At 41.7% G+C, this 71,889-nt stretch overlaps 2 protein-coding genes and 1 long non-coding RNA gene across 4 annotated transcripts in view; 2 read left to right on the top strand and 1 right to left on the bottom strand.

Annotated features, from left to right (window-relative positions):
• The window catches only part of GRIN3A (glutamate ionotropic receptor NMDA type subunit 3A), a 145,453-nt gene extending 134,499 nt beyond the window's left edge, over positions 1 to 10,954 (top strand). The window contains exons 7-9 of the mRNA XM_029203028.1: positions 4,170 to 4,334; positions 5,677 to 5,753; positions 10,245 to 10,954. Coding sequence (XP_029058861.1) covers positions 4,170 to 4,334; positions 5,677 to 5,753; positions 10,245 to 10,584 — 582 coding nt within the window. The 3' untranslated portion in view covers positions 10,585 to 10,954. The remainder of the gene's footprint in view (positions 1 to 4,169; positions 4,335 to 5,676; positions 5,754 to 10,244) is intronic.
• A 7,825-nt stretch (positions 10,955 to 18,779) lies between these two features.
• RNF20 (ring finger protein 20) lies at positions 18,780 to 43,968 on the bottom strand. 2 transcript variants are annotated; one of them, XM_029203308.1, is made up of 20 exons: positions 43,842 to 43,968; positions 42,643 to 42,797; positions 37,287 to 37,454; positions 37,033 to 37,180; positions 36,699 to 36,881; positions 32,763 to 32,881; positions 30,173 to 30,319; positions 29,921 to 29,998; positions 29,614 to 29,733; positions 28,094 to 28,273; positions 26,999 to 27,134; positions 26,554 to 26,675; positions 26,046 to 26,416; positions 24,698 to 24,815; positions 23,736 to 23,885; positions 21,968 to 22,180; positions 21,293 to 21,418; positions 20,985 to 21,125; positions 20,136 to 20,237; positions 18,780 to 19,882 (listed from the first exon to the last, which is right to left on the bottom strand). In XM_029203308.1, the coding sequence occupies exons 2-20, from the start codon at positions 42,769 to 42,771 to the stop codon at positions 19,706 to 19,708; spliced, it is 2,928 nt and encodes a 975-aa protein (XP_029059141.1). In that variant the 5' UTR covers positions 42,772 to 42,797; positions 43,842 to 43,968; the 3' UTR covers positions 18,780 to 19,705. The 2 variants fall into 2 exon arrangements, with proteins under 2 accessions (XP_029059141.1, XP_029059142.1); XM_029203309.1 differs by lacking the exon at positions 43,842 to 43,968 and adding an exon at positions 39,947 to 40,021 and having other exon boundaries at positions 42,643 to 42,704.
• Positions 43,969 to 44,132: 164 nt separating this feature from the next.
• On the top strand, positions 44,133 to 48,265 carry LOC114883604. Its single transcript, XR_003790628.1, has 3 exons — positions 44,133 to 44,437; positions 44,957 to 45,164; positions 48,038 to 48,265. It is a non-coding gene; the product is annotated as an uncharacterized LOC114883604 (long non-coding RNA).
• The last annotated feature ends 23,624 nt before the right edge of the window (positions 48,266 to 71,889 follow it).

The following is a 71,889-nucleotide window of genomic DNA, read 5'->3' as shown; positions in this document are numbered from 1 at the left end:
TAGGGAGGCTTAGATCATAAGATTTAACCAGTAACATCTGAGGCAAATGATGACTGAAATACTTTAACTGCATTCCTTGCTGGAGTTTTCAGAACCTAGTCAGTTATCTAACCAGCTGTCAGATGTTTCAAGGGTCCACATCTGAGCAAGATGCAAAGGAGGGTTTAGCAGCAACAAAATTGGTGGTCTTGGCCTCTACATGTCACTGATGATCTAGGCAGAGACCAATCAGAACCTTTGATAGTACAGGCATCACCCTTTATCTGAATCTAGTCTGTTCCTGGAAATATGTTGGCTGGTAAATTTCCAGATGGTAGGAGTCCTTTCTGTTATCTTGTATGAGATGAACAATAAAGCCTTCCCACCTCATCCAAAAAGCCCAGACAGTTTCCCTAAATATCACTAAAACATTCTTAGACATTTATTAGTGTTTAATATCTATTGCACAATGCATGGATTGTTACATATGACAATCCACCAATGATTTCTGCATAATATGAAGCATTTAAAACACCAGTTCTTCAATGCTTAATCAGTGGTTATTCATGTGTGCATAATACAGAGTATGCTTTCCCACCACAGTACAGTGGATATATATTAATGTAAATGAACAATAAAATAAAATGTTAAAGAAATATAACAAGTATAAATAACATTTAGCAAAATAAAATAAGCAAGCAAGACAATTTTTTGAGTGGTTACGTATTGATTAAAGAGTTAATGGAGTGAGATTGGATGGGCTAGAGTGAGCCTGTGAAGGACTAAGTGAAGCCATAAATGCCTGAGATTTGCCTGCAGCTAAATCCTGGGATAGTCTTCTCTCCTTGGCTTTTGAGACTCCAGAAGTGTGTGGCTGTGAGCTACCAAATGGGATAAAGTAATGGGATGAAGAAAATTAAAAACTTATGTCTGTTTACATTTCTTTGCTTCCATTAATACAGCTCTTGACAACGTGAGACTGGGCTGTGATTGCATTTCTGAATGAGATGTTTCTGCTCCTGTCACTTGCACCTGCAGTCGTCATTTTGTCTGCATCACTTAAATTTATTTTAAAGATTGACATTGAATATTCATTGCTCCTCTTCTTCCTCTGACAAGTGATAAATGTCAAGTTGAGCAAGTTCCACTCTATCAGACAAAAAGTTTTCACTTGATAACGTGGGGCTGATGCACATACGTAATGCATAACACATTGAAGTAGTGTGGTCCTAGGGGAGGGACAGCTGAATTACAACTGCAACGGTACATCTTATCACTGAGACCCAGACACAGTATAAACATTTTCATTGGTGCCCAAAGGCAGATTATAGTGTTTTCTATTCAGATGGTGAGTTCTGAATAAAATTTTTTGCAAGTTGTAACAGGGAATAGTAAGAGTTCAGATAGCAAGGGGTACCTGTGAATGGTGTTCGCTTGAAGGCAGTGCGGGCTTTGGCATCAGACAATCCTGGATCCATAGCCTGGCTTCCCCATTTATTAGCTTGTATGATCTTGGGTATGGTCGTTAATGAGCCTCAGTTTCCTCAAATGTAAAATAGGGATAATAATACTTAACTTACAATGTTATTATAAGATCATAATATGCATATATGGCATCTGGCACACAGATGTCCAATTAAAAAAAAACACAGCAACTACTTCTATTAGTCTGTTAGCATGTGGATGTAAACAACAGAAATTTAAAGAAAGAAATGTATAAAATAAACTGAATACAGCCTCTTTGTTACTGGGATAATAAGAGGAAAATGAGATTAATTACTGTAAATGCACAAAAAAACAGGGAACATCATGCTTTTAAAAGCAGGACGATTCACCGTAAGTTACATTTTTCTTCTTCATCTTGGCAGCACCTTATAAGAAAGCCACACCACTCTGTTTAGTGTTTTGCTGAGTGTTTGATGCTGTTAGTGTTAAAGTCCAAAATTAATTTCCCCAGTGCATTCTTCATTCACAGCAGTAGTAATTGAATCCTTCTGTAATAGCCGTATCCTGTACACATTACAACAGGCCCAGGCCAAGGGAGGTTTTCAAACACATTTGTGTATACTTTCTGGAGGTCAGGTTGGTCACCACTTGTACAGAGATGTCCCAGGAAAAGCCCTCGTACCCGAGTAGCCTTCAGGGTCTGATACACCTCTCACATTTCCTAGACCAGCATTTCTTGTTCCCTAAGGCTGGGCTTCCTCTTTCATTCTCAGGTGTCTGCTAGTTTTCCTGCCTGTGTCCCAGTCTCTTAAACCTGATGCATACTCTATGCCCCTGCTCACCTCTAGTCTTTTCTTCTTCAGGGATCCTAGCACCCAACTTTGGTCCAGAGCCACTGCCAGATGTAGTGTCATGGAGGAAAAGAGATTCCATGACCCAGGCTCCCCAAAGACTGAAATCTCCAAACTCTGCCTCTGAGTCTGGGCCCCCAGATAGACTTCCTGGCATACCATGGAGGTCTAGCCATGTCTGAGCCATCCCAAATGGCTGCTTCTCCAGGACTGGGGGCAGAGGTGGGGAGAATGAAAGAAAGGAAGACCCATCAAGAGGATGGGAGGATCACTCATGTCAGTCAAATGAGGTGGTTAAGAGTGTAGGCTGTGGAGCCAGACTACCTGGGTGTGAACTCCAGCTCTGATCTTTACTAGTTATGTGACCTTGGACAAGTCACTTCATTCTTTTGTTCCTAAGTTTCCTCACCTGTAAAATGGAGGTAGTAACAGTACCTCTCTCATAGGTCCTTAGGAAGATTAAGCAAGTTGCTACGTTGATAAAGAGCTCAGAACTGTGCTTCCCACATGTTAAGTGCTAAACAATTGTCGATGATGATGGTGACCAAAAGCCTCCAGCAAAGGAATGACACCTAGGCTCCTTAGCATTGGTTTGTGTGATCTTGGGTGAGGTGCTTAATCTAGGCTTGCCTAGTGCAGGCCTGTTTCTCCCTCAGGACACAGGCCTCCTGCACCCTACCCCTGAACACAGCTCTCTATTTCACAAGCCCCCAGATCACTGTGCTGGAAGTTCATGTCTTTGTTACATTCTTTGTTTCTGCTTCCCTCAGCTTAGAGTGCTACTTTCCCACCCGAGCCTCCACATTCTACCTCCCTTACTTTAAGTCTTACCTCATGAGCCAGTTTCTCTGCAAAACCCAGGAGGCGTGGATCAATTTATCACGGGGTATAAATGTTTGCTTCCTCCCCAGATTCAAGCTGATTGAAAGCAGGGACATAACCCTCCTATCTTCACCCTCCGGTACTTGGGAGAGTGCCTGGAACATAGTAGGCACTCAAGGTATCAAATGTCTTTCTTTCTGCAGGACTGATGGTCATCGATGTCGTAGACTGGATGATACGTATTTCATAAGGACTTCGTGTAAATCATTTAGCAAAGTGCCTGTCACAGATGTTAAAGTTATTATATTTATGGTTGTTGTTGCTCTTTTGTTGTAGAGTAGAAAGAGCCCAGGCTTTGGAGCTAAACAAACATTGACTAATAGATCAGCTTTGTCACTTAAATGCTGCAGGAACTTCAGTTTCCTCAACTATAAATTGCAGTTATCATACCTATCTTGGCGCAAAAAAAAAAAGTAAGCAATCAACAAATCGGTCCCTTCTCTTTCTCCTCTGTGGCTGTCTAATTTTGTGACCTGGCTCAATTCCCCTCACTTCTCTGGCCCAGGTTACTCATCTTTAAAATGAGGACATTCAACTAGATGATCTCCATGTTCCCTGGCAGATCTAAATGTCAAAATTATTGAACTCATCATCTTTTCCCCTTAAATCTACTCATTCTCTGTCCCTGAGAGAGGTTCTTTCCTTGACAACTATTTAATGTTTTGATATATTAAATTGTTTCAATTTTCAGTCTCTCTCAATGTCTATCTCTCTGTGTCTCTCTTGAGACCATAGGGTAGTCCAGATGCAGGGCCTCTGCACAACTCCAGAAACCATTCATACAATAGGACTGTACGTGAGTAGCACCCCAGGAATTGTGCCCTGCAGCAGCCCTCAGTCCTGGATGGATTCCCTTCACAGTGTAGTTTAGTGATGTCTGCGGAGCACGCAGAGGAACAGTCTCCAGCTTTCCTTGGGTCCAGCAAAAAAGAATCTGCATCTAAGAGTGAACAATCGTGGGACCAGATGGAGCATCACATTCATGGCCTTTCCTTTCCTGTTCTGCCACAGACTTTGCAAATGGGCATCAAACACTTCTCTGGACTCTTCATGCTGCTGTGCATTGGATTTGGTCTCTCCATCTTGACCACCATTGGTGAGCACATAGTGTACAGGCTGCTGCTCCCACGCATCAAGAACAAATCTAGGCTGCAATACTGGCTCCACACCAGTCAGGTGAGTGCCACAGGCATCTTCCTCCAATATTCCTAAACGTCAGAATTCCCAGTAATGGGAGAATCCAGGGCCCCAAGTCAGACTGACAAATGACAGGTTACCAAGAGAACCAGGGTTGTGTAGACACTCTCAATGTACAAGATGGAGTTCCCTCTATCCCACTTGCCCCTTATATTAAGCTATCCCATAATGCTCATGCCTTTCATATAACTCTCCACTGTTGCTCACAGTGGAAGAAATAGCATCGCTTTTAACCTGGCTTCTCTTAGTGACAGTCTGAAGAGATGGTGTGAAAGATTTGTTTCCTATAGACTCTTTTCTTGCCAAAATTGAAACCCATTAAATGAACTCGAAGTCCATTTCCCTTTAGATGAACCTACCAGCCCCTGTTCTCACTGCAGTTCAATGGTCCAGAGCTTTGAAGTCCACTGGTGCCAAGGCCAAGCTCATAGGATCAAAGTTCCTTCATGTAATCCAGAAACCTACGCACTCACTTACAGAGAGAACTGAAAATGTCAGGCAGACCACCATTCAAGCGTATTCCTTTGCACATCTCACCCTGATGGAAACTGGCACTGAGAGCCAAAATGTACTCCGAAGGCTTCTTACCGATGAAGGAGCTCTAGCAAAGGCAGCAGTTCCCCCCCCAGCACGTTGTCCAGCGAGGCCGGAGGAGCCATCCTGACCTCCCGACGACTCCCTCCTACTTCCCAGTGCACTATCTCAGCCTCTCAGTAGTGAGGCTGCCAGTTCTGCCACCTTTGCCCCCTGCATTGTTATGCGGGCTCGCTGCTTTGTTAACACAGTACTTTTTTTCTAGATAGGTCACTATCATTGGTTTGGTTACATGTGAACCCTGTTGTTCCTACTTTCATCCTAGGACCTATTTGGTCTCCTAAGGAGAACTCTGCAGACAACTGATCCTCTCCATTGTATGTTAGCATGATTAATTTAATTAATCAGGAGTTCTTACCTTCTTTGTTTTGGCTGTTAAGAAGTCAGACTTAAGTTTTTGACTCACCTTTAGCAATTGTGCCAGGCCCTTTGCCACGTGTTGGTTATGATAACTCTTCTTTATATCACATACTTTTTTACAACTCAGAGTATTTCTAAGCTTCCCACCAAATTACTTTTCTTTCCTCCAGGTAGAATAATAACTTATAATTAGAATTTTTGCTCTCTTGAGATTTGGGACTGAATATTGATCTTTTTTCCGGCATCATTGTTAAGTTGTTTAAAGAGGCCTAGGTTTGTAGTGAAGAGATTAAATCTCAGGGGGTACTTTGTCCCCTGGTTGCGTGTTTCTAACAGTCTCTGTGTGTGCATCTGTTCTTTCTGCCAGAGATTACATAGAGCATTAAACACATCATTCGTGGAGGAAAAGCGGCAGCGTTTCAAGACTAAGCGTGTGGAAAAGAGGTAAGAAGAGGCCGGTTCCAGGTGTCAATTATGTTTGTTAAAAGTTTAGAGATGTAACTGAGACTTCATGCTCCAAAGGGAAATTATGTATAATGAATCAAATCGGGACCAAGTTGTTGATAAACACCATCAGTAAAAATACGTGGTCTCAAATAGAAGTAGCACAGACAAAATAAAAAACATATCTGTACATAGATGGACACTGAAATGCAGTAGAGGCAATATATGTTGTGGTTTAAGTGCTGGTGTGATCTCTAAGGTCAAGCATCTGGATCCAAATACTGACTGTGACATTTACAATATGTGTGGTCTTGGGCGAGTCCTTTATTTAACTTCACTATGCCCCAATTTCCTCACTCATGAAAGTTAGATAAATAGAGTACCTACTTTCTGGAGATGCTATAAGAATTCAATGAGATAACACATCTAAAGCCCTGAAAACAAAGCTATTTTAGCTATTATTGTGTACAAAATACAAGTTAGACTTAATTCATAAGTACCACAGGCAGTTTCATGCAATATTGCCCCTTTGGCATGTTTCCACTCCCCACTCCTTTCCAGCACTTCTAGGAATATCTGAAATATGCAACAGACGTGTTCTGTTTAACCCATTTCCCGGCACTGTTACTACAAACTCCCCAGAAAAGAGCATCTCATTAATAGGAAGCAACAAGCATTAAATGCATAGTTGACGTTTGAAAATTGAAACTCTGCATCTTCCCCACATCCAGCCTGTGGAAGACTGTTGCCTCATTCATGGTGGCTAAAGATGTTAGGAGTATTTGGGTCTAGTACCTGGCTGGCCTCTGTTTCATGCTGCCTAAGACAGCCTCCTGGTTCTTTCTTATGTCCAGAGGCCTCGGTTTACAGCATTTCCTCCAAGCAACTCTGTCATCTATGGCAGATCCTCAGCTCCAAGCTTGGCTTTCTGGGTAATTCTAAAACCTGACACTCACACTTCTTATTCACAATAGAGGACAAGGAAAAGGGGGTGGAAAACATGATTCTTTTTCATTGTTTTTACCTCCTTGGGGACTGCTGCAGTCCCCTTCTCTGCAATTTGCATCAAGCTTGTCAGAATCATTTCTGTTATCTCTTAAAGCCTCTCTTTCCAGGCAGCGAGCACACCCCCCTCTCCCTCAGGGTCTGTGGTGTCCCTGTATCACACTGCGGCCCCATCAGCAACAAGCTGCAGACCAATCAGGTCACAGCTGTTCTATGTCGTGTTACATATATTTTTTTTCTATAATTATTTTTAACATAAATTTTTAATGAGAGAGGAACACAAGAAGACATAGCAGCAAAGACACCATCTCATAATAACAAAGCATTTGTTTTCCAGCCATAATAGAAACAGGGAGCTGCCAGTGATCACATTTCCAACTGTGAGATGACTCCTATTAGCATTTCTCTCACCTAAATTCAGAACCAAATGCATCTTTCACTCAGCTTATCCATTTTTGTTGGCAGATTCCCTTCTGAAATGCCTTATTTTGAGAAGGAGCTAAGGTAACACACCCTCATGGCTTATTGGGCCCATGTTTCCTGTGGTACCTCCCTACAACCCAACACCCACCTATAACCTTTCAAACACAGTGAGTGTTTGAGGGCTCACAGCTCTCACATCTCTTCTGAATGGTCTAGTGGAGTATTGAAACTCAGCGTTACAAAATTGTCCTGTGAAAGCTTTTTAGTGTTAAATTCAGTTAACTCACTGGTCGCCTTACACTCTAAGGCTGAGGAAAGCTTGCAAACCACAATCAAAACACTGTAGAGGCCAACAATATAACACGTTCATTTCTTCCAATTAGACACCATATCTGGCATTCAGCACCTATCACCTTGCATTCATAGGTGGCTCAGAGGCGCATGTCAATCATCAGAGCACTTGTGATGCTGCCACCTAGAGTATGTCATGGAAACCAGCTTTTGCTTATTCTCCTATATTATATTCCCAGATACATGTACAAAGCTCTGGAGAAAATCAGATTGGCTAATTCTATTTGCCTGATTTCTGAGGTTGCCTGGACATTCCAGGAAAATGTGTTGATGCCTAACTCCCAGGTTTTCCCCACTGTGAATCATTCCATGATCCTAGGGTTAGGTCCATTGGCTCAAAAACTCTCTCCCTCTTTTTTCTTTGGAAGAATATCTATGCAAATACCTTTATCTGCCGCAACTTGACATCCCTCCCCTATGTTTCTTATTTATTGAGTGAATAAAATAATAGATAAATGAATGAATTACTAACATATGGGTTTGAGGAAAGGCCTGGGGAAATTATGGGCCATGGTATGAAAAGATTTTGCTCCTTTTTTCTTTAAAGCAGAGGAAAAAGGTAGATATTGCAAAAGACTATATATATAGTCCTTAGTTTATTCAACATGTGATTTCATGTAAATTTTGGTCTGTCCTTCACTCCACTGGGTTTCCAATACACCTCCTCTTTTCTCTTTCCTCTCACCTCAAGATATACAAAAATTGTAAACCATATATATATATATATATATATATATACACAAATAACACATGCCACAAACAAGATTGTTTTGAAATTATTCAAACTCAATAGTAAAAGATTTGAAGGAAGAATTAAAGGGAACTGTAAGGCTAGAAGGAAAATTATAACCACACCTTTGACCCAGTGTAAAGACAATGGAGCTGTAAGTGAGCTCATTATAGAACTTTTACCCAGCCCAGGGCACAGGAAAGCTGGGCTGTGGTACTCCCTGCTCATTTATATGGGCCTTAAACCATGAGAAATGTTAAAGAACTGCAGAGTGGTTTGGAATGTGTTTGTGTGTTTTAATGGCTCGGAGCACGTATCAATCAGTTTTTGCTGTGTGAGAAATCACCTCAGTTCATAATGTTTTAAACAACAGCTAGTTGCTTATGAATCTATGTGTCAGCTGTGCAGGCTACTGATTTGGGCCAAACTTGGCTGATCATGGTCACATTTGCTCCTGTGTCTACAGCCAGCTTGGGGAAAGGAGGGAGAAGCAGAGGGCTGGCTGGTCTAGGATGGCCTCAGCTGGTCAACAGGGAAGACTGGGGACTCTCTCCCATGGTCTGTTATCAACCACCCGACTAGTCTGGACTGGTTCCACTGTAGCAGTAGGGTTCTGATAGAGGCAGTGGAAGTGTGCAAGACTTGAAACCACTTTCTATTGGCCAGAACAAGTCATGAGACCAGGCCAAATTCAAGGGGGAGGGAAAGAAGACTTTCCCCTGGAATCCCCCTTGATAAGGGTGAGTTGCTAAGTCACACTGCAGAGGGATATGGATGAAAGGAAGAACGAAGGATTAGGACCACTTTTGCAATGCACCACAGGGCAAAATGAAACAAGATCACCCTAGTTAAGTCCTTGTGTTTTTGCTCTTATCCATGTAACTGAATCAACACTTAATTATCTCTCCCTTTTCCCCTCCCCTGCAGGTCCTTCCCTTCTCCTCCTGGTTAGTAAGAGTCCAGGAATAAATTCTTGATTCAGTTACATGGATGGGAACAAAGACACAAGGACTTAATAGAGTGTTTCTATTTTGTTTTGACCTGTGGTAGATTGCAAAAGTGGTCATAATCCCCCTCTGCCTCCTCTTCCTCCTTCTCCTTCAACAAGGCTAGAAGAAATTAGCAGCCATGTGCTTAGGGCTCTAATCTGTTCTTATAGCAAGAAGCTCTTCTCATTGCATCTGTCAAAGTGTATTTCAGAAACCAGACCCCCTCTTCCTGTGCCTGGTCAGCAATAACTCTTTTGCTGTCTACAGCCATCTCAAGGATGGTGGTGGGTGGCTCGACACGAGCCCGAAAGAGGATCCTGAAAGAGGATCTATTTCAATTTGACTTTCATTATTCCAGCAAGAACTTGAGGCTCTCTTGGGTCTTTTTTTTTTTTTTAAGCTTCAGACCTCAACTGTCATTCTCAACTCACAAAGTCATCCCTATAATGGGACACTTTGGGCTGAAACCTGCAGCTTGTATGCTTTTATTCTCCTCAAACTCAACTAGTAAACATCAGGGTTGTCCTGCGGGGCTAAGGATGAGTCATATTAGAGTACCTACCAGCAGGACCATGCTTAGAGTCCAGCAGCTGAATAAACAGAATCTCATTTCTACTGAAGCATTATCTTCATAGCCATGAACTGTTTCAAGTCAGTGCGGCTTTCTGAGCCTCACTGGCAGGAAGAGAATAGAAAAGCATCTAAGGTTCTTCATAAAAGAATGTGCCATACCCTGGCCCATCAGCCCTCCAGGTGCAACACCCATTCCAGTTTCAGGACAGCATGAGACTTGATGAATCATTGAACATCAGTTGAAAAGAATTGCATTGGCTCCTTTTATTCCCCTGACACTCCAGCAGGCAGTCTGTCCATGGTTTTGTGACTCCATCTCTATCTGCGTACCCAGTTCCATATTACTCACAAGGAAGTAGCTAAAAGATGGGGAGAGCTGCAGAGTAGAAAGTCAATCTAAAGTGTCTCTTGGTTTCCTAGGTCCAATGTGGGACCCTGTCAGCTCACTGTGTGGAATACGTCCAATCTGAGTCATGATAATCGACGAAAATACATCTTCAGTGATGAGGGGGGACAAAACCAGCTGAGCCTCCGGACCCACCAAGACATCCCTCTCCCACCAAGAAGAAGAGAGCTTCCTGCCTCGCTGACCACCAATGGGAAAGCAGACTCCCTAAATGGGGCTCGGAACTCAGTGATGCAGGAGCTCTCAGAGCTGGAGAAGCAGATTCAGGTGATCCAGCAAGAGCTGCAGCTGGCTGTGAGCAGGAAAACGGAGCTGGAAGAGTACCAAAGGACAAATCGGACTTATGAGCCCTAAGTGGCCACGCTGCTCTCTTTTCTCAGTTCCTGGCCTTCTTCTGAGCCCTTAAGACACTTTGTAATGCTCTTTTGTAACTACTGACCAAGGTGGGGGGAAGCTGAGGTCTGGGTCTTCTTAGAGGTCAAGTCTGCTCTCCCTAGCCTGCAAAGCAGCAGCCAGCCTTCTCAAGCTCATTCCTAGGTCTCCAGGGTAGGCGTCTTCCTCAGAGCAGGAATCTTACATTAGTCAGAAGTAAACACCGTGTGAGGGATCTGTGAACAACCAGACAACCCCAGCTCCTGTTAATCTTTTCACCTGGTGCCACAGTAACATTTCTGGTTTTTAGCCCTTTCTCTGCACTATCAACAAGAGATAAAATTGTTACTCATACCTGTGTCTTACTGGGTCGTTGGTTTTAATCTTAGTATAGAGCGGGATTATTCAGGGTTGTGACTTTTGCTATAACTCCCCAGTGTAGATTTGTTCCTACAGTCTGAATGGGGAGCCAGGGAAGAGCTAGAGAAACTTAGGACAGGAAGGTGGGTACTTAGAAAACTTAACTGAACTCATTCACATCATAGCAGGCCAAGGATTGATTGGATCAGGCAAGAGCCATGTTTTTGAAAGGGTCCTGGATCTCCAACATCATCTTGACTAACATTTGGTAGGAACATGTTTACACGCCACTATGAAAGGGAACAGGGATGTGGTGAGCGGAAAGAGCACAGGCAGAAGAGGCATTAAAATGTATACCATGCTTTTCAAACAAAAGCTCGGGGCCAGAAAAGCAATTTCGCTGAGGAATGAATAGGCCCATACTTCTAATCTAATTAAGCATCTCCACTATAGTGTGTGCCTTTCAGAAAGGAAAGTGAGAAAAGCAAGGCAAGGATGTGGCCTTAGGATGAAACTGGGATATTCCTGCTAATTGCCTGCACAGGACATGTGAGCTGCCACTGTGAGTTAAGGGACGATGTTCTGCAAGCCATATATTTGGCTATTTTCAGATCAGCAGGCACCTGTGTCTTAGCTATAGGAATTCCAGAAGTGAACTTCAAGCCTGTGAACACCACAAGCTTAAACGTTCAGGAATGTGCCCTGTGCTTTTCATATCTATATGGATCACCAGCAAGTCAGTCTTGCAGCCTCACACCCCCTCATCTGTGAGAAACTGTGAACAGGCACTGGTCCCTCTGATTCTCCCCCAAACCCCATCTAATGCCCCCAAGAGATTGATGTGAGTAAGCTGTTTCCCCTCTGCCTAGGCATCCCTTTTCCGGTGTGCAAAGGCTTGGACACGCAGAAAGGGAAAGGAATACGTGAACTACAGAGCTTCAGTTCTCAGTCACCTAGGAACTCATTAGGATGCTGACTGCATGAGATGGGAAAGGGGGTGGATGTGGGCTCAGAAACCTGCTACCAACACTCCCAGGTGACTGACATGCGGCCTAAAACTTACTCTTCAAGAAACATTGTTCTAGAAATTTGGCTGCTCCAGGCATGGGGAGAATTGAGAAGAGCCTTTTTGAGAGTTTCTCAAAAGGCTTCAGCACACACCTGATGATTCACGGTCCACACAGCCACGCCCACCCCGGGACACCATGTAGGACTAGACTTCCTTGTCTATCAATTAATTGCTTTATCTTCTCAGTTGCTTATCATCTTTGCTCCGCCCCAATCAGTTTGAAGGCCTACAAAGAGTTCTCAGCACTGTGCCAAGCACCGTGCTCTGTAAGCTGCAGATCATTGGGAAGGCTCCTCAATCACATAATTTCTTCCCCTACTTTTGGATGCAGTCCCTGCATTTCCACCAAGAGCTGCCCAGTCCCCCAAGGAAAGATAACACTTTAAGCTGCAATTAGATAAGACTCCAGCAATTAGCTGTCTGAGAAAACCCTGGGGTGGATATAGGCTTAGAGATTCTGATGAGGGAGGTGGACGGGTTCTAAAGTTAGACTTCATCAACCTCACAGATGAAACAGTTGAATAATGAGGGAACAGTGACCCCTGGAAACAGAAAGGACAGCTCTGCTTTGAAATGCCCATCCTCCCATGTTCTCACCCCAGACACAAAAGTAGGTTTGCAACTGCCTTTGGAAGATTATGCCCCTTAGCCATCCCCACCCATCTGCAACAGCTAAGGATGCTCTAGAGACTCTGCCATCATGCTCTGCACCCCTAACCTCTGCGCAGCCTGGAAGGCTGACGTATAGGTGTACCTCAACTCACGTAACAGCCATGCTCCTAATGTTGTACCTGGACATTTTTTATAACTCAGCTCAGATTCTGACTGTACTTGAGAAGTTGGCTATTTAAAGGAACCCAGAGGTGAATTCTTTTGTAAAGAATCCTTTTGTAATGCAATTAATTATCCCGTAATGTATTTGTTTTGTAAGTTTGGATTTTTGTATATCAGGTTTACCTTAAGCTTCTCTACTGAGGCATTCTGAGCAGTGGTGATAACGTGCCAGATCACCCTGTCTATCCACAAACATGTAGATGACCAGGGCATGGCTCCTCGAATATCTTCTGAGGAACTACTTGGCCAAAACTGCGGCCAGGATGTGGCCAGAAGCAGCAGGAGCTGAAAGCAGGCTTACTGCCATTAGCATTGCTTGAAATGCCCCCATGTTCTGGACAAAGAAAAACAAAGCATAATCGCTTGTGTTGAAATGATGCAGTCTTCATGTTAAGTAGGAATGGTAATTGAACAGTGTTTTGCAATTTGTGAAACAGTGTGTTGTGTTTTGTAAAAAGATTTCATGAAATGGTGGGTCCTTTGAAAACCTTCCTTCCTGTTCTGCTCCACCTCTGTTCTCTCAACTCCCCTCAGGCTCAAGAAACACAAGGATCAGAGAAGTCTTCAGGTGGAGGGTGGTTTTCTGGTAAAGAAGGAGATAAGGGATGCTACCTTGCCTCCTATTGTGGGCTTCTCTTCCATGAGATCAGGAAGACCTCCTTTTTTTTTAATTTTTATTTTTGGCTGTGTTGGGTCTTCATTGCTGTGCGTGGGCTTTCTCTAGTTGCGGCGAGCGGGAGCTACTCTTCGTTGCGGTGCACCAGCTTGTCATTGTGGTGGCTTCTCTTGCTGTGGAGCACGGGCTCTAGGCGCATGGACTTCAGTAGTTGTGGCTCATGGGCTCAGTATTTGTGGCTCGTGGGCTCTAGAGCGCAGGCTCAGTAGTTGTGGCGCACGGGCTTAGTTGCTCCGCGGGATGTGGGATCTTCCCGGACCCGGGCTCGAACCCATGTCCCCTGCATTAACAGGCGGATTCTTAACCACTGAACCACAGTGCTGAAAAAAGACCTCCATTTTTTTCCAAGCTCTGATGCTAGGAAATCAGGTGCACGACAAGTTCACTATCACACCACCCAACCCTGTTTTCCAAGGGGGAATTCCTGGCACAGGAAGCATATAATAAAGTAGGACTGGGCAAGTTGGAACAGATAGGGCTATTGGTTCATGTAAATAATGAAAATAAGGGCCCCAGAGTGTGGATGCCCAAGGTGGAGGAGCAGGGGGATCCCTCCAACAATTGAAGACAAGCTGGAAGAATGACTGGGACAGACAAGTGAGGCAGCCACAGGGACCCAATCATTCGAGGTCTTTAAGGTGCCTGGAGGTGACTTTCCATTATCCACGGATCTTGCTGTTGCACAAACCTTATATGGGAGCTGCTGCTTCTGTGCCAACCAGATAAGCCGTAAGTGGAGCAGCTGCTGAGCAGGACAGAGCTATGTCATCTGGGCAACAGACTTCTCAGTGATGGTGCTGGGTCTGTTACAGCCTTGGAGCTAGTGACCACTTCCTCGGTATGGATAAAGACTTAAGAGGAAAGAAACCACTAGCCTCTCTTCCTCCCAACTCATATATTTGATAGGCAAACCAGAAAATCCATCCAGTCTTCAGAAGGAACTGCTTTCTAGTCATCAAAACCACTTCACTCTGCACTGTTCACTTATTCCTTTCTTCACCCACCCACACCCATCTAATCCAGGATTCCCTCATTCTTTAAGTTTAGTTCCTAATCGTTTTATGAAAATAACGTACCTATAAGTATTTTCTTAAGGTTTGTAAAGTGTTTGCATTGTGTCTTCACTTTAATGTGTTTGCAATCGCTCCGTTCCAGGAAGAACTGAAATGCTGTCTTGTGAGCATGAGGTGAACAGGCTGTTTTGCTCCAGCCACTTTTCTTGTACAACCACGTGGATGGACTAGATGTCCTCAGGCCTTTTCCATTTTCAGTTTCTATGACTGTGGAATAAATGTTGAGATAAAAACTTCACTTCCAGATGTACTGCTGGCATTGTCTTTGGGGACTCAAATGTTGACATGATACCAGCCCCTTCCTAACAGGAGACCCAGTGATGCTGTGACTTATGCTTACTTCTTTGGTATAGTCCAAAGTGACACAAAACGTGCTGAGCAAACTCAGAGCCCTGGCATCATGCAGTTAAACTGAAATAGCTTCGTCTGAGACATTCTAGGAAAAGCCACACTATTAAGAGATCTCTAAAAAACTCTGCTCCAACCACCTCATTTAGTAATTCAACAAACATTTGTTAAAGAATTTATACTTATGTGCCAAGTGCTGGAGACCATCATAAGATGGGCATGGTCTTTAACCTCAAGGACCTTCTCGTCTGTCCTTTTCACAGCCTGTAAACTGATACTACTATATATAATAGCTGACACTTATTGAGCACCTATTTTAGTAACTGTGATCTCATTTAATCTCCATTAAAATTCCGTGAGATTTGTACTCTAGACCTAGTCTAGAGTAGATAAGCTGGACCTCTAGTTTATAGATGGAAAGACTAAGGGTCAGGGAATTATGTGAGCTGCCCACAGTCCCACAGCTAATAAGAGTAGTGGCAGAGATTCATACGCAAGCAGTGCAATTCCAGAACAACCATACTATGTTGTCAGAATACTGATTATTTCCTTACAACTTCCCCTTCTTCCTCTAACCCTCCCCCTCTCTAGTCTTTCTGCCATACTGCCTCCTGCCCATGCCTCAGCCTGGTCCCCAGCTCCACAGAAAGCTCAGGTGGTAACTGCACCTGCCATGGTCCACTGAACTCCACACTGCAGCCCTTGAGTAGCACAGAAATACTGTTTCAGGCATCTTTTTGCTTTCTAGTCCAACCAAGAACTGGTGCAAACACAGCTGCAAATCACTCAGCAGTCCTGCAGTCTCAGGCGTTTTGCGATTAGCTGCTGGAAAACTTGCTGTCACGAATCTGCTAGTTGGATGGATGCATTCTTCCCACACAATCTTTTGGCATATACCCAAATCAAATCCTACAAAAATATAGACCTACTATATAACCTAGTTCAACCACCAACTTACCCAAGTCTGTTGAGCATCATTAAGTCATTCATTTTTTAGATGCTTATTCTGAGCCAGGCATTGGGCTGGCTGCTGGAGATAGAAAGACATAAAGCAGATTCTGATCCCATGGAGCTCAGTCTAGTGGGGAGACACAAACTGGGAAAAAAATGTGGCGTGTACTCTGATAAAGAAATGCACATCAGGTACTATGGGAGCAAAGAAGACACTTTTCCCCTTTTTCCTGTGTGTGTGTGTGTGTGTGTGTGTGTGTGTGTAGTGTGCAGTGGAGAAATCGAGTGGAGGGTAATAGGCATCCCAGGTTAAAAAAAAAAAAAACCAGCACGTGCAGTTCTGGAGTTGGGAAACTATGGCCGTCAAGGCACTTAGGAACATCAAATAGTACAATATGACAGAAACATAAAGCACAAGGTGGGTAGCAAGCTATCAGGCCTGGAAAGAGAAAAGCAGAGACAAGATCACTGTGCTAAATTGGATTTGTATCCCAAAGACTATAGGAACCATTCAAGGATTTTAAGCTGAAAACGGATTTGTGAAAAGATCGGGATCCTCACCACTAGGTGAGGACCTGGCTGTCATTCACATGCATTTGTTTGTAGGGCAGTGAGCAAATGAAGTTATTAACCTTTTGATGTTCTGGAATGACTTGGCCATGGCATCATTTAACAGGGACAGGTGGACTTAGAGACAGACAGACACAGATAAACACACGTGGCCTAGATTCCAAAGAAAATGTCAGTCTTGTTTTTCCTAGAAAGAAAATGCAGAAGAAAGAAAAATTGACCTCTCAATTTCTTTATTTGCAAAATGCTGTCTTGAGCATTTACTAGGTGCAAGCACTGGGCTAAATGTTTTGTTTATATTGTCTCATTTCATCCTCAAAACGATCCTACAAAGTATTTATTATTTTATAGATGAAGAATCTGAAACAGAGAGAGCTGAAGTAACTTGCTAAGCAGCCGGGACCATACTCAGCCAAGTCTGACTTCGTGAGAAATAGGTTTAGCATAGTGCCTGGAATCACAATAAGCACTCCACAAATGCATAAACGGGTTGGGTGAGCAAGGAGAAATCTAAGATCCTTTTGGTTCAATTCTACGCTAGAACAAAACGCTATGGGAACTCTCATTAAACAAGGGAATAAAACGTAGTCCTAGGGACTTCCCTGGTGGTGCAGTGGATAAGACTCCACGCTCCCAATGCAGGGGACCCGGGTTTGATTCCTGGTCAGGGAACTAGATCCCACATGTATGCCGCAACCAAGAACCCTCATGCCACAACTAAGACCCGACACAGCCAAATAAATAATTTTTTTTTTTTAAAAAAGAACAAACCAAGAAATCCCACTGTAAATTCATATGAGAATGCAATTGCTAGCAGAAATAGCCAAAGACCTTTGAAAAAGATCCCTAGAGTAGGTAAGAAGGTAAGAGCCAAGCCATGCAGTTAAGATATATGCCTTAGAGCACATCAACCCTGATTGTGGTCCAAATGGCCAAGATAATTTCCAAGGTAACAGCTAAAGAAAAAAGAATAAGAGACCATCTCTACAAGACCTGAAATGTTTAAAAAAAAAAAGAGAGAGAGACTCTAGTACTTCTACAATAATCTTTGAAACTGGCATTTATAGGCATTACTTTAAAGAAATCCTCAAAAAAATCTTATGGATCTAGGGCAGTGATTCTTAACTTTTTTGGTATTTGTTAAGTTTCAAAATTCCTTTAAGAAATTTTGATTCTTTAAGGATCTGAAAAAAGCTATGACTAATGTACACACACACAAACAAAATTTCATATACCATTTGTGGGTATTCCTGAGGCCCATTCATTGACCTCTTCTCTAATGAGAAGCCGGAGTGCACCAAGTCACCACCGTTTTTGGTCGTTATCTAAAAATGACTTTAAGAGCTCCTCCTGTATTGCCTGGACCTGAAGCTAGTTGGGACTAGGGGCTCCCTGCTCTCTCCAGCTAGGGGAACTTCCCCTAAATCCAGCTTCCCACTGGACTCCTGGTTCCTTCCACAACATTCCACAGGCTCCAGGGTCCCCTGATGCTGGGCAGCTGGCTTTCCTAGCCAAGTGTCATAAACAATTAATATCCAAACCCAAACCACTAGCTGCCCAAATAGTCTGTTTGCCCTCACAAGTTTCCTTATAAGACGAGAACAGTAAGGGGAACGTGCCCTATTAATGAATGCAAAGGCACCGTGTACCCTGAAGCAGGGCCAGACCCCCTTATGGCTCTGTGTGTGTGTTGGGTAGGGGGGTGGGGGGATCGAGAGGCCTGTGACCTCTTTGATGACACTGTAAGGTTTCTCAGTTAGACTCATTTATTAACCCATTCCACATGACTCTGTAGAACCCATCGCAAGTCCTTCTAATTACAGGTAGTGACCACAAAAGGACACGCAATTTGTCCTTACCCATTCTTCTAGGACAGGTAGTGATCAAGAAGGGATCCATTTTGCACAACCCCTTACCAGAGATATAGAAAACCTCTGGTTTTCTGGTTACTATAAATCTTATACCTCAAGAACTCTAAAACTAAAGTGCCAGGCAGTCTGATACCCTCTGGAAAACAAATCACAATCTCTTACCCCCATAGCGAACTATGAGAGAGAACTAAATAGTCAAATAAACCATTATATTTTAGGCATAATCACTCCGCAGAACAGATTCAATAAAACAACTGGGAGAAAAGTGCTTCAATTAATCAGAGAAATAAATACTTTAAACAGAGCTAGCCCCTTAATCTAAGTTGATTATTTCTGTTCAAGAGAATTCAATTCTAAAACAGCAGGTATAAAATCAACTAATACTGACAAATAGAAAAATTTCAAAGGAAAACATGAACACAAAAGCAAACTGAATCCTGCTTTAATTGAAGCTTGTGGAGTATAAAGTCCTACAGAAACATTACAGAGAATCTTCTGGAAAACAGGAGTGACGACAACCCCTCTGGAGAGGCATATGAGAATAATTCATAGTTCACCAAGGCCTCCCTGTATCGAGACCCCAGGGTACCCAGAAGATCTCTTCACCATCGCAGCCCTGTGCCCCATCCTCTCCAATCTTGATTTCATTATAAGATAAAAGGGGCTATAGTATTTGAAATTATTCTGGCCTCGAGAAATTTAAAGGCATCAATGAGTAGAACATTCAAAACTTAAGTAACTGTAACAAGGAGGCCAGCTGACCTTAACAAATTACTTAGCTAGTGAACAGGAAATGGATTGAATCATCCTGGACATAAATTTCATTAAGGCTTCAAACTATCCAGGAATAAGTAGCATGATGATACCATTTTATAATCCAAGTTTACAAAAAGTTTACTGCCCAAATCAAGTACTGTTTATGCCTGCAGACAGCTTATTTCTAAAAGATCACCGCCCACTGCAAGTAGCCATGTGTCTCTACTCTTGTTTCTTTCTCTGTGTCAAAAATACCAATTTGACTTCTTCAGGAGGAATGGACAATCCAAGATTATACAGTAAAAGCCTGAAGATGTTGAAAAGTCTAAAGGCAGGAAATACACAAAGCTGGTAGGGAAGACAAATAAAAGTTGTTTCTAATTCATTCTAAAACCCAAGACTTGCATTACCAGTCCTTTCCTCCCGAAGTCACCTAGGAATTAGTGAGGAGAACCCGGACGTAAAGTCTGTGAAGGAAAGGGAGTTGACGGACAAACTGCCCTGTGGGTGACAGTCAAGGAGAGAAGAGGTAGAGGTTTGGTGGTTAATGACTAAGTGCCTGTCCAGCCTGCCCCTCTTCTTCTCTTGGCTTGGATCAACCAATGTAGATGCGATGGAAATCATTGGCACCAAAAGCAGCATTACACTTGGGACATTTGCGCTGGCGGGTGTCATAGCGGGTCTTCACACACTCAAAGCAGAAAACATGAAAACACTTGGTAAGTACAGCATCCTTTTTACGCATGTTGCAACATGGACAGGTCAGGCGTGCCTAGAAAAAAAAGAAATCACAGTCAGAGCAACCATAAAGGTTTAGGACCCAAATGGCTCTTATATATAAGCAAAAAATCCACTAAGCACTAAGACAGTAATAGCACCGCACGCCCCCACCACACACACATAATAAAGCATTCTCTGTTACCTTCAAGTAAAGAGGTTCAGTATTTATTATCCTAATCTGTTAGTAGGCCACTGTAGGCCAAAACAAAAAAACACACACAAATCACTGAGGCAGTTTTTCGAACCTTGTAATCCTTAATCTCCTCCATCAGAATCTCATCACATTTGGGTACATTGTCTGGTTTCTTTGTGGTCTCCAGCTTCCTTCGAAGTCTAGAGATGTCCTCCTGTGGTGGGATAGCATACCCATTACACACTCCCCCAGATCTGTCATTTTTGAGAAAAATTAACTGCTCCAACCTGAACTTTCTGTTGCAGAAAGAAAGGACTTTCTGTCCTTTCATGCCTAACTATATTTTAGGGATGTAGAGAATTGCAAATGACAAGCTATTTTCTTTTTTTTCGGAACAGGCAACCACAATCTTATCACCAAACTTCAGTTGCATCTAACTACTGTCAGTTCAGTTCTGCAAAACTCCAGTCTAAGTTTAGAGCGATTAAATTTTAAAAAAAGAAAAAAAGATGAAAACTTGATAGGCCACCTTATTTTAAGGCAATTAGTTTTTAGGCTGAAGATAGATTGGATCAGAATTTACAGACTTATAGATAACTATAGAAAGGCAGCATGAGGAACAGTTGGCATGCAAAAAATAGAAAAAATTGTAGAAGAATTTAAAGAAGAACTTTAAAATTCTCTAGTGTTTTTTTTTGCTGCTACTTCTTTACGATTTCACTAACTCATTCATTTAAATAAATAAGTATTTATTTCATGCCCATTAGGTGGCAGGCACCATGATAGGCTTTGGGGATAGCTTTCAGTGAAGAAAACAGACTCCATCTCTTCACTCAAGGAACTTACAGTTAAATAGGAAATGACACATTGATACGACAGACCAATGACTCTTTTGTAACATAGGTCATCTTAGAGCTCAGAAAATACCTAAAAGGCAAAAAGTGAAGAAAAAACAACTGACCTGGGCCCGTTTGAAATTGAACATATCTTTTTCTTTGGTGACACTGTTCTCCACAATCTCATCCTGAAAATCATGTAGCTTCTTCTGAGCCAACTCCAACTGTGCTTTGAGGTCATCTGCAAGCTGGGCTGCCTCCATTGCCTATGAGGGATGTATGAACAACATTATCTTATCACCACTTATTTCCAGTGAGACAAAATGTTACCAAGCCCAAGGAATAAAGTGAACCTGTAATTTTATCAGTGTTAAACTTATTTGTTCCTCTGAAGACTAACTGTTACTTTAGACCACAGAGTAATCGATCATACCTTGCGTTTATTCATCTCTAAGGCTTGGGTCCTAAGACCCAGCTCCTTCTCCCCTGTGCCAATGTTGCTTTGTAACAGATGCTCCTTCTCTTCCAGTTTCCTCACTACCTGTAACTGGGCATCAACCTTAGAAAAAGAAAATCACATTTTAACACAAGCAGGAAGGAAAAACACAAAAAATTGAATAGGCTCTGTTAATCCACAGGCCCACAAAAGAGAATCTGTTAGAAAACTCGAACTATTACTGATTTTATCCATAAACCTTTCAAATTACATGCAAGACTATGGTAATTCTCTCATCCCAACGTTCAGAAGTAATCAGGTAACCACTCTTACAGCTTCTCATGCAGCCTTACAGAAATTTTTAAGATACACAGCACGTGCACACAAAGACATACACATTTTTAACACCAAAGGGGTAAATAGATGAATCCCTTAATGATATATTTAAGCATTTTTCCTTATTAGCAGATCCACTTTTGTTTAAACAGCTGCATTGTGCTCCTCTGTAGGGATGTATAATTTATTTCCCAGTACCCAAATCATGTACATTAGTTTTGGGGAGTTTTCCTGTTACAAAAAATGCCACAATAATCATTTTTTTTTACTTGTATCTTCGTGTAGAAAGCACCCTATTTCAACAGGATTCTGGAAAGCTTTTTTCATTCTAGTCACCTGAGTCTTCAGAGTCAAAACCTGGTCTGCCAGCTCCTCCTTCTCTTCTTTCAGCAGCTTATGGATCTGATTGGACTTGATACGTTCTGACATGAGCTTGAAATTTGCATCATCTTTCTCCCTCAACTGCTGCATCAAACGGATATTTTGCTCCTGCATGTCTTCAAAGGCCTGGCCTGTGACGTCCATCTCAGAGAGGAGAGCTTCTTCCTCCTAAAATAAGAATGAAGAACCTTCATTTTAATGGAATCTTCTAACTCCAAAGAAATGCACACAGGAAACTAAACTTTCCTACTGTTGTTATGGAAATAACCTAGTGACAGAGAAGACAGTTTTAAGAAGCTTAGTTTTGTCACTAGGTTAGCCCTAGGAATCCGAAGCCATTGGCATTGATTGTTGGTCTGATGCTCATTAATTGGTCCGTATTTGAGGTCAGCTGAAGCAGACTAAAATTATACACACCATAATCTAGCAAACTGATCAAGTAGGAGTTGGTTAAGAAAATTTCTATCATAAAACCTCACATTTTCTCATACTTTTCCACAATTATAATACTGACTTGAATCTACAGACTTTTCAACTCTGAAAACATCTGTTTCATAACAATCTGATAGGTGAAAAACTGAACGTAAAAATAGTTTTAATTTACATTTGTCTTATTATAAATTACAGAGCATCTTTTCATACTTTTAAGAGCCATTTGTTTTTCTATGAATTATTAATATCTTTCGTCTGTTCTTCTATTGGGCTTTTGAGTTTTCTTCCCTATCATTTTTTGGGGATTTTTAAATATATATTAGAAAGATAAGCCCTTTCATGATAAGAGTTAGAAATATTTTTTCCAGGTTTCTCATTTACCCTTTGGCTTTGCTGCCATGTAGAAGAAGTTTTGTGTGGTCTTTTTTATAAGTCAAAATTATCAATCTTATCTTTCATATTTTTTAGACTTTTACTAATAGTTAGAAAGGTCTTCTCCACTTCAAATTTAAAAAGAAATTTATCTGTTTCCTTCTGGTTCTTTTATGGATTTCTTGAACATTATATATATGTTCCATTTGGAAATTATCTTAGTGTAGAGTGTTCAAATGTATCTCCAACTTTTTTCCAAAATTATTTTGTTTTTGCCCACCACATTTAATCGTTTTCCTTTTTCTTGCTGATTTAAAACTATATCTTTTGCACATATTAAATACCCATGTGTACTTTGGTTTATTTATGTACCTATATGGTTTTTCCAACCATTTTTGGTATCTTTATTATCGAAAGTTAATAAAATCCATTGGGACTTAAAAATAAAGAAATATATGTTCCTTATGAGAAGGGGACAAGTCTCTATAGTTCTATGATCCAGAAACCACTACAGTTGACATATTGGTTATTTATTTGTAACCTATTTGGGGAACATGTTTTTCTTGGTTTCATGTATTTATAATCATAATGTGTATAAAATTTTATATCTCTTTATAAAATTTTATATTCATTACATCCCCTGATTGCAGATCAGCAGAGAAACGATACATCCCTCAAGAAACAGTTTTTGAATAACTGTCTATCCATTTGAAAATAGAAGTAAATTTCCTTCCTCACAAATACACAAAACAAAGTAACTGAAGGATGAGAGACTTCAATGTAAAAACAAACATATAGGAGAAAAAAATATTAACCAAAAAAAAAAGACTGGAATGACAGGGCAAATTTCACTGTCAGTAACTTACTTATCAAGTAAAATTTACTTAAAAAGCTCATTAAATAAAGAAAGTATGCCCACCTGCTTGGCCATGGCCAGCTTCTTCTGCAGGTATTCTATCTGCTCCTCTACTGCCCGGATCTTCCTCAGGGCATCTTCATCAGCCATTTTCTTGTTCTCTTTTTTCTCCTTATCCTCCAGATCTTTGAGTCTTTGCCTTAAATCTTCCAACTATAGGAGGAAAGAAATCACACAAAAAGAAAAACAAAAAAGCTATAATACAATTTCAAAAATCAATTAATACTGTGCACAGATGGAGGGCCCATAACACCAAAAGAACCTTTATAGGATTATGGAAGGAGACAAATGATACACTAGTGCACCACATCACAACCCTGCTTTAACATCACTCCATTCCAACGTCACACGCTTCTGCAAGCGGCATTTTTTTTTTTTTTTTTTTTGCGGTACGCGGGCCTCTCGCTGCTGTGGCCTCTCCCTTTGCGGAGCACAGGCTCCGGACGCGCAGGCTCAGCGGCCATGGCTCACGGGCCCAGCCGCTCCGCGGCATGTGGGATCTTCCCGGACCGGGGCACGAACCCGTGTTCCCTGCATCGGCAGGCGGACTCTCAACCACTGTGCCACCAGGGAAGCCCTGCAAGCGGCATTCTTGAGGAGCGCAAATGTACTTTTCTTTAGAATAGTCCTCACCCTTTTTTTTCCTAGGCTCCCAATTTTAAAAGAACAAGGCATTCTTCCCAAAAGTAACCAGAAAAAGAAAATCAGTATGACAATGATTTATATGGCACAAAGGGGAACAAAAAGTTTGAAAAGGTTACTCCTATACCCCGTAATTCTGATATACCTTACCACCTAGTGGAAAATCTGGAAGTCTCTATATTAGATGGTCTTTGAAAGGGAAGAAAATGTTGCTAAGTCTTAAATGCTAACTTTAAAGAAACTACAGCCTTCAGAAGTGTGAAGGAAAATCCCACAAATGGAAGATTTTGACCAGAATGACAGGTAATGGCAGATTAGATTACCTCTCCCTTAGACTTCTTTTCAGCTGCCATTAGCTGAACCTTGTCTCTCTGTTCCTTTGGGGCAGAGCGGTACATATCTAGCAATAGTTTCATCTCCTTTTGGCTCTCCTGTGCCTTCCTATGATGAGGGTGGTAGAGGGGAATGGTGTAATGAGAAAACAAAGGGCATCAGAGCAGGGGAATTTTGAATTATGCAAAATATTTTACAACAGTTCTATTTTACACTTTACATAACACATCTAAAAGACAAAACTTTTGCACAGACTATCAAGAGATTTCTGGATACACTCAGAAAGTATAGAAAAGTAAGTTTGTATAAAAGACTCATTTCTCCCGTCAGACCAAGTTCTCCAACATAGTTATAAAATAAACACTTATGGCACTTGTTAAATAGGCAAAGTTCTGGGGCGCCACTCTTAGAAACTGAGACTCTGTAGGTCTGGGATGGAGTCCAGGAATGTATTTTAAGTAAGTCACCCAAATAATTCTGATACCACACTTGGAGGGAAAAAAAATTGCCTTAAAGAGAGCAAGAGGAAGAGAGAAAAAAACGGAGAAAATTCAAAGTTTAAAATATACTGCTAATCCTAGATTTGACAACTGAGTGATTAACCACCGGCTAAAGGCTAAAACTTTATCTTACTAAATTTTCAAACCTCTTAACTATCCTTTTATATACCAAAGAAGTTCAAATGTTTTGAGCACAGTAGTCCCTTAAATCCAAACATCAATAAACACTCTACCATGACCAATGGGGAGCAAGAAGGAACCGGTTCTATCAGAAAAGGTACGGCTGAGCAGGATGAGAAGCGGCGATATGTGAGATTACGGCAATGTTTCTTGACTTAAAGGTCTGTCTCAATGCCTGTAGGAGTAAACCTCCTAGAAATCTCTTAAAATGATCTGATATACACACAGACTACTTAACTGCCAGGCAAAGAGATCAATACTGTTCAAGTTATAGCGATACATATTCTACCTACTATAATTTAAATTATAATTAATGCCAACAATTTGCCCAAATCTAGTAAACAGCAGTATTTACTTCCAATAATTCTCATGAGTGTTACCTCAATCATGACATCCTTTTCCTTAATTTGGATTCATGAAGAATAAGGCTACAACAATGGGGTTTACTGAGACCTGATCACTGAACCAGAGTATACAATAGCTACACAGGCCACTGAAGTCGTACACTTGATCAAGAAGTGTACATTAATTGTACATTTAGTTACACCTGATACATTACAATTATTGAATAAGCCATGCCATCATTCAAACATTTCATGCACGATGTCCTAACCTTAGCTTTTGAGTCAGAAACAGTTACTCTAAACATTGCTCTTACTTGAGTTCAATCTTCAATTGTTTGATAATTTCTGCTTCCTTCTTCCTTCCATCATCATGTTTCCCTTTCTCTTTATCCTTAGCAGAATCTCTCTCTTTTTCTGACTCTTTTAGTTTCTGTTTCTCTCGTTCTCTCTCCTTTTCCTTCTCCCGCTCTCTTTCTCGCTCCCTCTCTTTCTCCCTCCTTTCTCGTTCTCGCTCTTCCTCATCGCGTTTGGACTTAATTTCGTTGACTTCCTCCTGAGATGCCTTCGATGCGGTGGACTGGGCAGACAAGTCCTCAGGATCTTGTTTTAGCTCTGCAGGCTCGTCCTTAGGGTCCTCAGTACTGGACTGAGACTGCAAGAGGGCACTTCCACTGCGCAGCCGTGTCTGGGAGGGCAGAGAAAGGAAAGCAGCACCCACACTTACTTAGTGGTCACTTAGTGGTGACCACACCACTCTCCTCACCCCAAGACAGCTTTGCAAACTTAACAGAAAATAATACTTATTCTCCTCCTCCTGGTTACCTTGTTCAGGTCAGACTGGGCTTCTCTCAGTTTCCGCTTATACCTTAGGACCTCCCCTTTCAGCTGGTGATTGTGATTCTGGAGGCTACTGATGAGGTGGCGCATCTCCCGGTTTATGGGGCCTTAAATACAGCAATAGCAATGTCAGAAAGAAGTGTGACAAGGGCAAAGGCACAAGGAGAGAAAGTGTAGAACACATGAGGGACCTCTGAGAAACAGGGAGACTTGACAAAAGGAAGATTCCTTCTCAGAAGATGAAAACAAAACTGGCCAATCTGAGTTAAAAAACAAGCACCCAGGCTGTAAACCAAAATGAATGACAGGATTTGAATTAAGGTTGTTTAGGACTTCTGAGCTCCATAACAAACCCTGGTGACCACGCTGTGTCTTTCAAGGAACGCATGTGCAGCAGACGAACTACAGGGTGGAGCCAGAGTAACTGTACCTGCTTGTTCATTGGCAGCAAGGGTCTGCTCAAATTCTATCCTCAGCATTTCATACTCCTTGCGGACCTGGGCCAGTGTATCTTCTAGCTGGATCACTTCGGTCCTCAGCTTCTTATGAAGACTAACCTCATCTCGCTACACACAGAAAAAGGAACCAATCAAAAATTCTTATCAAAATGTGGACATGTCATCATATTCTATTATTGTTTTCTAAATTTGATCTATAAGGATCAAGATCCTTATCTACGTATATAGATCCTTGATCTATAAGGATCTAAGGAGAAAAAGAGAAAACATCAAGAAAAGAGGGATTACTCTGAAAAGTTCCAATTCAATCAATACTTAATGAGCACCAGACAGCTACAAAACACTGATCTGAGAACTAGTAGGAGACTCAAGAAATATAGGAAATGGCTCCTAACTGAGAATATTACAACCTGGTTGGAGAACTAAAGAAGAAAACAGTATATAAACAGTAAAGTAAGATATACTCAACTCTTTGGCAGACACACAGTAAAAGACAAACTACTATAAACATAACCTTAAAGGCAATGGAAAATACAGAAGTGAACACATGAATGAAAGTTTCTGCCTTAAAAAAATTATTTACATATGCCATTATATGATATAATGGCTTGTAAGCAGTGATACAGCTTCTATACACTATTCTCCCCAATGTACATTAGACTCCAGCCATACTAAACTATTTTTTTTACATCTGCTGTTCTCACTGCTGGGAATGCCCTTCTCCTATTTTTATCTACCAGTAAGCTTGTATTTATCCTTAAGAGTCATACTGCACTTTGGCAAGTGGAATCAGGACGGCTCCACAGTCAAATCAGATGTTCTGTCTCCTTTATCACTGCACCTTTTGGATATACTCTATTGCAACACACTGCATTCTACTGGATACTGTTCTCCCCACTAGACTCTAAGATCTCTGATGGCAGGATGCCCACCATCTAGCAGAGTAAAGACCTACAGCCACTCCATAAATGTTTTCTGAATGAATAAAAGATTGAGCAGAAGAGAGTAAAATTATAAAATTTATGAGGGAGGAAGCTTATATACAGAAGACAAAGCTAGGCTGTTACCTCAATGAGCTCAACTTGGCGTTGGTGGGTACCCCTAGTGCCATGAAGTAGGGTCCGAGCCTCATCCAAGTGGGCTTTCAACTGCAGGCTCTCGTTGTACAGGACAGAGAACTGTGACTGCATGCAGCGATATTCTGGAGTCTCCTTGACCACTTCCTCCACAGCACTCCGCAATTCCACCTTAGGAGGGCCCAAAGAAAAGAAAAGTCAGAAGCAGAATCTAGGATGCTAGCCTGGAAATAAAATCTTAAACTCTCTGACGTCTTGTGCAACTGAGACAAACTTTATGAAATCTATCTACCTATTCCTCTAGTTACAATAAAATCTATCCTAACTTAAATTAGACCCTCCAAGAGGTGGTACCTGGTACCTGTATTCTTCCACCCAACGATTGTTTTAATTCATACATGTTTTACATTATGTGTCAACCTAGATCCAAGGACACTAGAAAAGCCCTATGAAATCTGTCAGATCTAGGGACAGAGAAGAGCACTATGAAATTTGTCAGGATACTTATTTTAAGAACATAGTTGAGGACCCTAGCCACTAACTTGTTCTCTTTATTGACAGTCACAGAGAAAAGTATTTTTGTTATTGTATCAAAAATACTTATGGGGCTTCCCTGGTGGTGCAGTGGTTGAGAGTCCGCCTGCCGATGCAGGGGACACAGGTTCGTGCCGCGGTCCGGGAAGATCCCACATGCCGCAGAGTGGCTGGGCCCATGAGCCATGGCCTCTGAGCCTGCGCGTCCGGAGCCTGTGCTCCGCAACGGGAGAGGCCACAACAGTGAGAGGCCCGCGTACCACAAAAAAAAAAAAACAAAAAAAAAACAACTTATGCTTCTCCTAAGTAACTGTTTACTTTAATTACCCAAACACATCAACTGATTCAACTCAGGTTGTTTTTGTTTTTTTTTTTCAGTTCAAACATCTTTATTCATATATTTACCTAGAAACAAATAAAATTATAAAAGATAGGTGGTTGTGACTGAAAGAGAGGGGGGAAGACTTTCGGAATCTACTTTCTTCTCCCCAAGAACCAGGGAGAGAAAATTCTAATGGGCAGGTCTGAAAACCAACAGGATCACTGACCATGTTTCTTTCTCTGTTTTGGCAGTTAGAAGCTGCAGAGGCAACTTCTGTGGCCCACATTTAGCAGTTACTGACATGGGAGTGGCCTACGTACTGTAGCTACATGCTTCTTGCATGTATCTTGTATACAAGCCCCATTTTTAAAACCCACTTTGGATCCTCACCCTAGTTCACCCTACTCCTCATTTTTTCTCAACAATTCTTAAGTTAGTGCACTTTGATTCAGCCAATGTATTTTTGTAGGTTGCTTTAAATCCTTTTCAGAAAAGGCAGGGTACCAATATTAAGTATATATATAACTAAATAAATGGATATAGCAACAAAACTTACATTTTTCTTTTCCGTAATAAATTATGACGGTTCACAACACATATGTGAGTTATCAGCAAAAAGTTTCATTTTACTGCCCCTCAGAGTTGTGTCTCCTACCTTCAGCTTTTCATTTTGCGTAGTGACCTCCTCAAAGTCTTGCCGAAGTTTCTCCAGCTCACAGTGACGGTTCTGAGCCAACTCTTTGTTCTCCTCAAGTTCTGCGTTCATTTCCTCAAACTGGGAAAAGGAGGAAATAGCAAAATGAGAGTAAAGAAAAGGAATTTCTAAATCATTCCCATTCCTAAGCTTCCAGCTCCACTGATAGACTCTTCTAGCAAAACCCCACGTTGTCACTAACACAATACCTAACACAATTCCTGACACCAGGTCAAAAAAACAAACCCTCGGGGAGTCGTGATTTTACCTTCCGGGCATTGATAGTGATTGTGCCGCCATAGAGACTGCTCCCTGCACCGTATACTTTATAACCTTTTGAATTCACCTATGGAGAAGACAAAGATTCTTTAGTGAGAGGCCCTAAAAGTTTAGTCTGATAACCAAAGTACTTTCAAAGAAGTCCATTTTTTCTCCAAGTACTACTACCCAAGTTCATCCTTTCTGAGTAGACTCCTTAAAATGATTCTAGTCTTCAAACTATGAATAAAACAGCACTTGCCCGTTCTAGGACTTCTACTAAGTGTCGATTAAGTCGCTGTTCCCTCTTTCGAATTTTGTCAATATCCCACTGCAGGTCATCAATCATGGACTCCAGGACAGATACTCGTGACTCAGCTGTCTCCACTTTACTCTGCAACTTGGCGAACTACATCCCAAACACAGGTGTTCAGAAAAATACAGCAAAAAAAAGACCAGGTTAGAAAAGGAATGCCTTATATCCCAAATCCCACAAAATTAACCCTTGCTTATGTGTCATTAAAGAAAAGGTTTAAGTAAAAGCTATTTCACCCTCTTCCCAACACATGAGTATAAAACTGAAATCACAGGTTTAACATTTTGGGTAAGTCACAATTATGAAAACTGTACAAGTCTATAAGAACTCTCACAAAGAAAAGACTACTTAAGATTCAATAATTTTTCTACCTCTGAGAAGCACCATTTCCCTATATAGACCACAAACCCATCAGAAAATATGTTTTTTAAGAGACAAAAGATAACATCCTTGATTTTACCAGACAAATATTTTAGGAGATAAAAATTCAAATATTTATTTAGAAAAGACAGCTATCTTTACCCTCTACTTTCCCTTCCCATATTCCAACAAATGATAACCCAAAGAGAATGGAAGGAAAACTTCCATTCTTTTTCAAGCTGAGCCCAGGGCAATCTAGAATCAGATGCTATAAAGATACAAAAATCTATGTTGTTCTCTGCTTATTTAGGAGATGTACACAGCTAATGCTATTTAATACTTTAATTATAAAACTGTTACATGCCCACATTAATCTACACATATCTTTTGTGTTGGTTTTAAAATATGGCCCCCAAATTCTTTGACAGTCCTCCCAACAAAAGGTGAGGTCACTGTCCCCTCCTCTTAAATCTGGGTCAACTTTGGTGACCCAGTGGAAATGATGCTACATAACTTCAAGGCTATGTCTGAAAGGCCATGCAGGTTCTGCCTGATATTCTTGAAACACTCATTCTCTGGAAGAAGTCAGCTGCCATGGAAGAAGTCCAACTACACTGAAACATCCGTGTTGGAGAGGCGACACTCCAGTGGACAACTAAGATGAGCTCTTAGCTGACAGGCAGCGTCAACCATGAGTCGGGAGTTCCCTAGTGGCCCAGTGGTTAGGATTCAGTGCTTTCACTGCCATGGCCCAGGTTCAATCCCTGGTCAAGGAACTGAGATCCCACAAGCCACGTGCCATGGCCAAAAAAACCCCCAAAAAACAAGAGAAAACAAAACAAAAAAAACAACCAGCCGTGAGAGCCGTCTTGGATATCAGCTCAGCTGAGCAGAGCAATATGTCTCTCCAACTTAGTAATGCTAAATGAGATTTGGGAAAGGGCTGGTAAAGGAAGACCTTTTCATCTTGGTAGCACCTAGCTTATGCCTTACAACATGACAGAAAGTTATACTGATTTTTTTACTACACTCCAATTTCTTTATAAGCACCACTATACTCTAACCCCTTTGAAGGTTGATGAGAAGTATTAATAAACTTCCCAAATGATTCCCAGGCAACCAGCCCAGCATGCACCTTGGCACTGGAGTTTTTTTGTGCGTGTGTGGTACGCGGGCCTCTCACTGTTGTGGCCTCTCCCGTTGCGGAGCCCAGGCTCCGGACACGCAGGCTCAGCAGCCATGGCTCATGGGCCCAGCTGCTCCGCGACATGTGGGATCTTCCCGGACCGGGGCATGAACCCCTGTCCCCTGCATCAGCAGGTGGACTCTCAACCACTGCACCACGAGGGAAGCCCCGGCACTGGAGTTTAGGAAAGAGGACATAATGAAGAACATAGGCTTTGAAGTTGAACAGACCTACATCCAAATCACAGTTCAATCACTTTCTGGCTGCGTGCCCTCAGACCAGTCATCAGTTTCTTTGAATTTGTTTCCTTAGCAGTAAAATGAGAGTTATTTGACCATGAGAGATAATATTCGTAAAGTACTTAAGTGCTATGCACTAAGTAAACGGTTAACTATTAACTTACCAATAAGCCTAAGAGTTGGGTGGCCAAGCTAAGGTAGGTCAAATTTCAGCAGAAGGCTTATCACCACATTGTCTCAATCATTTTATACAATAAACAAACACCCAAATCTTGACATAGTTTGGTCGTGGCACTATGTGTGTCCAAGTTTGGATTGAAAACCCACATTCCTCAAGTTCATAGGTCATCATAAATGCAGTATTTCCTACTGCTCCATTCTCAGATAAATTTCTACCAACCTATTCCTCAGTAACACTGTACATGGTCTTTTATATTTGGAGTAATTTAATATTTGGGGGTTTGGTGTGTTGTTTTGCAAATCTCCATGATGGTAATTCTTCCTAAAAACTAAGATCCCAAAATGTCCACTTAAACAGAGGCAGAGTCAAGGAGAAACGTTCAATTATTTCCTTCCCTTAACCTTTACTCGGACTTTGATTTCTCAGAGCTGGTTGCTTTAACCTGCCCTGCATGCTCTTCAGTATAAAAACAGGCTTTCTAGAGTAAGATGATGTTTGAAGCACTTAGTATTCTGAGTCAATGTCTGCCACAGGCCACTGGAAACTGCCATCTCCTTTCTGGTCAAGTACCTCCTGAGACATGGTGCAATGCTTCTCCTGAAGGAGGTCTGTCAATTCTTGTAGCCTCATGTCCTCTTGTGCAAGGAAGGAATTCAGCTCCTGCACTGCTTCCTCCACTATCAGATTATCTGAAGGAGAAGAACTGTACTTTAGTTTAGTTAGCATCTATAGTGTCAGATTTTACAACCGTGTATCCCACCAAAGCATTAACGTGCTATTTCACTTTATTTTCCTGAAAATTTCAAGAAGTAGGCTGGTTTTTATTATCTTCACATGACATATTAAGAACCCAGGCTTGCATAGAGGACTTAGTCCTTCGTTAAAGCACTTGCTTAAGGAAATTAGTCAACTTTGTGCTTCTGTAGAGATAGACACAGAGGCAAGGTCACCTAACGCCCATCCCTTTCTATAAAATTAAAATGCCTTGAGAAAAGAAAAGGAGAGGTCCTATAACTTTATTCAGATAAGGCACAATCACCAAAAAAACCTGCATTTTAGAATTGTAGACAAGACAGAAGTATCTCTAATCAATGTCAGACTTAATAGCAATAAAATTCTATTTTCTAAGGCTGTCACAAATTCCTATTATTCACTAACACCAATGTGAAGCATCTCTCTGTTGGGAAAGAGGGGCAGGGCAGGGCAGGGAGCAGTAATTTCCTTGTTCAAATGAGCACCTATAAAATCATGAAGAATAAAGACAAGAGCATAGAATTACTTATCATATTCTGGCATACTATGCCAGAGGCACTCCTGAAGCTCAAAAACCAAAGTGTGAAAAATTAAAAAATGGTCATGAAGAACCTAGGGGCAAGACGGGAATAAAGACACAGACCTACTAGAGAATGGACTTGAGGATATGGGGAGGGGGAAGGGTAAGCTGGGACGAAGTGAGAGAGTGGCATGGACATATATACACTACCAAATGTAAAAGAGATAGCTAGTGGGAAGCAGCCGCATAGCACAGGGAGATCAGCTTGGTGCTTTGTGACCACCTAGAGGGGTGGGATAGGGAGGGAGGGAGGGAGACGCAAGAGGGAAGAGATATGGGGACATATGTATATGTATAACTGATTCACTTTGTTATAAAGCAGAAACTAACACACCATTGTAAAGCAATTATACTCCAATAAAGATGTTAAAAAAAAAAACAAAAACAAACAAACAAAAAAAACCAAAGTGTGCAGTATTATTTACAAAGAAGGTAGTAAATCTACAGAACTTATCATACCAAATTAGTATGTTTAAAATCAGTCACAGATACTATAGCTGAAATCCAAATGTTAGTAAATGAAACCACATACTCTCGGGTTATATACTGCCCCTAGAGACAGTTATCAGGAAGTAAAATTGGCACCACTCTTAGAAACATAATACAGGTTGGTCATGCGGTGGCTTTTACGGTTTTCAACCAACATTACCCATCAGAATCACTTGTGGAACCTCTAAAATTACCTAGGACCCATCCTATACCTACTAAATAAGAATAAACATGGGCAGGGCCAAAAAAGAGTATGCTCCGAAAACTCTCAAAATGATTCTGATTCATAACCCAAGCTAAGAACTAGGGGCTGAATTTTAGTCCTCTTAATATCTTAAAATATTGAGAATAAGGCCCAGAATACAATAAGAGCTCAATAAATATTTAGTGAATTAATAAACAAGCTGATAAATGTAATTCTTTTGAATCAAGGACCAAATAAACATGAGGAAAAAAATGAACCGCCAAAAGTTACAGTTGATGCTACAATTCATACTTTATACACCTTTTATCTCTTAGAACGTTCAGCTTATCAATGGCAATTGCCTTTTATGTTATAAATAATAGCTTAGCAGTTTGTAACTTGTAATGAATGTTTTTATTTTCTAACTTAAATCCTACCTTAAAATGCATGCCATCAAAAAGAATAATTTTAGGGCTTCCCCAGTGGCGCAGTGGTTGAGAGTCCACCTGCCGATGCAGGAGACACGGGTTCGTGCCCCGGTCCGGGAAGATCCCACATGCCGCGGAGCGGCTGGGCCCGTGAGCCATGGCCGCTGAGCCTGCGCGTCCGGAGCCTGTGCTCCGTAACGGGAGAGGCCACAACAGTGAGAGGCCCGTGTACCACAAAAAAAAAAAAAAAAAAAAAAAAAGAATAATTTTAAAGTACGGTTTAATGTGTTACTCATTTTAGTTCCTTTTTAAATACAGCAATTCCTTTACTTGATATTCATTTATAAAATCAAGTTTCATAACGACATAGCCTCTGCATATAGCATATTATCTGGTACACCATGCATACTGTATAAACCATAATGCATATGGTATATCCGTGTGGCATATTACTAATGTTTAATAATACCTTCTAACTATTCAAGTGGAGCCAAGGGAGAAAGGAGTAACATACAGCTCGGTTTACATTAGGTGACAGGGAAGATTTATAGCCATTCATTCACCATTATGTAAGCACCCACTAGACACCAGAAACAGTGCTCGAAAATGGAGAAACAAAGAAGAGTGAGGCAAGGCACTGCACCAAGAGACACAGCTGAGCTGGGAACACACAAGTAGATGTAATATATGAATACAAAAGTCTGGGAGGACATGAATAATATTGTTTACAATGGCTGTCTTTGGAAAGTAAGATGGAAGGACTTGTGTAGTGTACTTTATGTGATTTCTGATTTGTATATCTTAAAACAAGTACCTGTTATCCAAATAATAAAATACAGAAATACACAAACACCCTATTGGAAAAGCAAAGGAAACCTTTGCCCACAAAATATTCACAGGTCTTTAATATGCCTCTTCTTTTAATTCTATTGATAATTTAGCCCAAGTATCTTAAAAAACAAAACTACAGAGTAAGAAAATTCTTATTTTCCCATCCAATGGTTCAACCTCCATTGCATTTGACATATTTCTTTCAGAAATGAAAGGTTAAACATCTTAATGACAATCAGAGAAATTAATATATTACAACTAGACCAGGATTATTATTTAAAGCATGAAATCAGGGCACTTAAGAAGATGCAACCTGGGGCTTCCCTGGTGGCGCAATGGTTGAGAGTCCGCCTGCCGATGCAGGGGACATGGGTTCGTGCCCCGGTCTGGGAAGATCCCACATGCCACGGAGCGGCTGGGCCCGTGAGCCATGGCCGCTGAGCCTGCGCGTCCGGAGCCTGTGCTCCGCAACAGGAGAGGCCACAGCAGTGAGAGGCCCGCATACCGCAAAAAAAAAAAAAAAAAAACAAGAAGATGCAACCTGGACTTCCCTGGTGGTGCAGTGGTTAAGAATCCGCCTGCCAATGCAGGGGACACGGGTTCAAGCCCTGTTCCGGCAAGATCCCACGTGCCACGGAGTAACTAAGCCCGTGCACCACAACAACTGAGCCTGCACTCTAGAGCCCACGCGTCACAACTACTGAGCCTGCGTGCCACAACTACTAAAGCCCGTGCATCCAGAGCTTGTGCTCTGCAACAAGTGAAGCCACCGCAATGAGAAGTCCGCGTACTGCAATGAAGAGTAGCCCCCGCTCGCCGCAACTAGAGAAAGCCCACGCGCAGCAACGAAGACCCAACACAGCCAAAAATAAATAAATTCAAAAAAGAAGATGCAACATAACTACACAAATACTTAACTACACTGAACAAATATAAGTTTTTGCATTAAATCTAATTAGTTAACATAAAATAATACTTTTATTTCAAATAGGCACTTTTCCATCTCTATAATATTTTGTTTTATCTTTTTAAACACTAAAATCTAACAATTCTAAAGCCTGAGTCAACTTTTTTTGGAAATATTAGTGATAACAGAAAAACAAAAAACAAGGACATATTAAAACTGACTCCAAGAAATTTAATTAAAAATAAATATGTAAGTCTGAAAACTACAAACTAGCATACAAAGGTGAGTTCCTATTTCTCCCCCTCTGCTTCCAGTCTCCTGGTTTTTGCCTCACCTCCACTGTTCAGCTTCCGTGAAAAGAGCTCCACTTTTTCTTGCAGTTTATCATAGACAGTCACAATCTGCGACACAGCTCGGCGGGAGGACTCCACGCGCTCCTGCAGCTGAGATTCCATCTCTTCACTGGAACTGCTGGCCAAAGTAGCAAGGAAAGAGAAAGCTGGCTCTTGCCCTTCCCCTGAGGACACAGGGGGAAAAAAGAAGCCCCTAATATTATAAAACTGGAAATATCAAAATCTATTTTTTCCCCTCAAATGGAGAGCCTCAAAGCGAACTCTACTTCAAACACCCAGAAAGCATGAAGTGGCAAATCCGCCACCAACACTCACCTCTCTCTCGGTCATCTTTCCGTTCCTGATTGCTATCAGAGTCTGGTTCCGGCTCAGGCACAACAAGGGCTTTTCTTTCTGTGAGTAGGTCTCCCAAACCCTGCTCCAGATCATAACGTTTAAGGATGATACGGATGTTTTCATCAAACTGGAGGAGGGAAGGTACAGTTACAAAAATACAAAAGGAAACAACTTTGGAAATAAAGAGTCTGCTAAGGAGAACTACAATGCTCAGATAAAAACAAGCTAGCTACCTGACTCCAGTACCGGTTGACGATCAATAGTGAGGCATCATCGGTGGCCTGTCTTCGTTCCAGTTTTTCAATGTGCTCACGGAGTTCATCTTCAATGGCTTGCCGTTGATCCAGCATTTCTGCCAGTTTGCGATTTTTGGCTTGCAGTGTTCGAATGTCTAACTCCTCCTGCCCCAGGAAACCAGTCTTATTAATCTCCATAAAGAAATTAGACAAATCAGTGGTTAAACTCAACAGGGGCTAATATGTGCATTACTTAGCTCCTATGAAAAAAGATATTTATTAATAAAATCTTACAGCAAATAATGGGATAAGAAGTAGAAGCAGAAGAAATAAATAAAGGTAAAGGTCTGTGATGATGGGAGGAAAGAATGACACACACATATACACTAGAACCTTGACTTCACCCAGCTCACTGTTCTAGTCACATGTACATCCACAAAATACTGCTACTGTGAGGCTCCACCATCCAGCTAGATCACCCTCTTCCCCAATCAATCAGCTATCTCCTAACCACTGCCCGTCATTTATTCAAGACTTTGACAACCAGGTCCTTCTGTATCCCAGTCCCCGTTAACACATCTGGTGACTTCAATATACATGTGGTCATGTACCTGTGTGGACAAACCATCCAATCCTCTAGCATCTACACTGTCAGCATTTTGAATTCCTTAACTCCAATGATTACTTCCTTCACTGTGCTTCAGCCAGACATTTCAAAAGCCACATCCTAGACTTTTGTCATTATCTGGAACTGTGTCACATCTGAAATCTTAAATTCCAACTTTCCATTCTCTGAATAAAACCATCTTTCCAGATAGCTCATGCTCTTATCTCAATATACCAGTCTTCATCTGGATCTCCAAAATTTTGAATTTTCTCCTTTCTCCTCTGTCTCCACTATCTTCCATACCTTGACTATACCCTATAATACATTCCTTCAAACTTCTGCCTATCAGGATCCTCAAGTTCTCTGCCTTTAATCTTTTTATTCTACCTCTGCGAACAAACCCCAATCTGAATTAATCCACGTATTAGACTATTCCATTCCTATACCCAGTATGCTGAGACTTCTAGATAAGGTCATTAAACCAGGGAGACTGGTGCCTTTATAAAATGAATTCTAACCTGAGCAGATCTTATCATTTGCCCGGAAATGTTTCTTTCTGGATCAAGTGATCTAGCTCCTATTCTACACTGAGGCACTCCTCTCACATCACACTAAGCAGGTGACTTGGCCTCCGTTTTAAAGAGAAAACAGAAACCATCAGATGGAAAGTTCTTCAATTTCCTATCTCCTAAACCCATCCACACAACTTACCAACTTATGCCCATATTCTTAAAACCTCAACTTGTGCTGAGGATCCCATTCTCTCCTGTTTCTGCAAAAACGTCACTCCATCAGTAATTGTGTACCCCTCTCAGTATCTTTAACCTCTCTCTAAGAAAAGCTGGTGGGGGGATGGGGGGTGGGGGGGAGGGAGGGAGAACTTCAGACAAAGAAACAGCATGTCGAAATGATTACATTTTTACTTTACTGAGAAATTAATGAATATTTTAAAGTAAGAACCATTTATTAGAGCACGAATTTCTCGTTTCACTTTTACTTTCCTCTCTTCCATTTGGTTAAACAGTCTCGATACACCAAAACAGTCAAAGCTTCCCAACTGTACCAGTTTATGAATACTATTAATAAACTATATGTTTAACCTCTTTTCTGAGCATCACCTTCCCCTTCTTTGCTCCACCTGAAACCTGGATAAGAACACTGTTTCCCTGCAGGCTTCTCCAGTGATGGCTGTTTCTCTCCCACATGCTTTGAAGCCCTGTGCCTGGAGGCAGGTGGGTGTCCTCCTTGCTCTCCACTGCCACTAAGCCATTATCCACTTTGTTGCCTAAAACCTCCTAGCTTTGCAGCTCATGCCATTGGTCTGGACCACCTGCCACCCGGCCTTGCTGCACTCACCTATAAATGCCCAGGTCACTTCCCCACATTTCCTGAAGATTTAGCACCTGGCTTGTCATCACTCTCTCCAATACTACTCATGTTGTACTTCTTACTGATTTCAATTCCCATATAGATGATCGTTCCTGTATCTCAGATCCTGTATCCTGACCTCCTCTCCTCCAATGATCTTGTCCTTTACCTTCCTCAGTCACCAAACTCCCAGTTATTCCTATTCGTGGTCTTAGCTGTACCTGGATGTTCTCTATAAACTCAATTTCAAACAACCCATTCTCTACAGTTACCACCTGTTTTTCCAGCTCACTCTCTCTAGTTTATCAACTCCAACAATTCTTCAACTCCTCCAGGATCTATTATACAATCCATTGGTCCTATACCTTCGTCCTGTACCTATGTCTTTCACTCCTCTCACTTCCTCACTTCCTTATCAAACTTAAATTCCATGACCAGTCACACTGTTTTATAACCTTCTCCTCCCTTGCTCCATATTTGCCTGCTGAAAACCCCAAGCCTGGTAACATCCAACTCTCCACCTACATCCATGAAGCTAAATGTGACTAGAAAACATAAAGCACCATGCTGACTGGTCTCACTTTAAACTCATGCTCACAGACTCAGGTAGGTCCTCAGTGCTGCCCAGCAGCCCTACTCCCTCTCTCTAGTCCGTTCTCTCTTCAAGGTGACTACTTCCTACCTTCTCCTGTCTCTTCGCACCTCCAAAACTTCCTCCCCCATCCTCACTCTCAGATGAGTCTTGCTTCTGATTTCACTGAAAAAAAACAGAAGCAATCAGAAGAGCATGTCCACCTCCATCTCCCACAACCCTCACTACTGCCCTGCTTACATCTGAACCCACATCCCTTGCCTTTCTTCTTGTCGATAAACCATCCCTCTCCTAGTTAAGGCCCATTCTTCCACTTGTGCATCGTATTACATTCTTTCTTCTATTCAAGGACATCACACCAGTAACTGTCTTCTTTTTCTGCTACATCATCAACTTTACCCTCTCTAGCAAATCATTTCATCAATAAATAAAAATGCTGTAATATCTCCTACTTTAAAAAACAAATTAAGAAAACCTTCCCTCAACCCCACATTTCCCTCTGGCTAAGGCCCCATTTTCTTGGTTCTGCTTTACATCAATACTCCTCCAAAGCAACACCTCTGCCCTCTTTTCCCTCCTCTCATATTCTCTTAAGTTCACTGCAGTCAGGCTGCCATTGCCGCCACTCCACCAACACAGTTCTTGTCAAGTCTCCAGTGAAATTTCTAAGGCTAAATCTAAGTCTCAGTCCTCCCCTTGCTCAACCCATCAGGAGCACCTGATCAACCTCTTCCTGAAACACTTTCTTCTTTTGACTTCCGGGACCCCACTCTCTCTTATTCTCCTCCTACTTCAATGGTCCCTCTTCAATTAGTCTCTTCTCATCTCCTTGACGTGAAGGGTCGCAGTGCTCCAGGGTCCTGTTCTCAGACTTCTTTATCTATGCTCATTCCTTATGGGAGAGCCTATAGTCTCATGGATTTAAATACCATAAAAAAAATAATGATTATCAAATGTACAGCTTTAGCCCAGATCTCTCCACAGACTGCAGATCACCTCATCCAACTACCTATCCACTCATAGGTCTAATAAATACCTCAAACTTATATGTCCAGTTTCAAACTCATGATTCATCCCCCACAGCTCCCAGAAATCTGCTCCTCTCATACCCTTCCCTAGCTCAGTTAGTGAAAACTGCATACTTCCAAAATCCTGGGGTCATCGTGCCTCCTTCCTCTCATATACTTCACCCAATCCACAAGCAAATCTTGTCGACACTACCTCCACAGTGGCCCAAGCCACCGTGATCCCTCAAGATTACAGCAACAGCCTCCTACATGTAGCAGACACTTTTGCGCCCCATGCCACGATCTGTCAGCCTTCCAGACTTCAGCACACCTCCAGTGGACAGCTCCAGTCACCCTACCAGTGTCCCACTTCAAGCATACCTTGCAGTCTCAAAGTTTTTTGCTCCACAATCTCAGTTTGTTTACTACAGCAACCTCAAAGTGCAAAGGAGGAGTTATTGCCTTCAAGGGCAACCTTCAACCAACTGGGGCAGGGATCAGTGGATACATGCACCAGCTCCCCACCCTTAAAGAGGGAGAGTGGGAGGGAGGAGAGGGAGAAGGAATGAGGAAACAATTTTGCTAACTGAACTCCTGCTTACAACCCTTGCTCCCCTACAGTCTATTCTCCAAACCTAAGTCAGAGCATGTTACTCCCCTGCTTAAAACCTTCCAGTAGCTCCTCATGGCCTTCTGGATAAAGTCCAAAATGGGACGTGTGTTCGGTGCTTCCCTTAGCACATGTGGTTATCCCTGTGAAGAGCACGTTTCCCACTCTATTATGACAGTCTGTTCCCTTCTCAGTGCCAACCTACAAGCTGAAGTCCAGGGGCTGTCCTTAGGGTAGAGCACAGTGTCTGGCAAATAAAAGATTCTCAACAAATATTTATTATTGAATGAATATATGTCCTTGGGATGCATGACGTGAGACAGTGCCAAGACAAAAATCACCTCCTGGCAACAGGAGGCTGATGAACCCCAGACAACTTCAGAAATGATACTTATCAACAATTTATTCTGAATGTTCCTAATATTCTCTCTGATCCTCAATTTCAAAGAGTAGATGTGGTTTTGTAGGCTATACAAATGTGAAGCATTTTTACACCACATCACCATGGCTGAGCTCCAAAATACAGACTCCTGACCTATTATAGTGAGCTTCTGATGTCTAACGGACATATAACATTACTATAAGCTGTTGGTGTATAACAGTCTAATAAAACTGTCAACTCCATAACAGAAAGGACAATATCTATTTTATTCACCATTATAGCCACAATGTCTAGCCCAATAAAAACTATTAATAGTACATTACCATGTTAAAGGTAATATTCCTTAGCAGGAACTCTTTCATTTCATCCTCTCAAAAACCCAGTGAGTTAGGTACTGTAATTACATTTTATAGACAAGGAAATAAGAAGACACTCTCTCGGTGATTTTGCTACATTGCTTCTTAGTACCTGGCACCTAAGTTTTCAATGAATGAAAAATCAGTGTATAACTCCCTCACTAAATACCTATAATGCTAAATACCTCAATGCTGTATCAGGGACCAGAATCTTCAGAAAATATAAACATACCTTTAAAAATAAAGATCGAATGTCAATATATTTCTTCTTCAGAAATGAGCAATGCATCATTTCATCTACTTCTGGCTGTTTTATTTCCCTCTTCTTTTCAAATCAATTTCCCTTACTCCAGAAGGCTTCCGTAAATTATTACTTTCAGGCGGCCACGGACAGAAGAAAAACACACTCTCACAGCATTGTTTCCACATACCGTTGAAGAGACACTCCCGAGCTTAATTGTTTCCACCGTGGTCCCTGAGTCTTCAACAGCTGTCTTCTTCTCCGGAGGCACAGATGTGCCAGGCTCTCCAGCTGCTCTTTTATTTCCAATTCCTGACATCTTGGCACAAGATGATAGCTGTCTTCCTGGAAAGAAAAAAAAGACAGAAACTTAGGTAAGTTTTGCAAAGAGAACTAAAGAGGGTCCACCTGTGATGTAAAAACTAGCAGTTTTTCTGGCCAGTCCTTTAACCTGGATCCATCAATTCCACACTCAGCAACATGATCCTTAAGTTTCTCTTGGAAAGAGAAAAATTGTGGAGTAAGAGTCACAGCTGAATTTACGGAACTACAAATTTCTAAATAGGATGCTGCTAAGAAATAAGCCAATGGGCAAAGGGTGAAGAGACCAAGAAAAATTTCAGGAGTCTCATTTCCTGAAATGTCAACATCTGAAAAGTTCAGTTTGATTAGAAAAGAAGTTAATTCTATAGTGTTGGGAGAATCAGAGAGCTGAAAGAGACCTGGGAGATGTCTACTAAATTATTAATACTGGACAAGTCATTTATCATCTCTGAGCCTCAAGTTCCTAAACCAGAAATAACAACAATATAAGCTTCCTATGCTCCTTATGAGGAATAAGTAAGTACAGAAAGAATTCTGCATAATGCCTAGCATGAAGCATGCACTCAGAAATGCTAGCTCTCCTTTATATATTTGCAGTTTCTTCTCTATTTCCAAACGCTCTCCCCACGAATTTGTGCAACCCTGTGGAAGCTAGACCTGGGTGTGAATCCCAGTTCTAACTTTTAGGGAGCCATGCTGCCTTGGAAGAGTGAGTTCTCTATATGCACAATGCAAGAGAACAGATATTGTCTGCCCTACTTGCCTCCCAAGGTTTCGGAGCTCATAGGAGGCGGAATAGATGCTAAAGCACTTTACTACTTCCATCAGAATTACTCTGCTTCCAATTCAAGCTCCAGGAGACGGGTATCGGTGGCAGCAACCTGAGTGGGACCTCGCCTGGAGAGAGAGGAGCAGGACAAGGGCCTCAATCCTACTCGAGAGGGGCCAAGGACCCCAGCCTCCGGATGGGCCAACTGCAGGCCCCAGAGAGGGAGGCCTGGGAGCGGGAGAGGGTGGAGATCCCGTTGCCTGCAGAGTCCCTCCCACCCTTGCCAGAGATCTAACCTGAGTTCTTCCAACTTGCGCCGCCCGGGAGCAGAACTCTGGGCAGTTATTCACCAAGGTCCGCGTAGCACTCCCACCTCTCACCCCTTACCCGCAAGCGAAGACCAAGCGAGGCTTCCGGGAGGCGGGGCCAGGGAGAGGAAGAAGGGAAGGGAAAGAGGAAGTCGCTTCAACCTGGCGCAGTGGACCACAAGACCCAACCGGGCGGAAGTGACGCACTTCCGGGGCGCCCCGGCACAGAAGTAAGCGCCTTCTCTTTAGTAACGCTTGGGGACCCGGCGGCCGCTCAGATCTCCAGGTGTCCCGAGGCCTCGCTGACGCCGGAGAGGGTGCCCCTGCTTTTTTCCGTTTGTTGGCCGTTGCTGCTAAGACCTGCTTTTTCTACTGAGACGAAGTGCCTGTTTACTTAAAGTGCCTGTTTTTTTTTTGCGTGTTATTGGTTCTAACGAGACTCAATGGGTTCTCCTTAGATTGCCGATTGGCTGATGGCCCCGTCAATCTCCAGGGGAAAGAACTAGTTTTCAGACACCTGGGGAAAGTATTACTTCTAGCCCCTTGCTGAAATGAAGGGTTCTGGAGAAAAACCAAGAGATTAGGTAGGTTTCGGAGCTTGTAGACTTTTCTTACAGGGAAATGTATAAAAGCTCTGTCTACACATTAGAGTCACTCGGGGAGTTCTGTACCCTCTAGGGTAGGGCCTGAGTATCCACACTTTTTTAAAAAGCATTTCCCCAGCCCTCCCGCACCCGCACGAGATTCTAATGTGCAAACGGGATTGACAGTTGCTTTTGTGCTTCTTTTGAAGCAGAAATTGCTTCAAAATCAATAAGTAGTTTCTGATCTCAACAGCCTATTTTAAGCTAATTAAGCATTGATTTTTATAGTTAATAACAAACTGCTATTTCCCGCTCAATTAAACTAAATGTGTTTTAATGATAGGTAATCAATCTAATGTATTGATAAAAAGCTGTATGCCTCGCAGAGCTATGAAAAACTACCTAATAACGTCAGAACGTAAACAATGGGATACAAGTGTTCACTGTTCCTGGTACTATCACACTTTGCCTAGCCTAGAAAGAAGTAACTGGCTCCAAATGGACTTTACGTTTTGTTAGGTGAAGCAGAAGCCTGAGAACCGTGTTTGGGGACCACCACGGAAAAGCATTGTATGAAATAATGACACTCTCTGACTTCCCTCCTTTGGCTGCTCTGCTCTGCTCTGCTCTCGGCAACCCTTGCATCCACAGAGCCACTGAACGGCAAGCAATGATTCTAGCCCAACGTTTGTAAACTTGAGGTTCACAGGCTGTATGTGGCCAACAGGTATGCTTTGCTTATTTTGGACGGTATCGGCTGCCTTCTATGGTTAAAAACAAAAACTGACTTAGTTGCCAACGTTTAAAATAAGATATTTTACATAAAAATCCAGATTACCAACTTCTCTTGAAAATGTTGAAGATCTAGTAGCACTGGGTTTATATTCTTGCATGGCCACATTGCCTAGAATTGGGTTGTTCTTTTATTCCTGTTTGCTGTGATCACCACTATTCATTATCGATTCCCTGACACTAGTTGAATTTCATTTGAACATTATCACCTGTGTGTTGCATTGTGCTAAGTCAATCCCTGATACTAAGTGAACGTTGTTGATTGCCTGCTCAGCATCCATTTCCCCTCTCACCTTCTTAATAGAGCACAACCAGGATTTTATTCATATGATTAGTTATATCCATTTAGACCCCTTCATTCTATATGTCTTGAAAGAAGCTGACTTCACTTCCATCTCCAAGGATTGTCTTAATTTAAATAGTAAGTCCCATTCCCCAAGCCAAAATCCTAGTCTAAACAGTGGATAGTTTAATCAGGGTGAATTGCTTGGAATACTAAGGCTGAAGCAGTTTACTTATCTTCTGAATTTCTTGTGAGGCCTGAAACTGTTGGAGCCTTCTTGCTACCCGGCTTGATAATGAAACCAACACAGAGATGAAAAAGAATCTCAGGGATGTTAAATAACAAAACTCTGAGTAAATATTAAAGATCTAATTAGCTTATTGAACGATTCATGAATTGGGCAGCATCCCACTTAGCAAGTAGAGGGGAGCTCTGAAAGGCTATAGAAAGGGAGAGGTTTTTAAACGTAAGACAAGGAAGGCAAAAACAAAACAAAACATAAAGATTATTTCAGGCTTAGATAATCTATCTATATGGGATGAAGGGGATCTATGTGCCAGGTTACCTCATCTTCCTTTTGGAGGATGGAAAGGATTACCTCATTGGTACTGACTGGAAAATTCCACACTGACCAGTTAGGATTACATTCTTGGAGAAGGTTGTAACTGCAGTAAGGTCAGGTATTAAGTCTTCCTTTTAGCACAGGTGACTCCATTTTGGGCCTGTTATTTCTTTTTTAACAGGGAATAGGCACCAGATCAACTCAGCTAGGACACCCCTACTCCACCCACACTTCAGAGTGCTGGAGAAGATATTGAGAAGAAAGCAGACCTTTATAGAACCTTTCAATTCTCACCATGTAGATAACCAGATTCTCCAGCTACTGGTGAGATCTATCTTTTCCAAAAGCCACAGTCATCTGACACCTTCCCAATAGCCTGTCCTGATCCAAAGAGATAGCCTAACCCTAGAGATTTGGGAAAATGGAATAGATGAAATGGAGGATGGCAGAGACCTCTTTCATTGACCATGTTTCCAGTTTCTGATCAGCTACCACATGTTCACGATCGTAATCAAGAGAAAAAAAGAATAACCCTGGAAAAATAATTTTGGCCCCCACTACTAAATGGCAGAACGTTTGCTGTGCTATAAGAATACTTGCTATTTTATACCACTTGTCTTCGAAAGTTCTAATTGCTTGTATCAACAACATTATAATTTAAGTAATATGGTAATAGTCCTTTTTTTAAAGGAGCAAACAGAGCCATAAAGATTGCAAGTGATTTTTCCTAGTTGATGAATATTTCTCAAAGGACCCAAGTCTTAGACTTGCTGCCTGTCTTCGTTAAATATACAGTTCTGCACCAGGTGGCAGCAGGCAACATGCTTCCACCCCCAGTTCCTCTTGTAAAACTTTGCTTGCAGAGAGTACTGTACTTACATCAGGGTGGGGGTACAGAGCATAATTACAAAGGTGAGTTTTGGAATTTTCATTTCCAGCAGCACAGTATTTGTCACACTGGGCAAATATGAACTTAGGTTTTCATGGCCTGGAAGGGCAAGGTGGGGCAGGAGACAAAGCCCAGGAACTATCAAGGTTGGGTGCCTATTACAGGCCCCTCCCCAAAAGAGTAAACTAGATATAACTCTTCTAACATCCAAGGGACTGAAAGAAAATTGTCTGTCTCAAACCTTCATATAAAGGTTTTTGCTGATTGATCAGGAATTCCAGGAGGCACTCAGAAAGAATTTCAAAGAATGCAGAGGGGTGAAGGAAGGATACATAAAGGCCATGGGCAAAGCCAAATAGGAACAAGAGATTGTTCCTTATCGGAGTCTTCAGGAAATAGACTCTAAGATGGAGATTTGTGTGTGCAAGAGGTTTAATACCTAAGGGAAGTAAAGGAAGCAGGACTGGGGAGAAGGAGAAGTTGGACTGTGTTGTTTTCACAACAAAGGCCTCTACTGGTAGGATGGGTAGCTCTAGAACTGGGAAAGCCTTTCAGAGTTGCCCTGAATTGAGGCAAGGAGGCCAGGGTTTTATACCCCTACATCAATCAGTCATTGGATGTGGATATTGGGTGGCCTGGGGAAGGGGGCAGGAGCTTGAACGAGGTGGCTTCCTTCAGCCAAGGGCAAACTCTGGAGGGGAACTCAACTCACTGCTGTCAACGTCCAACATTCCCAGCAGCTGGGGAAAGTGAGTTCTTCAGTTCTAAAGAGGGGTGGGGAAGATGTTGGCAGCACACCATGGCATCCACTGGTTGAGCACAGGATGGGGTAATCAGTGCTGGAGGTCCTAGAGCTATGAGAGATGAAAGAATGTCACTTTAGTCTTCTAAGAGACACAGAGGTTGGGGGCTCCCACTTCTGCAAGCCTTTCTGCAAAAGAAAGTGTGGTGTCTTTGCTGAAAAGTGGTCTAACTCCTAGCATATAGGTACTTCCTTGATCCCAGCAGATGATGGTTTGTATGGAGATTATTATATTTTACTCTGAAATTATGGCTCTGTTTTTATTCCTGCAGAGATAAAAATGGAAGAAGAGCGCATTTCCCAACACTTCCAATAACCCAGTGCTATGGACTGAACTGTGCACCCCTCAAACTCCTAGTGTGATGGTATGTGTCCCCCAGTGTGATGGTATTTGGAGATGGGGCCTACGGCAGGAGCAGGGAATCAAAACCATCTGTAAACTTTACAAACAAAATTCCATTGAGATTTTGGTATAATGCATTACATTTATAGACTAATTTAGGGAGAAATGAACATCTTCTAGTATTTATTTTTCTCAACCAGGAACATATCATATCTCTCCATTTTCTCAAGTCTTCCTTTATGTTTCAGTAAAATTTCATGGTTTTCTTCTTATAACTCTTTCACATTACTTATTAGGTTTATATCTAGGTAGTCCATATGTTTTGCTACTATTGAGAATAAGACTTTTTAAATTATATTTTCCAATTGTTTATAAGTGCTGTATAGGACAGTGCTATATTATATATGTATATGTGTGTGTATGTATGCATATACATATATATACACACACACATATATATATACGTATATATAGCTTTTGACTTATTATGTTACAAAACTCTCTTGTTGATTCTCTTGGATTCCTTTTCCTTTTTTTGGGTGGAGAACAGCCATATAATCTGCAAATAATAATAGTTGTCTTACTTCCTTTTCAATATGTATACTCCTTTTATCCCTTTTCTTATCTCATTATGTTTTGAAGAGAATGATGATACTGAAGATTCCCTCCCTCATGCTTTTTTTCCCCACCACATGTATTTTCCCACCATGTTTGTTTTCAGTCCATGCCAATCACCTTACATACTGTCTTTCAGAAGTTGACAGCTGAATTTGCTTGTGTGATGTGACCCTCATTTATTAATCAACATGCCCCATCTGGGTCACCCATCTAAATCATATCTGTCTTTTAAGGCCCAATTCAAATCTCTATTCCTTTGATTAAGACTTTCCAGATCATGTCCCAGACTCTTGCTGCCGAAACTCACCAACTCTGACAATGAAGGTAGTGTTAAAACTTGAAATGCAATGCAAGAAGGAGGCATCCCCTAAGGAAGGCTGGCTGGTTAGCATAAAGATATCTCTCCAGGTGGTATGTAGGTGAAGTCACCTTATTTCCTATTCTGGGGCAAACACAAAACTGATTAGAGTTTTAGGACCCCCAAAGGTGATCAGGGAGTAAAGAAAACACTCATCCAAACTTCTATGTAATGTTCTAACAAAAATGCCCTTTTGTTAATTATTTCAACAAGACAAGAATTTTTATTCTCTGGCTATTAATTTCTCTTCTTGTAGCTGGTGTGTGCTTGAAGCCACATTTATAGATAATCAGAAGGCTACTTTGTGAACCTGGAATGAAAACAAGCAGGATTAGATGTATTATTTTTACAGTACATATCAAGAATGGCTGGCTAAATAATGATACAGCTTCACAATGGAAAACATATCTAAATTTATAGTGCTAATATGAAACACCATGACAATATGAATAGTATGCTCTCATTTTCATGAAAAAAAAATTAAACCATATTTATAATTAAAATTTACTAAAAGAGTAGAATTTAAATGTTCTCACCACCCCCAAAAAATTTTTTTTATAATGCAATAATCATTATCCCAGCCCAGGGTAATTGTGCTTGCTTGTTCAGTTCAACCCCTCTAAGCACAAATTTGGGGCAGTCAGGTTTCCAGGCACAACTCCCCGTCCCCACCCTTGGAGTTTATAGGAAGCTCAAGAGAATCCACATGGACAGAGGTCAGGCATCTTCCCCAATGCGCAGTCAAGAGTTATGAGATGGATCATTGAACTCCAAAGAATCTATACCATACCATATTCACATTTTGGGTAGGATCTTAATTTCAGCAAAACGACATCAAGTGTCACATCAAATGTTGCTCAGGTGAAGCTTATTTGACTTTATATTGAATTTGTAAACATGTTTTGGTTTTATAGCTTAAGCATAAGGCATTTATACCATGATTATGTTGATATATTTTTACCAAACATTATAATAAAAATAATTTACGTAAGCACTAGGTGGTCCATGAGAAGTTTATTTTCCTTTAGACAGGAATCTGTACATCACTTAAGTTTGAAAAATACTATTTATTAATTGTATATATATGTCTTGTGTGGTTCATGATTATTACTTATTTCTAGTCTTTTTCATTCTCTGTCTTTTAAATTATTCTGAGATCAATAAAGGAGAATTGATATCAATATAACTAGCATAGTATATCAATTTAAATATTCATTGATTCTAACAGACTACATGTATTAAGATGTTACTCACATTCATTTGGATATATTCAGTTACGAATTTCTGGGGCTTGAAGCCATGTGGCCAAACTTAGCTGAAAGGAGATCTTGTAGTAGTAGTATCAATATATGGCCAGTACCCCATGGATGTTTAGAATCTTGCCTTATTGGCACTCCTTCTCCAGCTCAGAGGAAGAATAAGGCTGACAACACTGATGACTAACTCCGTTACAGTTACTACAGAGTTGTGAAGTCAGCCAAGACTCCCTCCAGCATCCCAGCTCTTGTAAAGTCCTCAAAGCTGTGTTCCTACTCCCGTCACCTCCGTGATACCTCAGCCAACGCTCTTCTCTCTTCTTCTCAGAACATCAGGAAACAGTCTGACCTTGCACATGCACATACTGACTATAGTGAATTTAAGCTGATGTGTTACCTGTCACAAGTGACTCATTCACATTTGCAGTTTGCTTGATCTTTACTGTGGGATGATGATAATATTTCCTGTTGGAGACATTTATAAAGCAGGAGACACATGATCTTATTTGGAGCAGGTGGGAGAGAGTTCAGATGACATCCCTTCCCTATTCTTCCTCCCAAGCATAGTCTGGTAGGTAACCTTTCCCCTTCATATGGATTAAGCTGTTATGCCTTACTTATTGAACTAAAACCTCTGTGAACAAAGAAAGAACAAAGGGTGTCACTTATCATCCAGTTATACAAAGGGTTAAGTCAAAACCCACTGCAGTTGCCCAACAACAGTGCACCCTGAAGGGAATCAAGATGGAAAAACAGGATGAAGCATTTTGTGCTTTGGAATGGGTCCCTGCATAGTTAAGATACGTATCTGAGGAAGAATTTCAAGGATCCCAGGTTCTTGCATCTTCCCATACACAGAAAAGCACTAAATTCATTAACTTGAGATATCTTTTCTTTGTGATTAGCAGTAATCTTTTACAAAGATATGTGCTTGACTACATGTATTTCCTAGCCCCCCAAATTTATATATATGCTGGCTCCTCCCCTACCTCTTTGGAGCCGTTCCTCAGAGCTGCTGCCCAGCCTCTCATCCTCAGTAAGTTCCCTCAGTAAAACTGAAACAATTTTTAGATTGTCTGTTTTTCTTTCAGTCGACAGTTTGGGTGACCATGAAGGGAACTGAGCAGATTCTCTCCTTCAACTGAGCTCTATGAGGATCCAGAGCCTTGGTACCAGGAAGGGCCCCTTGTACCCATCTACCTCCTCAGGGAGTCCAGACACCTGGGTATATCTCTCCTGGGTCTCAGACCTCCCATATTGGTTGATAATCCTGAGTTTTATCTGGTGGTTGATAAACTCCTTGCTGTAAGGAGTAGGGTTTCCTTGAACTTTAGGCTGTTCAGGAAAGAGGTACCCTCTTTGGTTTGTTGACCAGTGAGAGAATTCTCTTTGGTCTCTACCATCTGAAAGGTATGCATATGGTGTACATTTGGCAGCCAATCAAATACACTGGGATTCCAGACAGTCTTTGGCCATGCCAGCTCTCAGGAAAATTTGTCATAAGGGGTCCCAGTCCACAAGGGACCCTTTGTCATTTCAATCTTCATTGCATCCACCTGTACAAAAAAGACCTTTTACTTTCCAGACTTTTTTTGAAGGGGAGTAAACTTTCTAGATCTTGTAAGGGCTACATCCTTTGCACTCTCTTGTGGGGACACCTCTTGTGTGTTGTTGATTTGAGTTGCTATTAAGATCCTCTGGATGAGGGATGCTTTAAATTGGGATGCTTATAAATTTAAATTAATAAACTTCTAAACTGGAAAATTTTTAGAGAGCTCTCATCATAAATAACTGTTTATTGGTACCTATGTTAAGACCAAATTAAAAGGTGGATACAAAGACAAAATGGCTAACCTTAGGAACTCCCTTATTTTAAACAAACAAAATGGTTTGGGAAGACTTATTGAAATTGTGATCTCACCTTCCCCTCAATGGGTCTTACATATGTTAATAAAAATATTAAGTTAATGCTAATTAGGTTAGTTAACAAGGGAATAAAAAGCTGAGAGGAAAGTCAAGAGACTCTTCCCAACAAGGTGGAAAATTTTAAGAGGACTTGTCCCAGCAGAATGGAAGTCTTTAGATGGCCATTAAGAAGTCAAATAGATAAAACACATTGATGGGATTAAAACAAAGGTTGGAATACAGCACTGCCTAAAGTTGGATGAGCCAAAAGGACCCCCTTTGGTCCTCCAACATTAAAGGGCCCCAAACAATTGATGAAATAAAATTCTTATTTTCTGGCAAGACAAGAAAAAATTAAACATAGAATTTTTCTTTGCCCATTTGGGCCTCCTCCTTCCCCTTTAGTGTGTGTTGTGCATCTGCTTTAACCAGACTTCCTGAGGAGATAACATTTCTTAATTTCATCTAGGCTCACAACTCTTTAGGAGATAATTTTCCTTCTTAATCTTGTAAAGGGCTTGATGACCCATGACCCACTCCTCGCTTTGTACTTTCTTTAGATCTGGATTGTGTAAACTGTCAATAATACATCATTTAATGTACAACCCTCTGTCTCAAACACTTATGTAACTGTGCTTTGAGCTTTCTGAGAACTGTTCTCAGGTTATAATCACCAATTTGGCTTGAATAAAATTTTCCATTTATTTTCTTAGATCAACTGATTAATTTTGTCGTTGTTGTTGATACAAGTCTACTCTTTCACTTTAGAAAAATTTAAAAGGCTGGAAGATAAAATTGCACTGAGAAACCTGACCAGCAATTGCTTGGGGCAACAGCTAGGCCAATTAATCAAGTTAAAGATTGACAAATAAACCTGGGTCCCTTGGCTCCACCCCTCACCAGAGACCCCAGAGCCTTTACACGCAGGCCCAGCGGCCATGGCTCACGGGCACAGCCGCTCCGCGGCATGTGGGATCTTCCCGGACCGGGGCATGAACCCGTGTCCCCTGCATCGGCAGGCAGACTCTCAACCACTGCGCCACCAGGGAAGCCCCCCAGAGCCTTTTTATACAGGAATGGATAAAATTGCCAGGGGATGAAAAAGTTTCCGGGGCTCCTTGTGAGACCAAGACTTTGTTAATGGGGTCCTAATGGATGCTAAGGTTAAGGGGGTAAGAGTTAATAGAATTGAGATGAAGTTTATAAGAAAGTTGGTTTATTTGAATGGTTTTATATAAGACGGGTGCCTCTCTTTTGGTTGATTATATTGTGGAGATAGACATTATGTCTCAACTGTTGAATGCTTTCCCCACCTGCTATGATAAAACAGGGCATATAAATCTGCCCCCCAGGCAATGTTAATTTAACATAATAAAGGGGAACCAGTAGGGTTACTGGAGCCCACACAGTATGAGGTAAAAACTGGGGCTAATATTCAGGGGCTAATAAAAACAGTAATGGAGATTCTTTTGCCTCTTGGGTTAATTGGTCTGGGTTTGACTTATGTCCCTTGGAAGAGGGCCTTTGTTGAATGCCTTGTGCAAACTTTTGAAAGCATGATACATTGAACTTTAGAGTTCCAGAACATGGAACTCTTTTGATTTCCAGTTTAGTGGGAAATCTTCTCATGGATATAAGGAAGCAAAAATTTTTTAAATATAGTTGTGTAATAGGGAAGAACCTTTGTAATCTATTACAAGTTAATCACTAAAGGGATGTTGCCTGTAAGTTAAATTATACATAATGGAACATCTCTGGGAACGCTGCTTCCCAGGTAATGAGCATTAAGCTAAAATACCTTTGTTTAGTTCACAGGAAACATCCTGACCAGGCCCACCTGTGAATGACTGCAGAAAGGAAGAAATTAACACATCCCCTCTGGAAGCTGACCAGAAGCAGGAAATGTTTGACTTTACTCCCTCCCCTTTTAGTGTAAAGGAAGCCTGAATTCTAATTATGGCAAGATGGTTCTTTGGGACATGAGTCTACCATCTTCTTAGTCTACCAGTTTTCCAAATAATGTTGCTATTCTCTGCCCAAACATCTCGTCTCTCAACTGATTGGTCTGTCATGTGGTGAGCAGTATGAGCTTGGACTCGGTAAGATTTGGGCAAGTCAATCTTTTGATATCGTTTAGGCAGCACCCCAGTTCTTTGGGAAATTGAAAGCAACTGTCTTTGTCTTGCAAGTATTTGCAAGATCAGAAATATAAACACAGCCCAAAATGGCCTGAGACTGAGCCTAGTTAACTCAATCAGGTAGAACCTGAAATCTAAAGGGAGAAAAAAAAGAGGGAAAGAAGCCTTTTTAAAAGCAAAAACTGCTGGCACCCAGACATATTGTAATTATTCCATTTATATGAAATATCCAGAATAGGCATATCCATAGAAAGCTCATTAGCGGTTGCCAGGGACTGAGTGGGAAATGGAAAGCAATTGCTAATGGATACAGAGTTTCTTCTTGGGGTGATAGAACTAGTGGTGATGATTGTACACCTCTGTGAAAAAACCACTGAAATGTACACTTTAAAAGGGTGAATTTTATGGTATGTGAGTTATATCTCAATAAAAATTACAGCATTCATGAGAAAAAAAGATGTTTTGTATATATATATATATATATATATATATATATATATATATTTACAATGGAATACTACTCAGCTATAAAAAGATGAGATCTTGCCATTTGCTATGACATGGATAGACCTTGAGGATATTAGGCTAAGTGAAATAAATCAGACAGAGAACAACAAATACCGTATGATTTCACTCATATGTGGAATATTTAAAAAGTAATATAAAACCAAACCAAACAAAAACAAATTCATAGATAACGAGGCCAAAGTACTGGTCACCAGAGGGAGAGTGAAATGGGTAAAGGGGACCAACTGTATGGTGATGGGTGGAAAGAAAGCCTTTGGTGGTAGGTGCACTGTAAGTGTGTACAAAAGTTGAAACATAATGTTGTACACATAAAACTTCTATTATGTTATAAACCGATGTTACTTCAATTTTAAAAAATCTTTCTGAGGTCTTTAAAAAAATAAATTATGTTTTATGATATGTCTATTTAAATAGTTTCTCCAAATCTTTTTGGTAATTTAAAACTTTAGAGTTTTTCTAAAGTAAGCTAAATGATGGAAGTTTATTGAATATCCAGATCATTTCCAAATAAGATAAAATAATGAAACATTAATTGTTGAGCATGTCTAAGTTTAACTACTTTTATCTTCTTATAAGATTAAGAAGCCAAAGATGTTTGGGTTTATCCCATACATCTTGTACCACATTAAAGGAGAAATTATGCTATGAGAAAATCTGTGTTTCTAGAGGTTGTGGAGTATGTTCATAAGTTTTCCAATCAGGAAATGCTAGTATGACAGTTCACAATTGCTTGCTTCTTGGTTTTCTCTAGATATTAGGGGTTTTAAGAATACAAATAATACATATAATTGGGACTACTAAAATTAATAAGGAAAATATCTTCATATGCAACAGAAAAAAAGAGTTTAAGGATCGTAAATGCATTTCGTTAAGGGAAAAGAAAGTAATTTTGTCCTAAGAGAAGTTAAAAAATAGAGAAAAGGGGAAAGCATGGGACAAAATCTGAAGGTAAAAAAGGAAGTTACAGGTTTGTGGAACAGAATCCCTGAGAAAAGAGTTTTGTATGTGATCAGGACTGGCTAACACTGGAATAAATTTAATTGAGTGAATAAGTTTTAATATTAAAAGTAAGCTGGTACAAAAGTAGAGTCTGGTTTTCTCTCTGTTAATAGGACAAAGTTTTCTTGGAGTATTGATCTGCTTTTGATAATAGATTGTAAAGTTTCTTTACCTTTTAAGTTCCCTTTCATAACTTTCTGTAGTTTACCTTTGAAATCTTTTAGTGTCACTTTGGTTAAATAATTAACTGAGTATTGTTTCACAGTGACTGTGATTCTATTTGACCAAGTGTTTTAAAACCTTTTGATATCTTTGACAAACCCCCCAAATCAATTCTGAATGAAGTCCTTTTGACCTCTAGCTAACTTTGGGGTGTTTCAGAGGTTCCCTGAAACATCTCAAAGAGAGGTATTAAACTAATGAGGCTTATTTTGGTATGTTGAATTATGTCGGAAGCATTGTCAAATGAGTGATGATAAATTTTCTTAGATTATATTGTATGGGCAAATATTATTAATATAAATGTTCTAGAAGTTATATGAAATTCCTAAAAATCAGATATGTGTTGGTATGTTGTCAGTCATAATTCTGGTTATTATCTTAAAATTTTGTATGTCACAGAAATATCAAAATTTCCTTTTCAATTGCGTTGTGGTCATGTCTTTAACCATGCCATTCAAAGTCTTTTGTCATTTACAGACAGTTATTGTTTTACTCTGATGTCTTTACAAAGATGAAACTCTTCAATAAGATTAATTAAAAGGACTTTTTGACAAGAGCAGGCTTCTGATAACTTTTAGATAATACCACTGAACTGGGTAAGAAATTCCAGAACACTAATGGAAAAACTTTATGACTTCATAAACTGTTAACGGAAATCATGATCAACGAGAATTAGTTACAAAGGGCTGAATGATCATTTTTATGACTTTCTGTCTGAAATATTACTGTCTTTTAATCTTCCTTTTCCAGATATAAGGAAAATTTCCCACTTAAGCTAACTATAACTTGGAGCAGTTTGGTAAATTACACCTTTGTAAGCAGAATTGAAACATTTGTCTTTTTCTCTGTAACGTCTCTCCAGAGTTTGAAATTATTAGTGAGTATTCTTATTTTTATGGCAGTATAGTTATTTGCATAAGTTCAATAAAAATGTGTTCTCCTTATAACAGGACACAAATGGGAACATTGGTTATATTACCAAGGCTTTGACTGGAATGTCATGTTTGAGAATTACATAGAATCAGATATAACCAGACAGCTTTAAAGAACTAAGATGGACTTTATGGAGCCATTTCCTTAGAAAAAAACAGTCTGATACCTTGCTTACAGAGTTCCCAGCAACCTTACCAGGTGACTAAGAAAGGTCACTTCCTGGCAGGTGTAAGAACCTAAAGATATTTTGGGGCATGTGGGGCAACTCTATAAGTATTTTGGGGCAACTCTATAAGTATTACAGTCAAATCTCATGGTGAGTCCTTGGAATGACGTTCCTGGCTTCAGGAGTCTTTCAACAGTCAATCTGAGATTCCTTATAAAAAGTTCTATCGAAGTAAATTTACAGAAGCCTACATGATCAATTGCCATTCTTGTTACACTTACGTAAATAATCAGGTCAAACTTACTGAAACCAAACTTATTTTGCAAATAAATTAGTCTTAATTTGTCTATGTTTGGTGGAAATTAAAGTAATTTTAGAGAAAAAAATATGTTTTAGTGGATATTAAGTTCTAGTGCTGTAATTGTATTCCAGGTTAGGCAATTACAGCCTAAACTCACTTCCTAGATGGCTCCTTATTGCTGTATTGCATTATAGCAAAGTTTAATTGAATTATTAAAAGGACATTATAAGTCTGTTTCTGAAGTTTATCAAAGAGAGAAATATCTTTGGATGAAGATCAGATACCCCATAACCAACCTACAACCAGGGGATTATATATACTGGAAAAGACATCATTTAAAGGACTCTCTCCAGCATAGATTGGAAGGCCCTTATCATGTATTCTTTTTTTTTTTTTTTTTTTTTGCGGTATGCGGGCCTCTCACTGTTGTGGCCTCTCCTGTTGCGGAGCACAGGCTCCGGACGCACAGGCCCAGCGGCCATGGCTCACGGGCCTAGCTGCTCCGCAGCATGTGGGATCTTCCCAGACCGGGGCACGAACCCGTGTCCCACTGCATCGGCAGGCAGACTCTCAACCACTGTGCGACCAGGGAAGCCCTCCCCTTCCCTTTTCATCTGTGAATGAGAAGGAAATGCCTTGGGCATCCTAGTCCATTAATAGGGGGACCATAGAAGACCAATTGGGTACTATAGCCAACTAGACCCTGTTGCTAGAGAACTCCCTCTTTACGAGCTTTCTCTGCTACTGCCCTCCAACTCAAAGCAACCAAAGAAATTGCCTTGGGTTCCCCTTTAAGAATCTACATGCCATATTCAGTAGAAGCACTTTTTAAAATATTGAAGTATAGTTGATTTACAATATTGTGTTAGTTAAAGGTGTACACCAAAGTGATTCAGTTATATATATATATTTTTTCAGATTATTTTCCATTGTAGGTTATTACAAGATACTGAATAAAGTTCCCTGTGCTACACATTAAATCCTTGCCACTTATCAATTTTATGTACAGTAGTCAGTAGAAACACTTTTAAACTTTCACACACTCAACATCTTTCTGCCAGTAGATGCACATCTTAGGAGATTTTGTTACCCCTTTGAGTCATATCCCAACAGGTGTTCTCCGGCCGGCAATTGAACAAAACCAAGGAAAGCTTGAATCTGATCAAAGAATGGAGGGTGTGAGCTTGTGCTCTAGAGCACACACTCTCTCCCATCTCCACAAGCCATGGACAGAGCTGCTTTACTGGGTTCCCAACAGCAGGGCAGAAGTGGAGTCCTCACCTGTCCGGTGAAGCTGCTCTGCTCACGCTCCACTTCACAGCGCGAGGAGCATCTCTGCACACGACCTGCTGCCGCCATCTTGAATTGAGTGTCGTGCACAGCTGCTGCACGTGGTCCTGAGCTGAAGTGTTGGGCAGCCATTTCTCACTCGGAACTGTGGTCTGAAGTGCTGGGTGTGAGGCCTCTACACGCAGCACCTTATGAGCAAGGGAAACTAGACTAAGCACAAAGGAAAAGAAAAAAAAGGTTAGATTTTATTTAATTACCCAGATTCTATTTTTACTTCCTGGGAATTGTTAATGGACTTTGCTGATGACAAATCCTGCCTCCATCACTAGTTCCGCCCCTCATTCTTGAGGGGCGCTGAGAGGCGCAGGTCTGTCTTCTGTAACTGCTTCCTGTTGAATTGGGATGTAGTTATAACCCCGGGAAGAGGAGCAGAACTTTTCCCCAACCACCTTTAGATGTGTTTGATTGTCGCCAGGGCTCAGCCCTAAGCATTAGTATCCCTGAGCAACCCCCTTTTGTCTAACCTTTTAGAGACAACACCAGACAATTTAAGATATGTGGCCCAAATATTAGCAAGAGAATAATTGTCACATGTCATATTTTCCTAAGCATGAAGGTATCTAGGTCTTTTGCCTGTAGGCAAAAGTGTGCCCTAATGTGCAGGCTCACTGCCGTGGCCTGAATCTCTCTGGTTACACTTTTGTAGTTTTTTGAAAGAGAAGCTTCAGGTCAGAGAGGTTCACTCTCAAATAGTCAAGGGGGTCTGTTGCCCCAGGTTGTCTCTCTGGAGGTTGGGGCTCAGGGACCCTCTACACTTGAGTGTAATGTCCCCACAGAGTGATTCTCTGCTACTTCAGGACAGAGTGGGTGTTTAGGATCACCAGGTGGGGTCCATTCCCCTTAGGAGTGAACTGACCTTGCAAGCTACCGGTTTCTCAGGTTTTTAGGTGCACCCAGTCTCCTGGCTTCAGCGAGTAGAGGGCCAATTCGGTGGGTGTGGGCAGCATTTGGTTACCATGTTCCATGACAGCTTTCATGGTTTCTCCTACCTGGAGGGCATGCTTGAGTTGTTCCATTTCAAGAGAGTTAAGGTGTCCCTTCTCTCAGTCTTGGGTCTACCATACATGAGTTCAAATGAACTTAACTTTAACTTATCCCTTGGGGCTGACTGCATGCCGAGCAGGGCAATCGGAAGCAACTTAATCCAATTTTCTTAAGTTTCCTAGCATAGCTTGGCTAAGGCCCATTTCAAGGTCTGATTGGATCTCTCTACTTTCCCTGGTGATTGGGGTCTCCAGGCTGAGTGCAAGATCCATTTTATGCCCAGGGCACTTGTCATCCCCTTTGTCACTTGAGACACAAATGCTGGACCATTATCACTTTGTAGGGATCCTAGGAGCCCAAACCTGGGGATTATTTCTTTTAGTAATGCCTTAGCCACCTCAGCTGTGGTTCCAGTTCTAGCAGAGAATGCTTCTTTCCGCCTGGAAAATGTGTCTTGCTAGCACCAAAAGATAGCTGAAGTTGCCTGGTACTCTTGGCATGACAGTGAAATAAATCTGCCAGTCTTCTCCAGGATATGTCCCTCTGGTCTGAATTGGCCTTATCTAGGGGTCTCTGGGAGGTCTGGTTTTGGGGTTGTTCATTGTGCAGGTGAGGCATGTCTCAACTATCTGCCCGATTGTATTTTTCATGCCAGAAGTTATCATGACCCCAACTAACCAATTATATAAGAGTTCCCTTGCATAGTGAGTTTCTTGATGATCCTCCCTGATGGCTTGACAAGCTGCAGTTTGGGGAACGAAGTATTGCCCATGGTCATTAAGTAGCCACCCAGGGCCTCCTAGATCTCTACTGAAGCCCCATTTGGGGGCTGTGTCTAATTCTTCCTTTGTATAGACTGGGGAGTAATTGGATGGATCTGGCCTCTTAGGTATGAGTGGTAATTGCCAAGTTAGTAGTTCTAGGGCCATCCTTTTGGCAGTTGCCTCTGCCTACTGTTTCCCTTTATTACCTCTGCATCCCCTTTTGGTGACCCCTACAGTGAATCACTGTCACTTTTTTAGGAAGCTGCACTGCTCCTAGGAGTCTCAGTATGTTTAAGCCATGTTTCACCTGCTTATTCTCCACAATAAGCATAATTCTTTCCTTCCAAATAACCCCAGGTGTGTGTAGGATGGCATACATATACCAAGAGTCTGTGTAAACTATTTAAAGTCTTCTCTGTCCTGAGCTCTAAGGCTTGGGTGAGGGCTATCAGCTCTGCCTTTTGGACAGAAGTCCCTGGGGGTAGGCTTGCTTCTATGACTTAGGTGTGGGAGGTCACTGCATATCCCCCCAGCCCTTTTCCCTCCCTCAGAAAACTGCTCCCATCCGTGAAACCATTCCTTTTTGGCATTTGGGAGAGGCTCACTTCCTAGGTCGGGGTGAACGGAAAAGATCATCTCTATGATTTCTACACAATCGTGCCCCAGGGGTCCCATTTCTGTGCATAGCAGGTTAGAAGCATTTAGTGAGTGACAGATTTTTATGGTAGCCGCTGGCTTGTCTAAAAACATAGCCTGAACTTGAATCGACCTTTTGGGAGATAGGTATTTTGTTTCCTTCGAACTTACTAAACCCTGAAACTGGTATGAAGTCCATATGGTGATTGGCTGACCAAATGTTAACTTTTCAACCGCCTTTAGCAAGGCTGTAGTAGCTGCTACTGCCTGTAGGCAAGGAGGCCATCCCTTAACATTTTGATCTAATTGTTTAGAGAAATAAGCAACCACCCGAGTAAGGGGTTCCAGTTTTTGAGCTAATACCCCAAGACCGATTCCCCTTCTCTCATTAATGTAGAGGTCAAAAGGTTTAGCTAAACCTGAAAGGGACGTAAGGGCCTGAAGTAATTGCTTTTTCAATTCTTGAAAGATTCCTTTGCGTTCTGAATTCCATTCAAAAAGATCATCATTCTTTCCTTTCAACTTTTCATGTAGAGGCCTAACTATTAGACCATAGTTAGGGATCCAGATGCAGCAAAACCTGACCATCCCCAGGAAAAACCCCTAAGCTGTCTTCTAGTTTTAGAAAGGGTGAGGCTTCAAATGGCTTCTTTCCTTTCCTGGCGTAGGCTTCTCTGACCTTCTGTGAGAAAGAAGCCTAGGTGGGTCACCCTAGTTTGTGATATTTGAGCCTTTTGTGGGGGGCACGTTACATCCTTTATTGGCTAGGTGGTTCAGAGTGGTTATAGTATTTTTGTCAGAGGCCTCCTTAGTAGGGCTGGCATTGAGAATGTTGTCTACATACTGGAGGAGGGTAGGGAAGAGATCAAGAAGGTCCTCAGGGGGAGGGTCAAGAACTGGTATTACCTCAGTGGAGGAGAGCCCACATCCCCTTTGAAGGCCTTTGTTCTGATATAAGGCTATTTAAAAACTGGACATAGGGAATTTCATCCCATTTCTTTTTTTTTTTTTCATTTTTTTGGCCACACCACATGGCATGCAGAGCTTCCCAGACCAGGGATCAAACCCGTGCCTCCTGCAGTGGAAGCATGGAGGCTTAACTGATGGACCACCAGGGAAGTCCATCCCATTTCTTTTGCCTCTGGCATAGCAGGTGCAACTGTAAAATGGTGTTGTAATATAGAGACCCATTGACGGGCCAACTTTCCCCATCTCCCAGCCAATATTGGGGCCAGGCTGTATTACATTGGAAGATTAAATGTTTTGCAGTCAGGGGGTGATACCCCCAAAACTTCCAGTTCTGTGGGCTACACCCTAACGGGCTATGGTTTAGTATGGTGGATGTTTTGTTCCTTATACCTTAGATGTTCTGTTTTAGATTTGTTTCCAACTACCCACGGTCGGGGGCGGGGAGTTGGGGGGGTGGTTGGAGTGATTTGTTGGCAGACAAATACCACCATATTTGACCCAAATAAGGTTTATGGTTCAGGAAACTTGGAACCAGTACCAAACTGTTCATGGATTCCTCAAAAGACCAAAACAGGAGGTGTCAAATTGGCATGGATTCTGATATAACTGAGGGTCCGCCTTGAATTTATAATGAACCATGCTTGAGATAGTAAGTCCCTCCTCAGTTGGAATATCTCACAGGAGGTAAGACTGCCTCTGGGCCAGAGCAGCTTAGCCACCTTAGTTCCTGACCAGCTTGGTCTGTTAGGGAGTGGCACGGCTGTCTGAGGCGGGGGTTTCTTTCCTCCTTTCAGCTGAAAAAGGAGGAGTTTTTGGACTTCTGAGTGAGGGCTAAAAGCAGGAGGGATTCCCATGGGGTACTTACCAGACCTCTGGGGCAACTGGCATTCTGTGCTGGTACTGGGAGGAGAGCCCTAGAATCTTGGTCGATAAGGAATCCAAGGTTCGCTTCACAAGCAGTTGGGGAAAGAGAGGTTGGGTGGTGGGTGTTTCCTTTCTCGCCAGCAGCTCACAGGGCATCCTGATAGTGGGGTTTCTGGTCTTGCAAACAGCTTACAGGAGAAACTGACACTGACCAGAAGAGGTCAAGTCACTGGTCGAGTACCTACCGCAAGACCTTTTCCCACTCGGGCATCCCTGGTGTCCTTTCCTGAATTCGGATTGAGCATCCTCTTTCTGTTCTGTCAGGTGGTCCTCATTATCTGGGCCTTTTCCTGGTCTTGCCTCTTGGCACATGGGGCTGACCACTTTCCTTTACCAAACTGAAAGTGACTATGGAGAATGCTACTGTTGACCCCAGGAGGTCAGTGAGGAGGGCAGAAAGCCCTGGTGCAGCCAATATTGCCTAGTATAGGGGTCAAGAGGACAGCACTACAGGCAAGACAGCAGCCAAGACTGCGGTGGTTCCTTCTCATCCACAGGTCCCCTCTGTCCCTGTGTTACCAAACCAAACTTGAGTCCGCTCACTCACATGAAGTAAAGCCAATCTACTGACACCAGGTTGTGGTGAAGGAAAGTGCAGCATTTTTTGTAGACATCATACAAGGGGTCCAGGGCAGCCAATACTCAAAACTCCCTGATGGGTTTCAGGTAAGCATTTTTAAAGGCAAGGTGAAGGAGGGAAGTCACAGGGTGTGTGATCAGTTCGTGCAAAATTCTCTGATTGATTGATGGTGAAGTAACAGGGCAGTGTCACAGGGGTTAACATTATCAATCCTCAGGCTCCAGTAGGTCTGGGAGCTATGTGCTCATGGTCATCAAGTAGTTAACTTCCTCCATTTGGTGGAGGTTTTAACATCTGTAAAACAACTCAGGAAATGCGCATCAAATACTGTTATCTAGGTACTTCAGGGAGGAACTAAAGACTGCCATATGGCTGATTAACTGTTTACATTCTTACTAGTTCTCCTAGCTCAACTGCTATTTTTGTCACTACATGTTCACATCCTTTCAATCAATAATTCTCCTAAATAGCTCCTATGTTATTGCCTTGTTAGATGCCATCTTACTGCCAAAACAATTAGCAATTATTAAGGTGCCTGGTCATTTAAAGTTTGATATTGATGAAGGTCATAGAAACCATCAGGCCTATGAGGCAGCTAAAAGAGCTGCTCTCCCAAACTCTTCTTGTTTACTTATGATTTCCCCCATTGTGAATGACACTAGAGATTTGAAGGAGGTAATTAGATATGGGAACAGCATGCTACTGCTAAAGAAAAGCAAAAATGGAAAGATGCTAAATGCATCTATAATCCTGAGTCTAAGTTATGGGATAGGCTAGACGTCATCTGGCCCTATCCAATGTCACACAAGAAACAAATAATATTAAAATTGACACATGAAATGATACATTGAGGTACAGACAAAATGTTAGATTGGGGATGACAATATTTTTGGAACCCTTCTCCCAGAGTTGCCTCTGAGTTATTTCAAAGGTGTCTTGTTTGCCCAAAACATAATCCAGGCAAGCTTGTACACACATCAGTGGGCCATTTCCCTTTACCCAAAGTCTCTTTCAAGTTATGGCAATTAGATTTTACTCAATTACCTCCTTCACAAGGTTGTAACTGTTTTGGTAATGGTTTGTATGTATTCTCATTGGGTGGAAGCTTTTCTTGTCAAAGGGCTAGTGCTCTTGCCATGGCCAAAATTCTATCGGAAAAAATAATTCCTACGTGAAGAATTCCACTGGAATTACCTAGTGGTAGAGGAACCCATTTCACTGGTCAAATTCTAGTGCAGTCTGTGATACTTGGCCAATTCTACATTTCAGTTGTGCTTATCACCCTCTGTTCTGGGTTGGTTGAGAGGACAAATGGTATTATTAAAACACAATGCTAAGTATGTAGAAAATTTTAGCCTCTCTAGATCACAATTTCTGCCCATTGTTTTAATGAATTTGATATCTATCTCAAGTATCTATGTGCTACTAAACATAAGGGTGTTGACCCATGTTTCTCATTTAAAGAAGGCTCCTGTCCCCCAGTGGACAGTGGAACCAACTGGAAATTTTAAACTCAAGTTGACCTGGAATTGAAGAAGATGACATCTGAATGAATAGCTTTCCCAAGACTGGACCAGGTCTGTATTTTTTTTCAGAACAATTTGTTGATTTGCTATTGCCTTTCTAATTATTCTACTAGGAGAATTTTCTACATATTATAAACACATTACCATTTATAACCTGTATTCTTGTATTCTTTTTTATGGACCTCCTTGCACATAGTGAAGGCTTATGCTTGATATTTAATTTAAAGAGCATCTCACAAATTCTTTGGAAAACTGGACATGAAGCATTGTTGGATTGAAGTGTTTGGACTGCTGTTTATCTTAATAGGTATTCTAATGGTTTTTGCCTTACTACACACAATAGGAATTCTCAGTTGGTGGTAAAACCCCATGAAATCAGAGGAACTTGCTGCCTTTATATTGCCCTGCAGTTTGAATGCCTTGCTTGTTGACTGTTTTTTCCTGGTACTCATATACTGGCCAACATACTGAACCACCCCTCTTTAGATTCTCCTTATAATGACTTTTGTTATTAGGAATAATTTTAACTCTTGGTTTGGCCTTTTATCTTCTCTTGTGACCCTCATTGCTGATAAGGATGCTTTACTGCACTCTTTTGTTTCTACCCTGCAGAAACTTTCTGATTTTGCAAATCTTATTGACTGTTGGATTTGTGCTAGAGCAAACCACACTCATGATGCTCCAGAATTAGTGGATTGACCTCTGTCCTCAGGGGAATGGAAGGCCCTAACAAACAAAAATGTAGGGTTCTGTTTTGGTATCTTTGAAAGCAAGCACTCATCACCTTCCCTCTGGGAGACATGTCCCAGATATTACTACTTTCCATTGGGTTTCCCCTGCTCATAAAGGAATACTTCTTACTCGAATCTGGATGTTGACTCATAATACTTCCCTATGTTTTGAAAATATAAATGGTACTGGTAAAACATTATATTACCTTCCATTGCATGTCTGTGCCTATACACTCGTATGATTCAGATGATCCTGAGTTCACTCCTCCTTGGAGTCTACATGACTAAAATGTAACTTCTCACAATGAATCCTTGTGGTAGCGCAATGAAATCTATAACAGAACTGGATATTGGGACACGGAGGTACTCCCCCTTAATAGGACAATGTGGGGAATCTATCACAAATCTGTAAAATGGTGGGAAGTTAATTCCACCTACCTCTTCTCTGGAGACTCCCCAAATCTTAGGCAAAATTTTGATCCATAATAAACTCATTTATTACTTCAGGCATATAGAAATATAAGATGTTCTTACAGCCACTTACACAATTCCAGTCAACCAGATTATCATGTACTCAGTGAAGATGAATTTTTTTGACCATGAAATTTCTTCTTTTGAAACTGATAAAAGAATTTCAGTTCAAGAACCTACTTATTCTTTGTCCCTAGAAGGTTCTGGGCATTTTGTGTGTGTAGCACAAATATTTACTCAACTTTTCCTACTAAATGGAAAGCGTGTTGTGGAATCATTGCTCTTGCCCTTGACGTCACTGTTAGAAAGACCCTTCCCTCTACTGCTCACATACCAAACTTAAGGTCTTTCTCATATCAGTTAAAAAGATCTCGGAGAAGCTGAGAAGGTTATAATTTTGAATATATGCCAACTAATAACCCAATTGTAGACAGAAAGGGCTTGGTCATGCTTTTGCCAGGGCCTTCCTCCCTTGGTTTGCGGTAGAAAAAGCAATACACAATTATCCAAAGTTATGATCAACCCCTTCAATGCTTCTGTCTAAGCATTTGAATATCATGAAACTCAAACTGATAGCCTGGCAGAAGTTGTGCTACGAAATAGAAGGGCACTTAATAGCGTGACAGTTCAACAGGAGGCACCTGTGCATTACTAGGGGAAGAATGTTGCTTTATATCAGTCAGTCTGGCAAAGTAACACAAGAACTAAAGGTAATAAAAGGTAATATCAATCTGCTGGCTGAAATAGGATACACACCAAAACCTGAGGATTATCTAGATCTCTCTAGTTGGTTACCATCAGGAATAGGGTCATGGTTAAGAACAGTATTACAAACTGGATTATTATTGTTTATCTTAATATGCATTGTTATATTAACCAAATGCTTGCTAAAAATTATAACCTCTGTTGTAACTTGCTTAACTACCCAGGTTATGTTTGCACAGATGACTATGTTAGATGTTCTTCATTGAGACAGACTTCATGAATCAGAAGGTTTGGAAGAAATTATTGCTAATGCCTTCACAAGACCCTTCCCCCCCCCACAACTGAGGAACTAGATGGAACCGGAGCAGGTAATCAAACCACTCTGGCCGTGAGCAACTAATGGTGCTCTGTTGACATTTTGTCAGGAAAAATCATGAGCCAAAGGGGGAAATGTGGAAGGAGTTGTCAGTAATAACTCCACTTTGTACTTTAGGACTCCATTTTGTTAGACTGTGAATTGTGTTTACCGTGCTGGGAAAAAAATTATTTGCTCGGAAAGGAATCCCTAAGAATTGTGCAAAAATGTGCCTTAACTAATAACAAATGAGACATCATTGACAAGCCAATAAATTGTAACAGAAAAAAATATATATACATTCCAATCATATCTCTTGGCAAACAAATTATGTAAAACAAATACACTTTTCCATTTTCCTTTAAAAACCCTTGCTTTTTGTTCCCCAGATGGGACACTGTCCTGGTTACTGCTGGAATCTGTGCTACCCAAATTATGATCCTAAGATCCCTGAAACACAGGTTTCTTTGTTTTATAGCCTGCCTCTTTTTTCTCAGATGACACTAACAAACATTCTTCACTCAACAAAACTTTAGTCAGGCTCTTAAATCTTCTCCTAGGTCCATCTGTGCATTTCCCCTTTGGGGAGGAGGGGAGGATATTCTGCAGTGCTCATTTGGATATGGAGTTGGCTTGAGACCTCACTGCTCTTTTAAGAAGTGCCTAGATTTTTGGTCATTTCATTCATGATATGTGAATGAAATAAAAGTTACAAATTATGATAGATCACATCTTCAACTACCATTTAAATTAGCATTTATAATATACTTAGTGAATACTTAATGCCTTCACAGTAAACACTAAGTTATCTTGCTCAGCTATCACCTAGTTACGTATAGGATCTTTTATTAAACCACTGTGGCCTATGAAATAAATGATTTTTGAGAGGTGAACTCAGCAATGATCTCTCTCAATGCATGAAAGCCCTTCATTAGTAATTACAGACACTTTTCAGGTATTTCCTTTATGATTCTCTTCTACTTTTGCACAGTTTTCTCTCCTAGATGTTCTGTGCAATATGTTAGAATTAAAGGGTAGAACCAGGAGTTCATAATCATTCATTTGTCATTCATTGTGGAGAAGAATTAAGGGAGGAATACAAGGGATGGGAGAGCTGGGGTGGGAATAGGGATATGCGAGATGATCAAGGACAACAAGGGAGCAAGCCACATGGAAATCTAGAGGAAGAATGTTCTAAGCAGGGGGAACAGCAAGTGCAAAGGCCCTAAGGTGAGAGTGTGTTTGATGTATTGGAGGAACAGCAGGGCCTGTGTAGCTAGAGGGCAGAAGGGGAGGGTGGTTGGATAGGAAGCCAGACAGGAGCCACCAGCCACATCCTGCAGGACCTTGCTGGCCATTGTAAGAACTTTGGCTTTTGTTATGAGTGAAATATACCCAACTCTGATCTGCCCCTAGAAATTATGTCTGGTGCTCTTCAGGAAAAGCATCAGAATCCATAATAGTACAGCCTGGGCCCTATACACAGAAAGCCAGCCACTGACTAACAAATACTTCAATTTATTAAGTGCTGTGCACATCATCCAGAAGATGCCTTGGCAAATGAGCTCAGTACTAGGCTAGGTGCTGTTACTATGTCCTGAGCCTCTGGATAAAAGTTAGGTACTCCACTCCTCTCTGGCAAAACCTAAAAGTAATGGAAGGAGCAAGAAGCTGCATAGTGTAGGGGAAGAATGGTTTTGGAGACTTGAAGCATCCGTAGACAAAAAGACCTAGATTTAAATCCAAACTCTGCCACTTACTAGCTGTGTAACTTACACAAACTCATAATCCCTCTGAGCCTCAGTTTTCTTCACTCGGAATGAAAATAGTAGTTTCCTTATAAGAGTGTTGTGAGCACCAAAATAATGTGAATTATGTGTTTTGCACAGTGCCAGCAAATAACCACTTCATTATTAAGTATTAAGCTAGGCTGACCAGCTCTGTCACTTGAACAAGATCATTCCTTTGGCCAAACCTCAATTTTTCCATCTGTAAGATGAGTATGACTATCTATCTGCCAAAATCAAGTGTTGAGGGTGCTTTGGACTCAAATGAACCACCAAAGCCACTTCTGGGAGAGACTGACAGGTGAGTGGAAAGAGCCACAGACCTAATTCCCATGCGTGGTTAGGTAATTTGATTAGAGCAAACCTTTCTGTTTGTTTGTTTTTAAATTCTGGCTTTTGGAGTATTGCACTTGGCAAATTACCTTCTCAAATATTTTTTCCTCATTTACAAATTGGGGATTACAGTCTCTAATGTACAGAAGTAAAGTAAGGAATTTTCATACGGTATCTGGCATAATGCGGGGTACAGTGGGGATTAGGGGTGGAAGTGGTGTCCGCTATTATTTTTATTATTGGCAAAAACAAATCTCCTAATGGACCTGAGGACACGGGGAGGCGGAAGGGTTAGCTGGGACGAAGTGAGAGAGTATCATTGACATATATACACTACCAAGTGTAAAATAGATAGCTAGTGGGAAACAGCCGCATAGCACAGGGAGATCAGCTTGGTGCTTTGTGACCATCTAAAGGGGTGGGATAGGGAGGGTGGGAGGGAGACGCAGAGGGAGGAGATATGGGGATATATGTAAATGTATAGCTGATTCACTTTGTTATAAAGCAGAAACTAACACAACATTGTAAAGCAACTATACTCCAATAAAGATGTTAAATAAATAATAAAAAATAAAATAAAAAAATAAGAATGCACATTAAAAAAAAAACACCCAAATCTCCTCCCACGATTAAGAGAACACGCTTGATGGCCAGCTGGAGCTGTGAACACTGCAGATACCTAATCCTTCCAGCATTTCAACTTCCTTTGCCCTGAGCCTGCTTTTCCCTTTATGCCCAGCAGTTGGCGCCTTTTGCCGTCCTTTTTTCCCCAAGCTGGCTTCTGGGGGCTGCAGTCGCTCCCCAGCTCTCAGGTCACATGGCCTGCCAGAGCGAGGGGACTCCGCGCCGGAGCTGCGCCGCAGGAGGTGAGGTTTCCGCGCGCACCCGGCTGCGCCCGCTCCTCCGACGCCTCAGGGTCCGGCGATGGCTCCTCCATGGACATGGGCCAGATAGCCGAGGCGACACCAGCAGCGGCCTTCAGCGTGCGCAGGGGACGGAGCTGACCGCCCCCACCGGGAAGGTTTCCGCTGCGCACGATCTGCTCAGCCCCCTTGGCATCATGACTGGAGCGCCCACCCCGGAGACGTCTCCAGAGCGAGGGAAAAAGAATTAGGGTTGCTGCAGCTGGCACGCGGAGAGCAATTGCAGGGTCTGGCGCAGCCTGGGAGGGCCTGCGACCCCGGCGGTGTTTTCTGGGCGGGCGGACTTCGCTGCGGCCCCGCTCGTGGCGGTGGCTGCTTCCTGCCGGAGGACTGCGGGGACCCCAAAAGGGCATCCCCCGCGCGGCCAGGGCCGGGATCTGCGCAGGGATGACAGTGTCGCAGCGAGCTTGCCTCCCTACCCCTCGTCCGCTTCCGTGGCGCCGCGAGGTCGACAGAAAGGCTGGAGCCGGGCGTGTGCGAGTCCAGGTAAGACCCAGCTCCTGCCCAGCGTGGTCCGGCCGAGCAGCCTAAGGGAGGATCGCCTAATGGCCGCCCGCTCGTGGCTGCCTCTGCCGCGCGTCGGCCCCTCGGGCCAGCCCCGCGCACCGACACGCGCGCTGCTGCGGCGTTGGGTTTCTGCGGGCGACCTCGCAGCCCCTAGACCGAGGAAGGGCAACCGGGTAGAGGAAGGCGTCCTTCCCAGCTCCCGGAAAGACCGGACCGAGGGAGTCAACACGGCGATTGAGACTGTTAGTTTCTTCCTACGGGTGGGGAAACAGACCCGAGCGCGGTGGGGACTCCCCAAGGTCAGTGGCAGACACTAGATCCACTCTGGTCCTCCGCTGCCATTCTCTTTCCATGAGGGATAGTTAGGACCACCCCGGCTCGGCTCGCCCTCTTCCTAGCCTCTGGGTGCGGGCGTTGCCAGTGCCGCACTGCGCCCGCAGTATTGGAGAGTGGGTGTAACCCCGGCATCCCCTGCTTGTCCCTTTTTCTCCCCTAGGTGAGGGGACACAAGGGCGGATCCAATGATGATCTCACTATGCCGATCATTAGCAAAACCTGCGGGTGTGTGTGTGTGTGTGTGTGTGTGTGTGTGTGTGCGTGCGCGTTTCCCCTAGAGAACTAAACCTCGTAAGGCGGATTGGCTTTTAGGGATGCATTTCTAGAGTGCACTGCACCAGGTATTTTAGGAGGTGAGAAGAGAAAACCATGTTTGTCTAACATTATTAAAATTAGAATTTTTTAAAAGGATAAGCTTATTACAAAACATTCAGGAAACAGAAAAATGTAAAGGAGAAACTAAAGATAACTTAAAA

Source organism: Monodon monoceros, unplaced genomic scaffold, assembly GCF_005190385.1.
Source record: "Monodon monoceros isolate NGI ecotype Baffin Bay Population unplaced genomic scaffold, NGI_Narwhal_1 Super_Scaffold_5, whole genome shotgun sequence".
In the NCBI taxonomy this organism is placed as follows: domain Eukaryota; kingdom Metazoa; phylum Chordata; class Mammalia; order Artiodactyla; family Monodontidae; genus Monodon; species Monodon monoceros.
Note: the sequence above shows the minus strand (reverse complement) of the source record. Positions and strands in the feature narration are given on the sequence as shown.

Coding starts and splice junctions, on each gene's coding strand:
- RNF20 (XM_029203308.1), bottom strand. CDS start 42,771: ATGTCAGGAATTGGAAATAAAAGAGCAGCTGGAGAGCCTGGCACATCT. Junction 37,181..37,286: donor TCAACCGGTACTGGAGTCAG/GTAGCTAGCTTG, acceptor TCCCTCCTCCAG/TTTGATGAAAACATCCGTAT. Junction 20,238..20,984: donor TCAATTTCAAACGGGCCCAG/GTCAGTTGTTTT, acceptor ATCCCACCACAG/GAGGACATCTCTAGACTTCG.